The 70953-nt window shown below is 46.3% G+C and overlaps 1 protein-coding gene and 1 long non-coding RNA gene across 2 annotated transcripts; both read left to right on the top strand.

The window, feature by feature from the left end:
• Nucleotides 1-11594: 11594 nt before the first annotated feature.
• Nucleotides 11595-38656, top strand: ZBTB10 (zinc finger and BTB domain containing 10). Its single transcript, XM_068158572.1, has 5 exons — nucleotides 11595-12868; nucleotides 20401-21298; nucleotides 32551-32724; nucleotides 34710-34885; nucleotides 35777-38656. Exons 1-5 carry the CDS (start codon nucleotides 11924-11926, stop codon nucleotides 36080-36082), a joined length of 2499 nt encoding a protein of 832 aa, XP_068014673.1. The 5' UTR covers nucleotides 11595-11923; the 3' UTR covers nucleotides 36083-38656.
• A 17248-nt stretch (nucleotides 38657-55904) lies between these two features.
• On the top strand, nucleotides 55905-63256 carry LOC137451194 (uncharacterized). The gene is made up of 3 exons (XR_010989744.1): nucleotides 55905-55937; nucleotides 61224-61400; nucleotides 61674-63256. It is a non-coding gene; the product is annotated as an uncharacterized lncRNA (long non-coding RNA).
• The last annotated feature ends 7697 nt before the right edge of the window (nucleotides 63257-70953 follow it).

Here is a 70953-nt window from a genome sequence, read left to right as displayed (position 1 = left end):
GGGCAGCCTCCCTAGATTACATCAAAATCCTACAGAGGTGCCAACTGTCATTTTATAACCCATGTGCATGAATGTGTCTGCAGGGCTTTTTTTTTTCTGTTGTTGCTGTTGGTGGTGGTGGTTTTGTTTACTCTGCTTTAACATAATTAAGTGCAGGATGATATATGCCTCATTTCTAGGAAGGCTAGAATACACAGACACAAAGTCAAGCTGTCACTTTGATTTAATGTCAGTGATCACAAAAGAACAATTACACATCTCCCAGTTTACTTCCAGCTTCAGGAAAGCCTGAGTAGGTACAGGGAGGTAAGCCTGCAGTCCTTCTGGCTAAAGCAGGGTTTTACAAGCATTAGAGTTCACAGTTTGGCAATGTTATAAAAATAGAGGTATTTTTCCCTTGTGAAAACAGGCATGCCTTTCTCAAACACCCATTTGGCAACAACAATGTTCCCCACAGCAACATAGGGCTGTTAAGATTCAGTAGATGAGGACAGCAGCTTGTCCAAACCACAGAAAGGAGGAAAAGGAGGAAAAATACAGGATGTTGAGCAAGAATCGGTGGTGGTGAGCATAGAAACCTAGAATGTATTGGGTTGGAAGGGACCTCTAAAGGTCAACCAGTTCAACCTCCCTGCAGCAAGCAGGGACATTCCCAGCTAGATCAGGTTGCTCAAAGCCCCATCAAGCCTGACCTTGAATGTATCCAGGAATGGGGCATCCACCATCTCCCTGGGCAACTGTTCCGGTGTTCCAAGGCCTTTGTAGTAAAGAACTTCTTCCTAATGTCCAAGGTAAATCTACCCTGATCTAATTTAAAATGATTGCTCCTTATTCTAGTGCTACATGCTCTTGTGAACAGCCCATCTCCAGCTTTCCTGTAGGCCCCCTTCATATACTGGAAGGCCCACTTCTCCAGCTTGTCCAGGTCCCTCTGGCAGACTGGCCATATCACTTGGCTTGGTGTCCTCTGCAAGCTTGCTGAGGGTGCAGTCAATCCCACTGTCTGTGTCAACGAAGATATCAAAGAGCACTGGTCCAAGTATAGACCCCTGAGGGTCGCCACTTGCCACCCATCTCCATCGAGGCATCAAGCTGTTGACCACCACCCTTTGTGTGTGATCATCCAACCAATTCCTTGTCCACTGGACATCCCACCCATCAAGTACATATGTCTCCAGGTTAGTGAGAAGGATGTTGTGGGGGACTGTGTCAAAGGCTTTACAAAAGTCCAGACAGTTTACATCTCTTGGTCTTCCCTTGTCCACCAATGTAGTCACTTCATTGCAGAAAGCCACTAGGTTGGCCATGCAGGACTTAGCCTTAGTAAAGTTATCCTAGCTGTCTTGAATCACCTCCCTGTCCTCCATGTGCCTTATCAGATAGTCTAGGAGGAGGTGTTCCATGATCTTCCCAGGCACAGAGGTGAGGCTGACCATTTCTGTTCCAAGGAGGGCAGAGCCTGGCTCCACCAATCCATCTCCTGTTCAGCCTCCCTGATGTTTCTTAGCCTTCCCACCTCCTCCTTCTGCTCTCCTCCCAGGCTGAGCAGCTCATTCCCTGGTCACAACATGCAGGCACTGTCCCTGCTGCCCTCTGGGTGAATGCCAGGCTCAGACAGTCCCTGCAGCCAGACACCTGAACAGCAGTGCACTTGTGTGCCAGCCATGCACTTGTGTGCCAGCTGTGCCTGGGTCACTGTGGTCCTGCAGGCAATGGCTTTGGGGCAAGTGGAGCCCACAGGTGGCTGCTCTGCTGGGGGGTGATGCCTGCTGGCAGTGCTGCCTGCAACTGCTCCGGTACAGGGGTGTTGGTGCTGTCCCACCCAATGCCAAGCCAGAGCTGCCCCTGGCCAGGAGCTCGCTGCCTACTCAGGGGAAGGTCACCTTCGCTCTTTTGCCACTTTGCCACAGCCCCTGCTCTGGAGCCCTGCGCTTTGGCAACTTGTCTGAGATGGCAGCCACCTCAGGGTTCAAGCTGCCATCCTCACTCCTCTCCCCACCTACGGCGAGTCATGGCTGATGCTCCCCAGGAACTGGCTGCCTGCCTAGGGGGCTGGGGGCACCCTGGCACTCCTGTGCTTTTGCCTTTGCTCTGCTTTGGGAAGGTTCCTCCGCCACAACCCTCCACTCCAGAGCCCTGTGCCTCAGCGACCTCCTTGGATACCTTCAGGGTCTGTGCCATAGAGAAGGGAACAGCCACCAATGCTCAGGCAATGCTTTCCCATGCTAGACAAGACCATAGAATCATAGCATGGTGGGGGTTGGAAGGGACCGCTGGAGATCAAGTCTAACATCCCTGCCAAAGCAGGACCACCCTGGCCAGGCCACACAGGAACACATCCAGGCAGGTTCTGAAAGTCTTCAGAAAAGGAGCAATGGCCATGGGCATTACTACTGTTGCTGTCATTTGGACAGGGGAATGAAATAAGCATTGCATGGTCATCACCACTGGATGTAGGAAGCCATGCAGTGCTCTGTGTGGAGAGGAGCACATTGGCATGGCTGAAGGCTTTTATGGCCTGGGGAAATGCACATCAGAGAGGGAGATGGCACAAGGGCAGTGCAAAGGCACTTGCTTGCTCTGGGAAAAGAAAAAGGGGAGCATTAGGTCAGGCAACGAGAGATGAAGTGGGCATGGGACTTCAGCAGGGACAAAGTGGAATGTCAGGGTCCTGAGCCCATCCTCCCAGGGGTTTGGCTGTCTGGGCTCAGGGCCAACTCAGAGATAGCGCAGCTGGTGACCTTGGGGAAAGTACTTCACAAAAGCAATGCAGGGAAGGCTTCAGCCAGGGCTGCCCCTCCTTCTCTTGGGAACTGCTTTGAAGTTGATTCTCTTCCCCTTGGTCTGTGCCAGAGTCACACTGCAGCTGCACTGCAGCCATGGCCCTGCATTGCCTGCCAAGGGCTGCCAGAAGAGATCCGTGTGACTGTGTCTGGCACTGGCAGCAGCAGGAACTGCTGCATCCTCTGATGACTGCATCGCTGATAGCATTTGAAAGTGCTCACTCTGTTCCTTACTGACCTGGCATTAGCATATTTGCCAAGACATTTCACTCAGTTTAAGGAATTTTGGTTTAGATTTGATTTTCTGAGTGACTAAAAATACTGTGTGAAAATATTCTTAGGAACTACTCAAATTCCCTGCAGTAAATATAGTTACTTATGGCTGCTGTATGGTAGGAGTAGCAAAGTGTGCCACAGTAAAGCAGTGTCTATTTTTCCTTATCTCCTCCCACTCACATTGTCCTACAAGGAGGGCATTTTAATAAGTAAAATGTTCAAGTTTCATCCCTCTTCATCACTGCATGGATTAACTCCACTCAGCTGAGATTCTGCAGCCTATGGTAACCGTAGTAAACTGCTCAGTAATTAATGTGAGGAAGGTTTAATGAAGATAGATGCTTTCAGTGAAGTTTGGTAACCAGACAAAGACAGTACCAGCGACTCTTTCACAAACTTGGAAAGAGGAAAAATGTCCAAGATCATCTAGAAAAACAAGAGATGGAATGTAGGCTGAAAAGAGAGGGCCAAATTGGCTGACCTGAAGTCAGGAGTCAGACGGTTGGGAGGAGGCTGTAACCTGACCGAACAGGCACTGATCAAAGTCACAGGGAAAGTGTGGCTGTTTAACGACCCAGAGGAGCTTCGTTCCCTTCCTGATTAGAGTGCATCTTTCACAGCTCCTCCACTCCCTCACAAAACACATCTGTCCTAGCTGTAGACTGAAAACTACAGGACTACTATGGAGGACAATAAAAGAAACACTCAATGCCATGAATGAGCTATTTTTCCAGTCAGGTAAAGGTTGAAATGCAGCAGCTTTCAGAGCTGATCTCCCTTCAGAGTAGGCGTCTAACCCAAAGACAGACAGAGGGATCAGTAAGATATGAATAAGAAAGACTAACAAATCCTAAGTAGAAACAGGCTACAGGATGGGACTACGAGGAGATGCCTTGCATTTGCTGAGGCTAAATTGGCCAAAGCTATAGCAATAGAAGTACAGAAAAAAGTCCCAAGGAGTAAGTGAGCAGAATTTCACCTCCTGCAGCTTGCTTCTGATCAGGTCTTCCAGTTCTACTTCAGAAAGAATAAATCTCTTCAGCAAACCCCTATAAGCCCTGTGTCATTTCCTTAGGGAAGCACACAAACCCACACATATCTGGAGGTAAACAATGCTCAAGTGCTTTGCTGGGGGGCAAATAAACCAAATCATTCATGTAGGCTGCAGGTGACTGACCAAAACAAACAGCAGTGCTGTCCATGTGTAGAATAAAAGAATGAAAACCAAACCAAACAACAGCAGAACAAAACCACCACCAACTACAAAAAAACCCCACAAACAAACAAAAACAACAAAGTTGCAAAGCTACAACATTAAGAAGATCAGGCTAAGCAGAATGTTCTAAAAGAAGCAATTTAGTCAGTAGACAAAATAGCAGCAGCAGCAGATAAAGCACAGGCTCTTGCTAAGGACATCTAGAAGCTCCAGCCTGAAAATACAAGACAATACAATCTAAAGAGATTAGGAACACTGAAAAGAAAAGAACAGCAGAAGATAGACTCTGTAATGAATCTGCCATGGAAGCAACAGTCACCAAAGGCAGTGTGGGGGTCTGTGAAAGGAGGGAAGTCACTACACATACCATGGGCTGTCAGGCAAGGGGATGGTGCAGTCAGAGAAGACTCCACAACAGGAAGAACACACCTAAAAAGAGAGTGGCAGGGACATTGTTCACAGCCAGGCAGACAAAGGTCTTCCCAGAGGCCTGTGTGCAACTGGGCCCCTCTAGGTTTAGAAGTAAGAGGGGTCACACACACAGTGACCATGAGAAAATGTGCAAATGGGGAAGGAAGGCTGAACCCCACTGCATTCCTCCAGCGGTGCAAAGCCAGTGTGACATAGCACCGAAACAGTCCCTCAGCTGAGGGGCAGCAGTGCTACCCTGCTTCCAGGGCTCTCATGCATCTGGCACCCCTTAAAGGAAAAGCTCAGGTTCTGGATAAGGAAACAAAGGATTTAATTCTACAAGACTAGACATTGACGTTTACCTGTTAGACCTTTTCACATTGTTTTGCCAAGGAAGAAGGCTTCAGTGCTTCTGGATGCTTTGTCTTGCCAGAGAAACATAAAAGTACTTAGTGTGAAAGAGAAATGAAGCCAGGAATGTGCTACAGAGAAGGCAGGGATGCATTTGGAAGAGCTGTAATACCCACAGCACAAGCAGGACTAAGTCACATGCTGGCACTCAGCTGGCAGCCAGGTGTGCCAGTCAGTGACGTTGCTGTTCCTCCAGTTGTTTCTTACCACTCCTCTGCTGAGAGCTTCTGCCCCTGCAGCTCTGTTGGCAGAAGGTACTAAGTGAGCACTCCCTCGTGTGCGTCCAAGCCAGATGGATTAGTCAATGATTGAGGGTTTAAACCAACCTGCTTGCTTTGCCTGAAGCACACAAAAGTGCTCTTAAACAAACTCTTCTAGCAGCAACGTTGTGGCAGTAGTAATTGCAGCACCAAAGGGCTAGCACGCCAGCGCAGACTGGCAAAATCTTCAAATGGCACAACCTGGAGCACACTGTCTGCCCATAGCTCTATGAGTATGCACAAGTTATAGCATCTTAGATGCACACCACTTGGTGTGCATACACATGGGTGTATTTTAATTTGCAGCAAATACAAAGTTAATGCAGTGACACTGAAAATCCTCCTGCCCTGGGCTAGGTTAAAGCACATTATCTCATACTGGCTGTGTGCTAGGAACGTGCAAGGGAAGGGTTATCAGATGATGGATGGGAAGTTTTCATTCATTCCTAACCTAAGATCATAAGGTAGGATTGTGCAAAACAAAGTAATTAACCTCAGAAAGGTTGTGATTCACCTTTCCAAATATCACTTACAAGGTATTCTGAGAGGAATAACTGCACAAGCCCAGTTTGAATAGAGTTTACTACAGAAATAGCTGCTGACTGCAGTCCAAACATTCTGCTGACCCTTTACAAAGGTGCAAGTTTCTATTACTGGAAATCAGACTTCCAAAAGCCTTCTCTGATTGTAATCTGGAAGCAAGGATTGTTGTCCTGGGTTGTATTAGAAGGGGTGTGGTCAGTAAAGTCGAGAGAGGTTCTCCTCCCTCTCTACTCTATGCTGGTGAGGCCAGATCTGGAATACTGCGTCCAGTTCTGGGCCCCTCAGTTCAAGGACCTCAGGGAACTGCATGAAAGAGTCCAGCACAGAGCCATGAAAATGATTAAGGGTGTGGAACATCTTCCTTACAAGGAGAGACTGAGGGAGCTGAGGCTCTTTAGCTCAGAGGAGACTTAGGGGCAACCTCATTCATGTTTATAAACATGCGAAGGGGGAGTGCCATGAGGATGGAGCCAGGCTCTGCTCGGTGATGCCCAATGACAGGGCAAGGGGCAATGGGTGGAAGTTAAGGTATAGGAAATTCCATGGAAACAAGAGAAAGAATTATTTCACTGTGAGGGTGACAGAACACTGGAACAGGCTACCCAGGGGTGTTGTGGAGTCTCCCTCTCTGGAGATATTTAAGACTCACCCGGACGAGTTCCTGTGTGGACTGGTATAGGTGATCCTGCTCTGGCACGGGGGTTGGACTGTATGACCTCTCAAGGTCCCTTCCAGCCCCTAACATTCTGTGATTGTGACATGGACAGACATGCCTGTGCCAGGCTGGACAGTGATGAAATCTCAGCACACAAGCCTTCCCAAGGCACTTGGTACTCCCTAGGCAGCTGAACTCATGCCACCAAAATCTGCTTTGCTATGTTTGCTTCAGCAGCACCTGAGCATGCAGTGTAAGCACAACCTCAGGCTAGGGATGGCATCAAGGTTTCCAAGTCCTGCCTCATGAGCTTTGATCGTTGTGTGCTCTTTCTGGTGCTTGTTCTGTGGAGCAGCACAGTTCATACTACACCATGACAGCTTATACTATTAATTTTCTGCTATGGACAGAATGGGTGCTTGTGTCCAATAATAAGGCTCTGATTCTGACAGTTGCTCTGCTGTGTGATCCCCACAGCAGATCAGCCTCTCTTTTTCACTTGAGAGACAAAAAAAGCCTCCTCTCCTGTCAGTGAAATTGTAGCTTCTAAAATCCCTTAGTGTGCAGGAGTATTTGGACTGAAACTACCAAGGAATACAGACATCTAGTTACCACACCATGTTAGTGAAATTTCAACTCTGAAAAACATTTTGAATCTTCCTTCCTGTATGAGCAGGCACAGCAGAAATAACCTCTAGAGTTAGGACAACATCCCTCCAGTTTCAAAAGCTATCTTGGAAGAGCCAGCCTCATCATGAGAGTGTTTTTTAGGTCACAGCAGGAATTTCAGGACACAAATCTTTCCTGCTATAACATGCTGTTAGCATCAGTAGTATTTTGCTGCAAATGCTATGGTTGGTATACACTGGAATTGCACAGTGTGTCTCTCTTGGCATGATCTATTTCTCACTCATTTCTGTAAGAGCTAGATCAGACTTTACACACTCTCCTCAGCTGTGACAGGAGGTACTGGATCTGTGTAACAAGCTCACTCCCCTTATGAATACAACACTGTCCCTAATCAGCAGGACACCCTACATCAGGCATCACACAAGTAAGAGAATTTAATCCTCAGAGTCTTGCACAGAGGGGTTTATCACCTAAAAAGGAGAAGCAGCAGCTTGTAGTTTGTTTGCTGGAATCCTGATTCAGCAGAATACACAAACACAGATTTAATTGACTTGTGGAGTTGTATTAAATATGGAATTGATTAGTGATGAGTTTGATAAACTGTTCTCCCCAGAAATCTGTACAGCTGGAACAATTAACAGGATTCTCTGTGATGTTCCCTCCCTGTCACACCATTATGCCCATTTAATCATTTTTTCAGACTTGTAGCTCCTGGAAACCAAAAAGTGGCAAGTGATGCCTTCCTACAGTGTGTTCCCTGTCCAAAGCACTCAGTGACTGGCATAGTTTAGATTTGGGCTAATCTAGATTTGGAGCAGTGTCCATATCATCAGTGATTCTTAATTCTGCTCCTGGGTGAGCTCTTCATTAGCAGGAAGCCCAATCAGTTTCTCTTTCTTTCTCCATGAACTGAAGGAGGTTTTTGTGTCTTTCCATAACACAAGAGAGAAAGAAATAGAGGGACCCAAATGACTTACAGAGAAGTAAGGAAGCTGCATGCTGATTCAGACCCAATAAACCAGCGTTTGCTATCTACAGTACTAGGCTGGTTAACCACTAAAGATTTCTTTCCTACACTGTCCCACCAAAGAATGGAAAAGGAAGGAGATTGTAGCTGTTGTCCAAATGTATGGATTTGGGCAGCAAACTACTGACTCTCAAGAGACTGTGGGTGAAAAGGGGATGTTAAACACTTAGCATCAGGTGTACACCAATGATTACTTTTTAATTATGAATCTTAGTAGCATGTGGGTTGGACAGAGGAACTGAAAACCAATTGGTGAAGAGGCAGCAAATGAATGTCCCTAAAAATAACTACATATTTGGTATGGTATCTCAGGATGCTTTTTGGACTATGCAGTGCCATCATGAATACAATCTAGAGCCTCACTTGCAGCAAGGCAGTCTGAAGAGACTTTTGGCAGGGATGATTACGTGGGTTGAGAGGTTTTGCAAATTACCTAGTGATAAAAAAGTGTTATGTGAAAGTTAAGATTAGCTGGGGAGACCTGTGTCCATGAAGACACCCAGTAAAATAGAATTATCAAATAGACCACTAAGTCCTCAGTTCTGACCTCAAATATGACCTCAACCCTCCTTTGCATGACAGAGCCATCATAGACAAATTACCCACAATTAATTGGTTAATTCACAGGACACAGAATGATAGGTGTCAGAAGGGAACTCTGGAGATCATCTAGTCCAACACCCCCACCAGAGCAGGTTCACCTGTGCATTACACAGCAGTGAAATCCCTTGTAGCAAGGTGGCAAGGCAAAAGCAATATGAAACCGTTTGGGAAGAGCTATTAGCAAAGGTTTCTTCAGCAAACATTTAGGAGAGTCTGACATGTTGTCCCTGAGCAACCAGCTGTAACTTTGAGGCTGGCCCTGCTTTGAACTGAGTGAACTCTGGAGGCTTCCTCCAATCTAAATTACTTTATGGGTTTGTATTGATTTGTTAGCACTCTGCCTGCTGCAACCAAATAACACCTTACTGCACTACAAAATATGGACCCTAAACCTCATTATCCCACCATTCCTCCTATGTATCTTCTCCCAGCTCATTCCTGGATGTCCACTGGGTAGGCTTGAAGCATACCAACCCTGAGTGCAGGTTATGTTCCCCAAGGTCACAAGCAGTCTGATTTGTAAATGGGAATCTTAATTCACAGGACTTAACGTATACACTCACTGCGATCACATAAAGTCAGAGATCATCTACACCACCAAACATTCATTTAAAGCCAACATAAAATGGGTGAAAAATCCTAAGGCAGGTAAGTGCTGAGGCACCAGTCAGCTGGCAAACATCGACAGGCAAGGATCAAGCACCACAGGAATGCAAAAACATTGACACATCATGAAGCCTAAACCTTTATGAAATACTGGTCTGGTTTCTATTTTCTGGAAGCTGTACAATGTTCCCATTATACAGGGACTGGGTCCCTTCAAAGGACCCAGATCTGAATCACTATCTCCACCCTGTGCCCCAGCAAGGCACAGCAAATCTCTAAATCATCTCCCATCACTTCCCTGCCCCATTTGCCTAACTTTAGACCACCTTTGCTCCTCTCCTGGAAATCCAATACTGTCTTTTATGGTTTCTCTGTTTCTCTATGACAGACTCTCCCCTCCTTTCCCCCCTAGAATTTCAGAAAGACTTTATTAATCTGCCCAGAATATAAATTCATTTCCTACCAAAACCACATTTTCTCCTTTTCCCAAGTGACTCCGGGAAGGAGGAAGGTGCTCCTCTTCACAGCATTACTTGCAGCATGCACAGTATTCTTGCAAAGCCTTCTCAAAAGTCCAAGTCAGCTCTCCTAGACCCCTGCATGTTTCCAGGCCAAGACACAGAGGAATCTCTTTTATTCCTGAAAATAATATATGACAGTGACAACATCATGCTTTATCACTGGGAAGTCTGTCTGACAGCTACTCTCTGTTGCACTCAGTCTGGCTGGGATGGAGTTAATTTTCTTCATAGCAGGCTGTGTGGGGCTGTGGTTCAGATCTGGGAGAAGAACCATTTGCTCAATGTGGAGGCCTACTCTGCTTCGTATTCTTGTTCCCCACAGTGAACAGATTGAGGCTGCCAAAGAGGTTGGGAGGTGACACAGCCAGGCAGGCAGCCTGAACCCCCGAGTTTCTCCATGCTGTAGATCATGCACTGTGTTCAGTTTTGGGGCCCTCAGAAGGACACTGAGGTACTGAAATGGGTCCAGAGAAGGGCAATGAAGCGGGTGAAGGGTCTGGAGAACAGGTCTGGAGAAGAATGGCTGAAGGAACCAGGACTGTTTACTCTGGAGAAAAGGAAGCTGAGGGGAGACCTTCTCACTCTCTATGACTCCCTGAAAAGAGGTTGGAGCCTGGTGACTGTAGGTCTCTTCTCCCAAGTAATAAGTGATAGTAGGAGATGTCATGGCCTCAAGCTGCACCAGGGAAGGTTTAGGTCAAATACAAGCAACTTCTTTACTGAAAGAGTTCTCAAAGACTGGAACAGGCTCCCAGGGAGGTGGTTGAATCCCCATCTGTGCAGGTCTTGAAAAGAAGCAGAGATGTGGTGCTGAGCAACACAGTTTACCACCACTATTGGTAGAGTTAGAGAATGTTTGGACTCGGTGATCTGAAAGGTCTTTCCCAACCAAGACAACTCTGTCCTATGCTCCGCAGCAGAGCAGAGAGGTTGGAGTTTAGGGAAGTTAACCATCTTTTCCTCAGGAGCTGGCTGGGCATCGGTCTACCCACAGGAGGTGGAAAGCAATCACCTTGGCACCGTTTCTCCTTTCTCCTTCACCTCTTGGAACCACTTTGTATCACAACCTGCAAGTTTCCTTTCCTCTCCTGTTCCCCTGGGCTAGGGAGCATGTGGGACGCAACAGCAAGCGCCGATGCTGCCAGCGCGCTGCCCGGTGCGGTCACCCCACGGCCCATGCCCACCATCCACTCCGCTTCCTCCTCCTCCCGCCGCGCCTCGAGCTTTCGCTCCGCGGACGGACCCGCCCCGCCGGCACGTGCGGGCGGGCGCGCACACGCCGCACGCGCCGTCCGCTAGCTCGCGCTTGCGCTTACGTCTGCGCCGCTCCGCGCCTAACGGTACTGCTGCGCTTGGCCCCGCCGGGCGGCTCCGGGGGGTCGGACCCGCGACGCTGCCCCCACCCGCCCCTCGGGACCCGCGGGCCGGCCATGCGCCTGCGCGGGCGGAAGGGGCGTTGGGGGGAGGGAAAGGGGGCTGCGGCCCCTCACGGCGGGGGGGTGTGGGGGGGGTGCGTGACCCCCTCCCCCCCCCCGCCGTGTGGCGGCCGGGGCGGGGCGAGGCGGGCGGCGCGTGACGCGCCCCAGCTGTCGGTCGCGCCCGCCCCGCCGGCCCCCCCCGCCGCCTGCCCGCCCCCCGAGCTCCGCGCTCCCCCTCCCCTGCGGTGGCTCTCCCGGTGCATTGTGGGAAGCAGCCCGTTGTTCATTTGCCATTCGACCTGATCCGGGGCCTGTTGGGACGGAAGCGCTGCCGAGCGGGATCCATTGTGGGGAGACTGCGGGCGGTGATCTAGGCCGGGGTTTGGGGGTGGGGGGGGAAGAGCGGCCAGACTTCGTTTTCTTTCAGCCGCCACCCCCGCCCTTCCCGCACGGCAGCCGGCGCCTCTCACCCCCCCCCACCCCTTCCCGCGGGCAGAGCCCTCGGCCGGGTGGGGAGCGGCGGACTAGGGGCGTGAGGAGGCGGCGGGCGAGGGGCACCCGCCATGTTCGCGGAGATGAACCGGCGGACTCTGGCGTTCCGGGGCGGCGGCCTGGTCAGCGCCGCGGCGGCGACGGCGGCCGGCAGCGGAGCCGGCGGCGCGGCCGAGGCCTGGGACCGGCAGGACCCTGAGCCGCTGAACGGGCGCGGGGCAGACGAGGAAGTGGAGCTGGAGGGGCTGGAGGCCGAGGAACTGGAGGCCACCACCGAGGAGAAGGAGCTGCTGCTGCCTCAGGACGCCGTCTCGCCCCCCGCCGCCGGCCCCATGTTCGCCGAGAGAAACCGCCGGACACTGGCCTTTCGGGGCGGCGGGGGGCTCCTCGCCGCCCCCTCTGCCGCTAACAATGGCTGCGAGGCCTCGGCCTGGCCGCGGAAGCACTTCAATGGGCGGGGGGCGGACGAGGAGATGGAGCTGGAGGGCGCGGAGAGCCTGGAACCGGAGGGTCTGCTGGAGGGGAAGGAGCTGGTCCAGGACGGCGGCTCCCTGAGTGACAGCAGCGACGACGAGGAGGACGGCGAAGGGGGCAGCCTGGGCGATGGCAGCGGCGCGGAGGGCGGCAGCTGCAGCAGCAGCAGGCGGTCTGGGGGCGACGGAGGGGACGAGGCGGAGGGCAGCAGCGTGGGCGCGGGGGAGGGGGAGAGCATCAGGCATTTCCCGCTGGCCAGGCCCAAGTCGCTGCTGCAGAAGCTGCACATCTCCTTCCAGGGCTCCTGGCTCAAGGAGTTCCCATGGCTCTACTACTGCCAGGAGACCGGTCTCATGTCCTGCGCTTGGTGCACTGCCGCCGCGGCCGCCGCCGCCCCTCCCGAGCTGATCATGGCCGGCGGGGCCCTGCCCGGGGGGCACGACGAGCTCTGCAAGGGCACCCGCAATTACAAGCGAGCCCTGCTGCTGCGGCACCACCTCTCCGCCGAGCATCGACTCAACGAGCCCGTCAGCGCCGAGCAGGTAAGGGGGCCGCGGCGGTGTCCCTTTGCCGCGGCCGGCGGGGGGTTTTATGGCCACGTGTGTGGGGTGGTTTAAATGGCTTCCCGTGCTGCTTGCTGCCCGGTGGGCTGGGCACGCCGTGCTGCTGTCGCACGCCGGCTGCGGGGCGGGAGGCCAGTCCGCGGTGCGTCCTGCGGGGAGTCCTGCGGGGAGTCCCGCTGGAGCTGGGCAGACTCAGCGCTGTCGCTCTGCAGCCGGCAGCGTTTGCGCGAACTGCTGGCTGTGCCCGGTTAACGTTGCCGGTTCGGGGGGAGCGAGTGCCGCTTTCGCTTGTTTATCTGGTGAAGATAAACCGGCGATGTGGGAAAAGTTGCGTATGGGTAGCGGCACTGATTTAAAAACACTCGACACAACTTCCTCCTGCGGTACCGGAGTGTCCGGTAGTGACTGCGTGTGAAACTGCGGCTTCCCAGCATGAAACTGGAATTTCTCTGCTGTTCCGAACGGTGTAGTCCCTGTGCACTAGTGGGTAACTTGGTGTAGTCAAGACATTCTCGCCTAAATCTCTTTTTTTTCCCGACCGTGTTGCTTTAGATTGAGCTACCGAGCAAGAAGTCTGCAATTGCTTGGTGTATGTTGGAGATAAACATGCGGTTTCCTGAAAGCCATGTTAATATGCCAGCGCTCCGCTCGGGCTTTAGGACTATTGAAACTCCTCGTGTTCCCTGCTGAACTTAAAATTACTGTGTTTTTTGGCTGCTCTTAGCAGTAAGGCAGGGCTGACTCTGGAACATACGTGGATGAAAAACTCCTGAAGAATACTGGCGTTGAATCACCAGTCTTCTGCAGCCTTTCCTCCTAAGGATGTCTGCGCTGCAGAACGTCCCTGACTGCCTGACTGGCTTTAAACTTGCCAGCGGGAACAAGCTGATGTGCTTTCAGGCTAGGACTCGAGCTGTTAGCCGAAATTAATCCCCAGTCACTCCGTTTTTCACTCTTAAGAGTTCAGTTAATTAAAGCCCCACCTTGGTTGTATGAATGTATCTGAACTGCGGTGCAGTAGTTACATAGAGTTTGTTGCACGAACATTTTAAGGAGCTCGGAGTACCTTGGACAAGAGCTGCTATTCTAATATTTGGGTAGGATATCCGGATGGCAGATAAAATGTTAGTGGAACCTAAGTTTTCTTGGAACTAGCTGGAAGGAGTACACAAGTTTTACATAAAAGCACTGCAGGAAAACCTTATGCTGCATGTTATTCAGAGCAGCATTTTTGGATTTATAAATGCACCATTCACCTTCGAATGAGTGATGTTACCTTTTCAGTACGTGTGTTTGAGGCAGCTGTTGTTAGAGACGTTCCATGGCAGTAGGTCGTCTTATCAGTTTCCTCCAATCCGGGATTTGCTGGTCACTCTGCAGTATTTTAGCCAAACTTCCTTTAAATTCTTTCTTTCTAATTAATTCTGATTTTTTTTTCTCCCTTTTTTTGTCTTTGAAAACGTTCATTTTGTTTAATGTTGCTGCAGTATGTTCCTTTTACCATCTTGTTGCCTAGTTTCTGACTTTGAGTTGTGAGTGATTACCCTGCAAAGGTATGTCCTGTCACTGTGTAGTCTCCTGTGTCACTAGATGTTGTTAATTTATCCCACCCTTGGACGTTTATTTCCCTGGCTCTGGCCAGCCTGATCTAGTGTGGGGTGTCCCTGCCCATGGCAGGGGGGTTAGAACTAGATGATCCTTGTGGTCCTTTCCAGCCCTGATTGATGCTATGAAGTAAAACATACATGTATTCCAACCAGATTTTCCTACTAAACTTAACAGGTTTTTCTTTCTGTTCTCCTGTCCCCAGTCTGTTGTAAGACTATTAAATTCTGGAAGGGGGGAGGGAACATTGGCTTATGTGTCACAGTAGCCCCAAAGTTGATGTAAGTATTTGAAGATTAACCTTTCAGCATCGTGGGAATCTTTATAATATTGGACAGAGCAAGTTTCTGGGAGGTAGCTGTGCAGAGGTGGGTGTTTGCAGGTGGAAAATGGTGCTGGATGCATCCCTGTCTAGTTACATTTCAGTTAAATTCCCACAAGGGAAGGAATTGCAGGCTTGCCAGATTCAGTGTAGGGTTTTTTGTGATGTACTTCTGGCTTACACTTGCTTTATCGAAAATCTGATTAAGAATCTTGTTTTCTTTCTGCTTGTATGTTTAATTTCCATATCCATTCATGCTTTTAATACCACTTGTATTTCTCTTGATACATATGTTCAAATAATACCAAAACAATAGCCCTGCCCTCCCCTCCCCCCCCCTTTTTTTTTTGAATGATACAATACCAGCTACTGGGAACAAAAGAAAGTAATTTGTACACTGACCATATTTCCACCATCCATAATGAGGCAGCAAAACCATTTAGATTGAATGAAACTTGGGTGAGATCTTTCAGCCTTTGTCTTGGAGACAACACACGTATTCCTGACTTGACAAGCTTCAACTGCAGGGCATGTTTAGCAGCTGCTAATAAACATATGGCATAGTGCCACTGTTCAAGTGAGAAAAGGAAACTGGAGGTGTCAAGACAGTAAAGCAGTGGAAATTTCTATAGGTCTGTTGGATATTACAGAAATGAGTGATGATTTTGGTTTATTTTGAGGATATGTTTAATTTGGAATGCCAAAATACAACACAAGTGGTTGCAGCTGCTGTAATTCAAGGGTGTTGAGTTGTCACTTGGTGCTTCTGAGACAAAATTTTGACTTGTTTTTAATCTGTTCTGCTGCTTTTAGAAATAATGTCTCCACATTAAAGCTTAAGGAAAGATATTATCAGCTTGAAACTACTTTCTCCCCCCTCCTCCTTTTTAAATAGACTGTGTTTCAAAAAGTCTTGAGAAGCAGACACTTGCTGAGAAATGGCTGCGAAAGATTTTCAGTTCTGTGATCAATTTAAATCTATCAGACGCAGATTTATTGGCTGCTGTGGGTTCCTCCCCTCAGAGCAGCTTCTTAAAACCTTTTTCTCTCTGGCCATAATTTGAAGCTGAGCTTTGGAAATGCTGCCAGAAGAGCTTTCTCCAGCCTCACAGGCGTGTTGGTTTAAAGCAGAAGCTCTCCGAAAGGAGGAAGGTCTTTGATGTGTTGGTTTTTTTCCATGTGAACTCTAATTGTTTGCTTTGTGTGAGCAGCGATGAATAGAAGTTGTGCTTTGGATGTAAGAGTTACATTATAGTGCTCCTAGGTTAACATTTTGAATTACTTCTAGCAGAGCAGAAAAGCTGAGGAGGTCAGGTCTTCAGACTAAGTGCTATCACTTACTGTATTTTTATGTAGTGTTTTTAGCAGACCTCCAACCGTGGATGTTAGGCATTTAATGGAACAGTTCTAACTGCTGAGGTGCAACGGCACATGAAACAGCAGTGGAACATCATGTATGCAGCTGATAGGACCATCTTTTGAGAGAGTTTTCCTCTGTAGCTCCATGTGCTGTAAGTTTCTGATAGCATGCTTTTGTTAGAGGATCTGTCTTTCAGGATAGGAATTAATCTAGGGCTGTGGGGAACTGCTGTAGAGTAAGGTGTGGTAGTTGGGAAGGGATTTCAGAAGCGTGGCATTACTACTTTTAACAATCCATATGGCTGAGATAGAGGGTATGGCTAGATTGGGTTTGGGTGTTTCTCCTTTTTTTGTTTTGACTTTAATCCCCCAGGAGACAGCATATGCTGGTGACCCAGGAGGAGAAAGAAAAGCAAGCTTGTAGTAGCAGGTTTTGATCCTCTCTTTCTGCTATTAACTTCTGGGCAAGTTTGATTAGTGATTTATATACACTTATTTTTGGATGTGTTCAGATGAGTCTAGTTGAAACTGAACAGTCCTGGTTTCCTTGAGCGGTCTGTTCTGTTGGACCACTTCTAATCTCACCTACAGAGAGAAGCTTTTCAGAGGTATGATGCTGTGGATTCAACAAATACAAATGAAATGGCCCTGATTTTTGTTTGGGATTTCTAATCAGCTTTTATTAAAGGACAGGGTGGTTTGGTGTTGAGGTAACTTAGGGGATGGAAATATTTGGTCTTGATTCTGAAGATATGGTTAACATATAAGCAAATACCATTAGCTTGTGGTTCTCACCAGAAAAACACTACCCTTGTGGTGATGTACCAGGAACACAACATAGCAACAGAAGCTTGAAGACACACTTTTTTTCAGTGTTCTGTGATTATTTTCTGCACTTAGCCTGTTGAACTGTTTCACTTGTTCTTGTACCAAGGGGAGATGTTTAAAACTCTGAGGGATATTCTATTTTTCCTTTTCTCACAGTAAATGTTAATTCTGCTTGTCACACTTGGTGTGCATAGGCCCAAGGATGGGTCACGTGGTTTTCATTGCATGTGAGATGTGGCATTAGGGTTAGGTACCTCCACACCAGCAGTTAAACAGCTGCTCCAATGTTGCAGTTAGTTTTAAAAGGCTTTATGCAGTCATTGATGTGAAGCCGTACTATTGATCTCTTGCCCTCAACACACTCCCTGATAGACAGCTTGGACACCAGTTCCCTAATCCCACTTGTTTTCACCCAGCCTTCTGGTCTTTCCATAATGAAGACTTCAGTCTTCAGTTTCTGTAGCATATTTATGATTTGCAGCTTCTTTTCATCCTCCTGGCTTGTCATTTTATTGGGAAAACAAAAAAAAATACACATTTCACATCTTGATTTCCTCTTTTATCAGCTTGATATGCTGGATAAACAGTTAAAATGTGCTCTATCTCCATTCATGAATTGGGCATTTGTAAATGGCATCCTGGCCTGCATCAGGAACAGTGTGGCCAGCAGGAGCAGGGAAGTCATTCTGCTCCTGTACACTGCACTGGTTAGGCCACACCTCGAGTCCTGTGTCCAGTTCTGGGCCCCTCAGTTTAGGAAGGATGTTGACTTGCTGGAGTGTGTCCAGAGAAGGGCAGCAAAGTTGGTGAGGGGTTTGGAACACAAGCCCTATGAGGAGAGGCTGAGGGAGCTGGGGTTGCTAAGCCTGGAGAAGAGGAGGCTCAGGGGTGACTTTATTGCTCTCTACAACTACCTGAAGGGAGGTTGTAGACAGGCAGAGGTTGGTCTCTTCTCCCAGGCAGCCAGCACCAGAACAAGAGGACACATTCTCAGGCTGCACCAGGGGAGGTTTAGGCTGGAGGTCAGGAGGAAGTTTTACACAGAGAGAGTGATTGCCCATTGGAATGGGCTGCCTGGGGGGGTGGTGGAGTCACCATCACTGGACGTGTTCAGGAGGAGACTTGATAGTGTGCTTGGTTGCATGGGTTAGTTGATTAGGTGGTGTTGGCTGATAGGTTGGACATGATGGTCTTGAAGGTCTCTTCCAACCTGGTTTATTCTATTCTAAAAAGAGATGATCTGGCCCTGATTATCTGTCCAATTTTTGTGGTGTTTAAGGTGTTCCCAGAGAATGGAATTGTCAGCTCTCATGGCACCTACCTAACATTTACTATGTGAGGTGTGAGTCACTCATGATTGACTTTGACTAGAGTGACAAGCGCTTTAGGGTACTACAATTTTCAGCTTAATTTGATCCAAAGTCAGTGTAACTGGTGTTTTGAAACGATGCAGTGCTCTGTTGCTGGAGTGACAGGAAGCTAGTCGAGATCTGAAATCCACTGAGAATGTATAGAGCCATACTTAGCTGTCACACATTTGAGACACGCTTTCTCTTTCAGAGCTCTGATCTGCGGGAGTACTTGAGTATGTCAGGGAGCATGCAGAAAATACCAAGGCAAGGTTGGACAGAGATCTGTTGCTTGTTTTCACGTAAAAGCCTAATTGCTTTTATTTCTGCCTCTTCACTGAAGTGTGGGGGTTTTTGTGTGGAAAGGGTGGAGATCTAAAAGCAACTGAAATGTGATGTCAAACTGGAGTTTCTCTGTAGGAGATGATGAAATAATACTATTTCCTTTTTGGTTGTGCTGGGCATCCTTTGCTGCTTGTAGATGTAAATACTGTTTTAGAGGATACAGTTACAGGCTAAGTTGTCATCCCAGTGATCCACACTGGGGTGATTATAACCTGAGGTGAGTAGTCATTTAATACACTAATTCCTATGTGGTGGAAAGTGACTTTAAAAACCCCAAACAGACAAAAAGAAGCAACAACAACAAAAAGCTGGCTTCCACCATAGTTCCAAATAAAGGCTAGTACTTTTTTAGCCCTGGTGTAGATTATAAGCTTGTGGCAGCATTAACATTACCTTGTTACTGCTGGTTTTGATCTGATCTTGAGGCAATTGAGCTTGAACCTCTAGCCCCAAAATCTGAGATTATGTTTCAGAAAATGAGGAGAAAACAATAATATCATTTGCAAAATCTGGTATTCTCTCATCCTGAAGCACATTGGAGCCAGCTAGTTTTGTACTGGCCTTATTTGTTAGAGGAAAAGAGAGTTTTAGAGGTGCAGTGTAAAACAGTCATCGGTGCTGCTCTTGATGGCAGCACATGTCCATCAATGTGAGTATGGCCTCAAATATGCCTGTGTGTAGTCTTTCTCTTAGCTGTTGCTTTGTAGCAGCTCTGAATTGTCTGTCTAAACAACAGTTAAAAGTTTTCTAAATGCTCTAAAATCCAGTTCAGCTCTCTTGTTATCCCAGCCTCTCAGTATCTGAACTAATCTTTCATAAACAGCTCTTTTCTCAATGTTAGATTGCCTCATACTACTTCTAGGAAAGATTTCAAGCCATGTGTGAGGTCACATCCTAAAGGCTTGTAGAGAAACAAATTAATACATGTTGTCTGTATACCAAGTATGTACCAGTGAAAGGTGCTGCTGCTGGAAAGTTTCAGTGCAGTCTTTGTTTCAATGATGGAAGCTTAACTTTTGGTCGCCTGCAGTATTCTCTCCTTGTCACATCATATAGCCATTTAATCCTGAACCTGCCACGACTAGAAAGTAAAGAATAAATGCCTAATTTGTAGAGCTGCATGAGAAATATATCTCCTGTTATTACTCCTCCAGTAATATGTTTCCTTTAAAACAGTTAGATGGGGAGATACAGGCCTAATCTTGACGTATTCATCTCTCGGCCTGAGAAAATCTTGAATGGGTTGTCAGGGTTCTACTTAACCTTTTGAACTGGAGATTTCTGGGGAAGAGCAAGGGGTTGGATACATGAGAACCAGGTAGTTAAATCTTTAGCCAGAGAGACTGGTGAATCTTCACCATACTGGGTTAAGAAGCACAAGCGCTTCGCACTTAACTAAGCCTTCCCTTGCTTTTGACTGAAATATCACTTCCTTTGCCCCCGAGGCAGTTCTGCTGGTTGTGGTGGTGGTTCAGATTGGAGGGCAGAGGGTGCAGCATGAGATCATGTTTCTTAGCTTTCAGAACTCTTTTCTGTAATTACATATTCCTGCTTGCCTTTATGACCAAGAACATAAATTAAAAATAATGGTTTGAATAACATTCTCCATTTGAGTTTGTTTTCATATCCTTATTACAGCGTTGGAGGACTAAGGAGAGCATTCATTAAGAACTAATTATGGTTGTGGTTTGTTTTAATTGCAGGAGTCAGAGTTGCCCTCGGAACTGAATAATGAAGGATACTGTGATTTTAACAGCAGGCCAAATGAGAACTCGTACTGCTATCAGCTCCTGCAAGAGCTCAACGAGCAGAGGAAGAAAGGCATTCTTTGTGATGTTAATATTGTGGTGAGCGGGAGGGTCTTCAGAGCTCACAAGAACATCCTGGTTGCAGGCAGCCGCTTCTTTAAGACTCTCTATTGCTTTACAAACAAAGAAAGCCGTAACCAAACCACTGTTACCTATTTAGATGTTGTTGCTGTTCAAGGTTTTTCTGTCATCTTGGACTTCTTATACTCCGGTAACCTCGTGCTTACGAGCCAAAATGCCATTGAAGTGATGTCAGTGGCCAGCTACCTTCAGATGACGGAGGTTGTCCAGTCCTGCCGCAACTTCATTAAAGATGCCTTAAACATAAGTATCAAATCGGAAGCTCCAGAGACCGTTGTTGTGGATTACAACAGAAGATCTGTTAGTAGGGATGGTTTGTCCCCAAGGGATCAGAAAGTTGCCAGCTTCTGGGCAACACGAAACCTTACCAACTTGGCAAGCAGCATCAAAACCGAGAACGATGGTTACTCGATCGATGAGGGCCAAATGGAAAGCTACCAAATGAATGACTGCAGCTGGGTCCAGGACAGCTCACCTGAAACTGCTGAAAATGAATCTCAAGGTGAGGGAAAAGTTTTTGTATGGAATGACATGGGTGCACAAGGACAATCAGTTCAAGAACCTGGAAAAGCAAGAAGGAAAAACCAAACTGCAAAGAGGTTTATTTATAATATCCCACCAAATACTGAAGAGAACTCGGAAGATTGCTCGGCGTTGCAGCCCTCAGTGCCCTATCCAGAAGAGGATTTGTCATTTATTAAAGAAGAAACAGGTAAATATTGCTCAATGTCAGTCATGTCACTTGGAAACTAAATTATTGAATAAAAAAAAATGCATCAGAGTGTGACATTTATAAAAGGATGTTGACTAGGATCTTCTAGTAAAGTCCTCACACCAGCTGGGTTACTAAACTGATGATCTGATTCTCCACTTAGGGCACAGCAGTGTATCTTCAGCTAGAGAAGGGAATGACAATGTTGTGCCATGTGGTGTTTGTGTTTGATGCCTGAGTTGGGGATCCTCACTAGCTGCTAGAAACCAAATTTTTACCTTTCATCTGTAGCCTTTCTTAGGCATAAAATCAAGGAGTGGTAACTGGTGCCTATTGATGTTAGCTGGTTGCATGGAGAGAAAGGACCTTCATCATTTCCTTCCCTACACTAGCAAAAGATTTTTCTGGTGATGTTCCTTACCTGAGTGTCACCTGGGAGGAGAAGTCAGCTTTCTGCTGCTTTTTATTGAAAGGACGTCTGGAAGACAACAAAATGGCTAATATAATAGAAACTCTTAAAGTAGACTTCTGACATGGATTGGAAGAAGATGCCACAATATGACACAGGGTAGAGGGAATACTTTGTGTTGAACAGTTCTCTTTAAGCAGATCTCAAGAGTGACTGAAGTCATAGTTATTTTGGTTTTATTTTTTGCCCTTAAGGATTTATGGTTAATATAAATGCTACAGTAAGATTAAATATCTGGTTGCTAAACAAATGTGGTCACACAAAGAATTAAAAGCAGTCTGTTCAGTGTAGCTGGGATTTGGGGCAATGTAATTAAGCTCAGGATTTTACTGTTAAAATTCCTATACTGTATGAGTAGCTGAAGTATATCTTTGAAACACTGCCATCTACCTGTATCACTTCTAGCTGAATTAGCAGTTTGACTCCTAAGGTGTGGATTTGAGACATGAGGAGCAAAGCTCTTTAGATGTGCCTATTTCTAAAGCATTTTAAAATATGTGCCTCCTTCAAATGGCAAGGGACTGGATATCCTCTGCTTCCCAGGTTCAAGGGGTAGCATTAGGAGAGAAACAGAATCCACAGCTGTGAGTGTAGAATATTGCTTGATACTGGTGGATTCCAGTGACAAACTACAGCTGTGAAAGCAGCCTGCGAGTATTTATTTTGGTGGAAGACTGTCCTTAATTTCTGCCTGCACCCCTGGACTTGTCTGAAAGCAAGGCTGAGAGAAATCCTTTTGGGGGTAGCAGGGTCAGGCTGTTTCTGCTGGGGCCTTGCAGTGCCTGTGCCCACAGTGCTGCAGGTGCCTGTTGGCGCAGCTGGTGGCTGCTGAGGTGCAGGAGGCAGTGGATGAAAGTAGGGCAGGCCAGCAGAGGCCATGTGGTGCCTCTGCCCTGGGCCCAACAGATAGAGGCATGAGCATCACAATGCAGAGTGCTGCAGGCTGGAGCTGTGGACCGCATCTCTGGCACGGGAGCAGGAGCAGCCACTACAAGCTGTGGCCATAGAGCTGGCCGGTAGTGTGGTGCAGTAGGAGCTGCTATGGAGAAGCAGCTGTGCTGAGAAGCTCACATTAATCTGTAAATGCTTCAGTGGGGTTGCCTGGCTTCACCTCTGAACTCAGTGGGCAGGTTTGCTTCAGCTTTGCAGTTCACTTTGGGAGTGTGTGCTCGGGAAAGTGAATTTCTGGATCTTCTCTTGCTGCCCAAGCTTTCCTAGGCTGCACAAGGTTTCTTCTGCTGAAGTGAAAATAAAAGCTTTTTTAGAACCATATTTATGGCCTGTCAATAAACAAAGGCTATAAGAGGCCCTGAGTCCATGGAATCAGGTTAGCTAAATTACAAGGTACATCCTTTCATTTGTTTGTTTGTACAAAATGCCTCCAAAATACACTCACATAATACATTGGATGAAAAGAGCTGTATGAGAGGCTAGGGACACCCTGAATTTGTGTTGTGCTGCTGGCCTAAAGCCATTGAAAGTTCTGTGATTGCAAGGAGTTTGCTTTATTGAACTGTGAAATAGTGTCAGCTAATGATGCTGGTTACTTTCAGAGCACAACATAAGTGGCACCAAGGAAATAATTCCATTTCCTGTCAATGTTAGAACTGGTTTGGAAGCTGTTTCTAATAAACCCTTTTACAGAGTTCCTCCATGCATACACATTGTTTGAAAAAGGAAGAGCTAACTGGAAGTAGGACTTGGTGCTTTCACCCATAATCTGTGCTGCAGCATCTGTTTCCTCCCCTACTACTGGCTAGGTTTTGCTTTGCTCTGCAGATACATTCCATACTTAGTCTTCTTGCAGTTGCTCCCTCTATGCCCAAGAAAAGGTGGTGGAAGAGGGAGGAGTGGAGAATTGGAAGAATGACAAGAATGAGTTGTAGAGTAACTGGCAGGTTATTGGGTAACTTTTTAGTTGTGGATAAAATCTCTTGTGGAGATGAAAAGCTCCCAAAAATAATAATCACTGGGAGTTAAAAATGCCTAAGAAAATATCTCCTGGAAGAGATAAGACAATGCTGTGAGAAGAAAAAGAATAGTAAATTCTTATGATGAATGCTAAGGAATGCTCTGTCCCTATGTGCTGCTGAGGGATAATCAACACCAGCTTGTGGTTGTGAGATGTCCAGTTACAGGCAAAGGGACTTGCTGTATCCTTGATTTATGGTTTTGGTGTTTCTGTGAGGGAAAAGGAGCGCCACAGATATGGTAGAAGGGAAGCCTGATTAAGAATGTGCCTCTCACTACAAAAATTTACCCCCAAAGCCCCTACCTTGAAGGCCACAGTAAGTGGATTTTTCTGGGTTGGGTCCTGCTAGCTGAATACTACTTAATAAACACTGGAAGCTTTCTGAGCTATCTGCTCCTTGCTAAAATGTGAGTTTTCCTACAGGTATCCATAAGGATATGTCTGCTTCTTCCTTTCACCCTGTGTTTCCAGTGAGTTTATATTTAACACTTTCCCTGCAAAAGTAGTACTTTGAGCTTCAAAAACCTCCATGAAGTTGAGATGGATTTTAAATTGCATGTACCCCCTTACTTCATTTACCGACTCTTGCTGCAACTTAGAAACCTTCTCCTGTTTTACCTCTGTTAATGAAATGAGCTGTGTTTCTTCACACTGAAAGTTCCCACCCATGGTACTGTTTTCCCTGCTAGTTGATAATCTGCTAAAAAAAACATTGTTCCTGTTTTTACAGCCGTGGTGCATCCTACAATTCACTGTTTACCATGGTGAAAATAAGGGTAGTCAGTCTGCATCTCTTAGTCAGTTTCCAGTTCATAATAAAAGCTCTGTGATTCTAATTCCTTGCATTCTTCTCTCCCTTCATATGTTTTATCACTCCTGGAATTAGTTGTTCATTTGGGCTGGTTTTGTGCAGTACAGGTGTCCTATCCTCAGGCTTCAGAACACAACTGTGAAATGCTGGTCATGCTTTCCAGAGCTGACTGTGTTGATTCTTAAGGAGACTTACATGTACTATCCCAAAGCTTCACGAAGCTACCCCCAGATTTGTCACCATGATTTTCAGAGTAGATAATGCTGTGCCCAGACAGAAGTTAACTGTGCTATTTCTTCAGCTGGCTTTCCTCCTGCAGCTCAAAGTTGTAGCTCAGTCAGTCAAATCTAATTATTTTATCACATGCTGAGGAGTGAAAGTGTTTTTACTGCAGATGTTTCAGATCCTTTTGGACTGCAGTTGATTTTCAGAGTAGTGTGGAGCTTTTTTTAAACCTCTGTGAGGATTAGAGTACAACTTCCTTTAAAAAGCCTTCTTTCCAGATAGTAATTGCCCTGGAAAGCAAAGTCTTGTTTTTATTCACGGCCCCCTTATCACCTACATGCTTGACTTCACACCCTGGCCATTCCCATTCGATACTGATGGAGCTAAAAGACCACTTTAAGGCTGCTTAAAATATTCTTCATGCCTTCTGACACCGCAGGGGGGGAAGAAAACCCATGATGCTAGGTTTCTTCCTTAACCTGTAAGGTTTCTGTGTTCAGTAGGCCTGTTCACTTCAGAGTTAAGCCACCTTAGCTCCCAGTGAAAGCGCTGCATTGCTGAGTGACTGTCACTGAAGAATTTATGGAGATGTAAAGGCATCAGCTGCTGTTTATTTACTCTTGGTGTTGTGTGGTTTGGGGTTTGTTTATGAAAAGTGAGGGAAGGGATAGATCATCCCCAGCGTTGGTAGCTGTATAGTGGCATGTAGTCTATCTGAAAGATGTTACCTTCAGCTTCCCTTTCTCAGCCCCTCTATCCTTGCTGAGTTGTTTTGCTCAGTTGCTAGGTTTGCTGCCCAGCCATTTATTCTCTGTGTACATTCTGGAATTCTTGTGTACAGAGTCTGGAGGCATTTTTTTTTTTGGGGTGGAGGGGAGAGTCAGGGAGCATTTCTTACTTGTGCCAGTTTGTGGCAGCTATTGGTAAATATATCCAACCAGAAATGCGTTCATAGCTCGCAAGGTTTGTACTGCAGCATAGCAAGCTTGTGCTGGGCATTTCATAGTATCATAGTATCATTCAGGGTTGGAAGGGACTACAAGGATCATCTAGTTCCAACCCCCCTGCCATGGGCAGGGACACCCCACACTAGATCAGGCTGGACAGAGCCTCATCCAGCCTGGGCTTAAACACCTCCAGGGACAGGGCCTCAACCACCTCCCTGGACAACCCATTCCAGGGTTTCACCACTCTCATGGTGAAGAACCTCCTCCTCACATCCAGCCTGAATCTCCCCACCTCCAGCTTCATTCCATTCTCCCTAGTCCTATCACTACCTGAGATCCTGAGAAGTCCCTCCCCAGCCTTCCTGTAGGCCCCCTTCAGGTACTGGAAGGCCACAATTAGGTCACCTTGGAGCCTTCTCTTCTCCAGACTGAACAGCCCCAACTCCTTCAGTCTGTCCTCATAGGAGAGGTACTCCAGCCCTCTGATCATCCTTGTGGCCCTTCTCTGGACACATTCCAGCACCTCCACATCCCTCTTGTAATAGGGGCTCCAGAACTGGAGGCAGTACTCCAGGTGGGGTCTCACCAGGGCTGAGTAGAGGGGGAGGATCACCTCCCTCGACCTGCTAGCCACACTTCCCCTGATACAGCCCAGGATTTACCCCAGAGCTCTGTGTGGTACATGCAGTGCACACATGTTGGTAGAAGCACAGCTTAGCAGGCAGTTTCACTTTAGCTGCTAGCCTTTGTTGGTCAGCTTCAGTAATTCAAACCTTCACATTGGAAACAGTGGAGAGGGGAGTTAGCCAAATCAGAATTGCTATTTTTGTTGTGAAAATGTAGCCACAATTGCAGAACTTCAGTCACTTCTGGCTATTCCCAGGGCTGGGGGTGGCTTTGAGAGGACAGTTTTGAAAAGCTGTTCTTTTAATCTGGAAAAAAACCCCAGCCCTTTTGTCATGCAGCAGTTGTCTTTCATGCTCAGGTCATATGTATGACAAATAGGAGCTGTGTAAAAGTTGCAGTCTTTTACACATCTGCTCACTTGTGACTTGAGTTGATCCCCATCTCTAGGGTGTAATGTTCTGTAGTACTTTGTAAGGAGAGCATGATGCCAACCCAGCAGGCTTAGATTGTCATGTACTCCCAGGGCTTCTGCAGGCTTCCCAAGGAGGCTTCTGGCGGTTGTTTTGTTTGTTTGGGTTGAAAGGTTTGGATGTTTTCCTTCTTGTTTTGATGTTTTTACAGGTTTGGGCCTCTGTCTAGTTACCTTCCTTTTCTTCAAATATCAGTCTAAAGACAAAGTTAAGCTTTGGTAAAGTAAGTCTGGAATGAATGGTGCTAATCTGGGTGTTGATCAGTTACACCATATGGCTTGTTAAAATGGAGCAGTTCTCCAGTGCTGGTGCAGAGAGAAACAAATGGCTTTACTTTGTCAGGGAATCCTGATGTTAGGACTGAGATGGGAATGCTTTTTTACCCCTCCATTAGGGAGAAACTGGCAGCTTTGAGGAAACACAGGCCTATTTCCTTGGATTTGTTCTGCAGTCACTTTTTCAAAGAGCATCATTTTATGCTCCTATTTTCTTGCTGAGATGTTTAGTTTGATTACCAGAGAGTATCACAGAACAGTTGGGTTTTTCTGCTGAAGGACCTTAATCCTAAGTGCCAGTCAGTCTGCAGGAGTTTCATGCAGCCTTTCAGGTGTGTATCTCCCTGAAAGTCCTACTCCTATTAATGTGTTAAATAGAAGACTTGAGGCAAAGGGGTAGTAAACTGTTCATATGAAAAAGTCTTTGAGTTACCTCTTGAATATGTTACTTGAGAAAACTCTTGCATCTTTAAATCATCTTGTTTGCAGTGTTCATGTTCTGACCCTTGTGCTCACAATATAGTCCAGAAGTTTATGGATCACAGAATCAGAATAAAGTTCTATGGATGAAGGTATTTCCTTGACAGGGAAGTGAAGTTTTCCAGAAAGCAGCCCACTGAGTCTCCATACTGTTTACATCTTCATCAGAGATCAGGATAGTAGGACAGGAGACATGCTCAGCAAGTTTGCAGATGGCATCAGAATGGGGGGGAGTGGTTGATATGCTAGAGGTCAAGACTGGGTGGTTGTTCAGGTGGACTTCCAGTGATTGACCAACAGTAGGGAGAAGGCTGAGGGATCAACCTGCTGTCTTCTGCCTTAATGAGGCTACAGAGAAAACCCTGATGTGTGTAGTGAAAGGGCAAGAGTTGGTTGTCACAAGTTGCAGCCAAAGAGGTTGAGGATGTATATGAAGAAGACCACTAGCCATGAGAGTGGTTATGTTGGAACAGATTGCTTAGAGGCCTTATGGAATCTCCTGTCCTTGCAGTTATGTAAAACTTGGCAAGGTCCAAAGCAACATCCAGTCCAGCTTTGATGTGAGCCCTGCTGTGAGTAGGAGGTAGGTGACCTTCAGAGATCCCTCCAGACCCAAGTTTTTGTTTGAGTCTCTGATAATACACTCTGAGAACAATAACTTCCTGAGAACAGTAACTCCCACAAATAACTGGTCTGGATGAGGACAGCTTTTACTGTCTTGCCCTTCACTGTGGGCAGAGATCAGCAAAACAGCTTTCTAAGGGAGATGGCACCCCTGTCTCAGGGAGTAGGTTTTCAGGGAATACATGATAAGCAAGTGGATGATATATTTGACATCAGCTGATGGTTATTTGTCAGTGATCTGTCTCCATAGTCAAGTCAGTGAACCACTTTTTTTTTCATGAAGGGGAAATAAAGAAAACTCAGGGCAGTTGGGAGAATGAGTAAGACTGCATTGATGAAGTGTCTCAAGTTTGTCTCAGCTGCCTCTTGGAGCAGACAGCTCAGAAGTAACATGCTTTGATCCCTTTTCAGAAGCCAGGTTCCAGGTGTGACTAGTGCTCTGGGAGCAAGTGGAGTACAACGTATTTTCTTTCCCTCACCTTCCCAGAATGTCAGTCATGGCAGTGCTGGCTTTCTCTGCCCTGTTGCCCAACAGGAGCAACAAATCCAGTTCTCTAATAGCAGCCAGATTGTATCAGCAGATTAGCACTGCTCTCTTCACAATCCTTGGAAGCTATGGCCTAAGTCTACTTTGTCTTTTTTAATTGATCTGTAAGAGCAGTCAGTGTCATACAAACTGGTGGGAAAATAGCAGTGCTCCTTTTCCTCTGGTTTTGACATTGTATTTAGTGTTAATGTGTATAAAGCAATCAGAAGATAACTTCATTACAGGCAACTGTGTCTATTCCCTACTCCATGATTCTTTTTCTTCACCAAAAAACCCAACCTGGTTTTGGTCACAGATGTTTCTATTCAGTTGGGTTCTGTCCTTTTGACACCCCCCCTGCTTCATCCCTTCACAACTGAAAATCAGTGAGTCTGGCCTCTGGTTATGATTTTTCCTGAGAATGAGCAAGGTAGAATGTAAAATCCTTCCAGAAGGTTTTGGTTAGTTGTCTAGAAGCCTGCACAATTACTTCATTATGTTTTACTCTCTTTATCTCTTCTCAAATGGACATCTTAAGAATTTCAGTTCTGGCACTTCTTAATCTTATTATTTGTATTCTATTTTGGTTTTATTGCTTTGGATTTAGTGGGTTTTAAGATGGGGGTACTGATAGAAACCTCTTCTTCATGCAGTTGGGGACTAAGGGACATTGGATTAATAAATTTCACCCCTTTTAGGAATCACCTAAACTATAAAAGTACCCTTAGATCAGAGGAAAGGTGTGAGATGCCTTGGTCTGGAGATACAGAACATTATTGCTTCTGATTAACCTTGATTGGTCTTCCTTACTGCTGTCTACGTTTGGCCCTCTGCACCCCCAGCCTGCCAGTACAGCTGCATGTGTAGCTATTACCTGTCTCCTCTCAAAATCCCCTGGGTTGAAGCTGACAGAGCAGGTCAGATGATTGCTATAGCTGCAGTTATGCAAGCAGGTTTCAGGGGACAGTTGCCCGAGTGGGAGAAGATGCTGGGAGCCACAGGGGTCCATAAGGCTTGGCTCTGCTGGGGCTGGGAGCTTACCTGACTGTAGGCCACCTGGAAAACTAGCAGAGGCAGGCTATTGCACTTCCACTGCCATATGGGATTCATGTCTCTCCTGTATGGATGAGCCACTGGACATGAAAAAGGCCTTTCCTGTTGTTTTCTTCTGAGCACATTGTCTGTGTGCTTAATCTAGCAAGCAAGTTTTCTAGGTCAACAAATTATTCCAAGAATAAGCATTAGGTTTAATTATGATCTACTTAGTCCTGTACTGTGCAGAGACTGAAGAGTCTAGCAACCTCTTATCTCTTGTGGTATCTGTGGCAGTGCTCTTTCATGTTCTAGCAGGTCTTCTCATCAAACTGGAGGTAGAAAGATTTAGTAGCTATTATCTGCACTGAACTGCAGCTTTTAAGTCTGTCTGTATGCCAGGTCTTCAGTTAAGATCTAGATCTGTGCAGAGTTTTAAGCTTCTAACTTCTCTCAAACCTCAGTACCAGCTGTGAGCATGAATGTCCCCAGTGACATTCAGTTTGTGTTCTCTTAGATCTAGAACTGTTCAAGTGCCAGTGTTCTGGATGTGCTCTGCTTGGTGCCACTCAGTCTTTGCTGTATGCTCACTTGGGAGGAAGAAGCTGTGCCATGTCCCCTGTGCACAGCATGCCTGTTAAATCGGGGAGCAGTAAATGCTGCTTCTGTTGAGCTTGCAGATACTTCTCCCATAAGGGAGGGGAATATTTTGATCACTTATCTTCCACTGACTTCAATGTCAACTAAAGACAAAGCAGCACTGTTAGGGAGGAAAAACCTGTAAAGAAAAGTACTAATATTTTTAAGCATTATAAAAGCCTAGTTTGTTTTTTTTTCTGCTGGATCCTGAGATCTGCTTTAATTTGGAGGCTTTTAGCCTTGAGGTCAAGTCATCTTTGCTGTTGCCCAGAGCTGGACAACACTGCTTCCTCGCTACTCCTTCCTTGTGTGTTACAGAAGGAAGTTGAACTGCTCACCTCAAAGGAATGTGTAGTTGGCATGTCTATAGGGTGTCTGTGTTGTATTCCTCAAGCTGTTGTGAGATGCCATTGCTGAAGTTCATGGCTCCACGTTGGTGTCAGGAGTTCTTGCCTCTTTTGGACATAACAATAGTTATTAGAGTTAGTAACTAAAGGAAAAATACTTTCCTCACTACTTTGTTTCTTGAGAGGGAGATTTATTTCCCCCTTTTTTCTCTGTATACCAAAATAACTGGGTGGGTGACCTAAAATTCTGGGATTTCTCTTCTTTCCTCCACTCAAGCTCTGCTTTGTAACAGCTCTGATAGAACACCTCATTTGGCAGCCATGATTTGTCTCTGCTCATTGCTTGCCATTGTCTGAAGGACAGAACTGCAAGCTTCCTATTTGGTAATTGATTTCCTTTGGAACTCTTGTCTTAGGCTGCAGATGACACCACTGCTGCCAACTAACACTGCGTGAGCAGTAAACAGAACTACTGTGTGTGCCTAGTGCTGTGAGGGTTTGCAGTCTGTGCTTTGCTCCAGCAAAAGTGGAGCTTGGGACTGTCAATGTGCAGCTTACTGCTAGCTGCATGAAATTCTGCTTTGCACTAAGAACTTCCTTTCCCAGGAAAGTCCTTAAAATCAGCAGCAGGGGGAGAAAGGAAAGAAGAACACTTGGGCTATGAAAATACATGGTCTCAGGTTTGAAAGCAAAACTGTTTCTATTTGCTGGGAAGCCCTTCAGGAGACTTTTCACAACAGTGGCACTGGAAGTCCAGCATGAGGAGCTGAGCACCATCCAAACAAATAAAAGGAGATCTGCCAGTTTCCACTGCAGCTGGTTTGTTTGACAACTGTGTGCCTGGGAGGAAAGTAATGGCTTGCTGAGTTCATGTTTTCCAGCAAGCTCCTGTCTTGGGGATTGGAGGGAAGAATGAGTTATTTATTTATTTTTATTTCCTTTTTTATTTTTTTCCCCACTGGTGCCAGTAGAGTCTTGGCCCCACAAGCAGGTTTTTGTCAGATGCTAAGTGCAGCTTTCTTGTGTACTATTTATAGCTGTGTGCTGGGTAATAGTGATTCTGTATTCACTCATATGGTTCTTACCTGTTACAAAAGTCAGCAGTTAAACCAGCAAGGACCTTTGTAAGGCACTGTTCAGTTCTGAGTGGTTTTTTTTCTTTTAACCTTTAGAAGAAGGAGGGGAAAAAGCTAGAAAGACCAAGCAAACTGCACAAAGAGCTCCTCTGAAGACCAAAAGTAAATATGCAAAGTAGTCTTTGGGGCTGGTGTATTCCACATAATTATGGTCTCTTGAATTGATGTGGTTATAGAGGGATGATTATTGAAAAATGGACTTAGAGATCACTGTAGGATACTTTATATAAACCAAGATATTTAAAGCACTTAACATACCACTGAGATATTTTAAGTCAGGAAAAAAATGACACCTCCAGCAGAAAATGTTTACTTTTGTACCAGTTAGACTGCCTGTGGCAGAGCAGATGAAGTCACTGCACAGAGCAGTTGTAAAGAGAATCCAGTGGAAAACTTTGTAGCTATGTGGTGGTGATAGTGAGTGAATAAATATCCTTGGTGGGAAAGTTCCTAGAGTATGAAAAAGGGCTTTGAGTTTTCCTCAGGACGGTGCCATGGAGAGCAGTCCAAATAACGCAGTTACTTCTTCGTTTCAGTATTGAAGGCAGGGGAAAAAAGGTTATAGTCATGATTGTAAGGCTTGAAACTCTCTCTTTTAAAAGGATGGATAGTTTGTGAAACAACATGGCTGGTCAGAACCCAGGCAGCTAAAGTAAAAACTGTCTGTAACAGGTTCTTCAAGTGACTTCAAGTACGGACTGCTGCCGGGTACTTCAAATGACTTCAAGTACGGATTGCTGCCGGGTACTTCGAGTGACTTCAAGTATGGACTGCTGCCGGGTACTTCAAGCGACTTCAAGTATGGACTGCTGCCAGAGTCTTGGCCAAAAGAAGCTTGGGAAAATGGCAAGTATTACCTGCTGGAGGGGAGGTGGTTCTTCAGCTTTTGGTAGGCGTGCTTGGTCTGCTGTGTCCCTGCTGGTAATATTGGATCCCTTTGTTTAGAGATGTATATGATGAAATGTTTACATAAGCCTTTTCCATATCATTTGCCTTTCTGGATAATGTAAACTGGAGTCATTTCTTGGAGGGAGAAAAAGGCATTCAGAAGTGTGGAAAAGGCAAAGCAGAACACTATTCATACCAGCTTTTCTGTTCCTGAGTATGAAAACCTGAGCTCTTCAGGGATAGCATTTTTCCCCCTTACTAATCCAGCTACAGAGAAATGGGCTTTTAAATGGACCACTTGGATGATGAAGATACAAAGTTGAACATAAATTTAAAAGTAGCTCTTACTGCTTTATTGTAATGAAGATTTCTAATGCAGTGCAGCCATAGCTCAAGCGCTTTTTAGCCAGACCTATGCTCCATAACCTGCCCTCTCACAGCTTGTGCGCCTCTCTTAGTAGTTCAAGCAAGCAATTACCTGTAATTATTTTTCTGTCTGAAAACACACCAAAACCCCATCACATCTAAAACTGCTAGATCCTCAAAATACATGAAGTCTTCAGTACAAAGAGGATCTCCTTGATGGCTGGGTCACAGTAATGCTGACTGCTTCTCTGTAACTTCCAGCTGTAAATAGTTCAGTTTTACAGTGGGAGAAATTGGGTCATCAGAAGGTAAAGGTCACTAGCAGGCAAGGGATTAGAACTTGGGTCTTAGGTCTGCCTGTTCTGCAACCATTAAATTCCCAGGTACAGCCCTGATGCCTGCCTGTCTGCCACAGCCCTGTTGATGTGCCATTTGAAATCTTTTGTGAACTTACTTTTCCTAAAGCAAGCCATGGTGTGACATGATGTTGACATGCAGCTCGCGTGAGTGCTCCAGTACACCAAGGCAAACTTCTGCGTGTTAGCAACATTTAGCTTCTCTCCTATGATGGATTTTAAAGCTGGGAGGAGGCATCTTGGATCCAAACATGCAGGCCCATGAGTATAGCACACAATTCCTTTTGCTTTCTTTATGCCAGCATCAACATTCTAAACCTTATGCATATAATCATGTTGCCTTTGCTGGTGCTTCTACATGGTTCTGGTCATGCCATAAATGTTCTTACCTACAGAAGGTTGAGTCAGGACCCTGTTAGTCAAAATAATCCTTGTATTCCTGTGTGGCCTTCTTCATAGCTGTCACACTGTCCTGAACGTTCCTGTTTCAGCTATTTTGCAGGTGTCCTTTGAGCAGGTTGTGCTAGTCTTGGTCCAAGGATATGTGAATGGCTCTCTTCCATCATCAAGAGGAAGTGGGATATTGCTACTTCCAGACTGCTTTTTCTGCTCTCTATTTTTCCCTACTGTTAGCTATTCTCTACCCAAAGTCTATTTTGGTCGAAGATCTGAACCAATAACTTCCCTTTTAGATACTTCAGAATTCCTCTCCTTCTTACTGTCCCACTCCTTTGGTCAATATTTGTTCTTGCTTAGTTATACTTTATTTATTTGTAGAGTCAGATCTTGGCAGGCAGTTCCTGTACATAATTCTAAGTAGAATATTGGGAGAGAAGATTATATCTGTCAAAATGCTGCGTAGCTAGAGAGTTTCTAATCCAGAATAAAGCATTTCCTGCTGTAGGTGACCTCTAGAGAATGGAATACTGCTAAGTTGTAGCTAACTTAGATTGATGAAATAAGACTTCTTTTCAAATAGCTGATCTGTACTTGCATAGCAAAAGCTCCTTGGTTACAAATGTTTTTCTAGCAAGATCATATGTGCAGAACCCGCCAGCATTTGTGGTTTCTGCAGGCAGGCATTGTCCTAGTTTGGGTGATGAGAAGTGATGAAGGTCCTTTGTTGTTTGGCACCTTTGTGCACCAGGAAGAACACAGTGAAATAGTTTTGTGTTTTTGTGTGTGTTTCACCTTCTTTTCTCCTGATGGCTTGTCTTGTAGGTGATTCCTCTGCTTTAATCATGAACAAGTTGAAGTGTCCACACTGTAATTATGTAGCCAAATACAGAAGAACACTAAAGAGACACTTGCTCATTCACACAGGCGTGAGATCTTTCAGTTGTGACATCTGTGGGAAGCTGTTTACTCGAAGAGAGCATGTAAAGAGACATTCCTTGGTAGGTAACCTCAAATGTGTGTGTGTCTGCACAGGGACCAGTGGGGCTTTGTGGGAGAAGCACTGTTCGCTGAGCTACCATCATGGAAATGGTTTTATCTTAGTCTAAACTGGACAAAGATAAGCATCTCTTTTGTCATAAATTATCCCACTTACATTTTTAGTGGAAAAATGCAGTATCAATTAAGGCAGTTGCTAATTTCAGGATGATTTTGAAAGTGATGTGTTAGAGATGCAGTATATGTAAGTATTCTGTAGGTAATGAAAGGCAGTTTTGGCTTGGTGTTACTGAAACAGAATTGTGCTACAGTGCTGCATCATCATTTTCTACAAGGACACCTTGTTCATCAGCAGTGACACAAATTCTGCTTAAATACTTGTCTCACAGCTAGACCAAGCTATAGCATAGTGTCTGCTTTAAGGCTCAGGGAAGAGTGAAAAGCATCTGAGATGCATAAAGTAGATGTCCTTCTGACTTGCATTACACCAGTACAATAAGCAGCAACTGAGCTTAGCCTGTCCTGTGCATGTTGCATAAGTTGGGATTTGGCTTGAGTGCTGTTTATCTGGGGATCCAGAGAAAGTATTATCTGGCTTGGGTGGTTTGCAGGTGCTTTGTGTCTAGTCTGTAAGGAAGTTAGAATTGTAGAATCAGTCAGGGTTGGAAGGGACTACGAGGATCATCTCATTCCAACCCCCCTGCCATGGGCAGGGACACCTCACACCAGATCACCCTGGCCAGAGCCACGGAGTGGACCTCTAGCAGCATTACTTTGAACAGTGTTGGGCATCCTTTGGAAGAGTTCACAAAACAGGTTTCTGTATTAGCAGTGACTCGTTTTTCTAGTAGTGTATACAAATGCAGCCTGGTCTGTGTGTTTATCTTCTGTAGGTGCATAAAAAGGATAAAAAGTACAAGTGCATGGTGTGTAAGAAGATCTTCATGCTAGCAGCCAGCGTTGGAATAAGACACGGATCACGACGTTACGGAGTTTGTGTAGACTGTGCAGATAAATCTCAACCTGGAGGGCAAGAGGGAGCAGACCAGGTGCAGGACACAGATTTCCCTCGGGATGAAGAATACGAGGAGAACGAAGTGGGAGAAGGTGACGAGGAGCTGGGTGACGACGTAGAAGAACAGAACGAGCAGTCTCGATGGGACGAGTCTGGGGAGGTCTGCATGCCTTTAGATGACTGACAGAGCATCTGACTTGAGGGTGCCACGGGCGGACACTGCACGGGTGGGCCCACGTCCACCTGGGGACTGAAGGCTTGCAAATATGGTACAGGCTGGATGGTAGTTATGTTGCTGTGAAACAAGTAGGGTCAAAGCCTTATAGCAAAAAAAAAAAAAAAACAAAAACAAACAAAAAAAAGGATTATTAATTTTTTTATGATATTTGCACAGGACTGTACAGCATCCAACCATTGGGTTGAATTATACAGAGTCCTCACATCTACAGTCAGTTATCAAAAGAAAAATGTATTTTTTATTATTTATAGGCTATAGCTACTGGGGTCCTCTTCAGACATAGTAGTGACTGTACTTATGTTACACATTCATGTGTCTGTGGACATGAATGGAGAGAATGGCTACTTGGTATGGAAACAGAGACAGCTTTCCCAGACCCACCCGTACCTGGTCAGTGAAGCGGTAAAGCTAATCTGGGCTAGCAGCCCTCCTTCCCACAAGCATGTCTTGGCCATACAAATCTTACCTCTCCCTCACTCTCGATAGGTGAAAGCCAATCATTTGAAATAGGCATCAGAGCTAATGCCAGCGCCCTGCCGAGGCGAGGCGCGCGCACGGGCGGAAGCGTGCCCGCGGCTGGCAGAGGCGGTACGCACTGGAGAAGCGAATGATGGCATTAATTTAGCGGCTATTCCTTCACAGTTTTCAGTTCTCAGTTACAGGGGGATCGCTTCCACAGTTCCAAAATGATCTTGCCGAAGAAATGACCAATCTCAGACCAACAGACTGAGCAGAGCATGGGTAACTCCTCTGCCCCTCAGTCAAGAGAGGTAGTCCTGTTGAAAGCTATCTGATGTGCTCCCTCCCTCCCTCCTGTAAGGCTCCCCTCCGCTCAAACTTTCTGACTTCCCTGGTGTATACCTCAGTCCCACAGAATAAAAACACAAGGAATGGAGAAAGTGTCATATTAAACAGCTCCTTGGTTGGTAATTTCTTACTCGTCTGGTTTCTGGCTAGTTGGTGTGGTGTGAGTTGGACACTAGGCTCTTGTGCCCATCCCTCGTCATTCAGATGAACGCAAACGACTTTTCTATTCTTTTGTACTTTAATGGGCTGTTGCTAGTGTGTAATATAAACCAATTACATTCAACTTGATGAATTAATTTGCTGGGTTCTTACTTCTTTTGAACAGAAAGTCCAAAGCTAAATAATGCTGAGTTGTTTACTTTTCAGGATGATGTTCCCTGCACACTTCTAAACAATTTCCTAGGACACACTCAAACTTGAACTTTTGTAGCCACGTGGATTTTCCTTTTTTTTTCCTTGTAACATTGTACCAATGATTTCAGACCTCTTTCCTAGGGAGAGGAGGGCATTACACCTTCATCCTGAGCTCCTCTGTCTCGTCTAGCCTGAGGCAAATGGCTTCAGGCAATCATTGGCACAATACATCCGATGTAGTACGACGTCGCCACAAGTAAATATGCAGAGCATTCACCACAACACGTAGCTAGGCCAGTGTCACAGTACTGTATAAAACTACTCACAATGGAGGGTCACCCTATTTTTCAGCTTTGTTTCATTTTCAAATGAGTATATATATATTTTTTTTTCCCCCCCTACTTTATATCAGGTAACTAAATTATGCAAGTTGTGTGGACAACTCTGAACTCTTGACGGACAGACTCTTAATGGTGCTCCACCTGGTCACACTTGGTATGTATTTAAAGAGACAAGCTTTGCTGTTGTCCCTTACATCAGTGGAACAGTAATGTGCTGTTAAGGCATTGGTTTTTGCTGGCTGAAGCTGAGATAATTTTGAACTACACTTATATGGGAATTAAAACCCTTCTCTGTTTTTTTTAATCATCCACTTGTTTCCTTGCTAGTTTCCACCTCGTTGGAAACCTGACAGGTGGTCAGGTGGTTTTTTTTTAGGGGAGGGTGGGGTGCCTTTTCTTGCTTTCTTTGAGGTTTTGTTTGGGCTCTTTCTTTTCTTTTCCTCCTCTCCAATGAAGAATCCATCTTACTGCTCTAAACTCCAATGAGTAACATGTAATTCTGGTGGGGTCCAAAGTAGAAATTAGGTTGGGCAAAGATGATATGGATGACAAAAGTATTTTAAACGTTTAAAGTAATGTTCTGCTTTGTGAATATGTAAGTATAGCATAAAGATTCTTTCCCCCACCCCCCATCCCATTTATCCCCCTTTAAAACCATAGTTTACAATTGGTAGATCTGTCTATATATATAAATATATATATATATATCTATCTCTGAAAGTCACCTAAATCTGCTTTACTAGAATACTGCTCACTTAATACTTAGAAACTGGACCTGGCTCTACATTCTCAATGTATTTTCCTTTTGTTTTGGTTTGATTTTTTGGTTTTTGTTTTTATTTTGTTTTGGTTTTGTTTTGTTTCAGTTTTTTTTTCCCCCTGAAGGTGTGAACTTTATTCTCTTGGAACTGAATCTTCTTTTACTACTTAAAATCATTTATGTATATCTGGTAAATTATGACCAAATTTGTTGTTAGACTGCATACAGTAAATTGAAATATACACTTGGTACACTACAGCATTGTTGTGCTTTTGTTCTGGTTCTGTTGGGAAAAGCAGGCTTCCATAGCAATCTCAGGGGTATTTAGGAAGACTCAGATCTTACTCCCTGGCCTTAATGTTCTATTGCATTGTGATAGTCATCACTTCCTCAGTAACACTTCACTGCTGGCTTTTAGAAGCTGCATGTAACTACCCTTGGAAGGGCTGGAGGTAGAGGGATGACTGGTTAAGTGAAGTAGCCCAGTGGAGGTCCCCTGTTCTTCTGATTCTCCAGCTTAAGAGCTTTGGATGCTCTCTACAATCTGGGTTTTCTGAGCTGTGTATTCAAAGTTACTTGAGAGATATATATATATATATATATGAGATAGATATCTATCTCATATATATATATATGATAGATATCTATCTCATATATATAATATATATACTTGGGACCTCTAAATGAAGAAAATGTCTTAAGAATTACATTAAAAGGGACAGCCCAAGTTTCTTCTTAGAAAAAGAAGGAAGAGATTGCAGTTTGCCCTAGAAATCCTCTTACCCTTAAGAAATGCTGGAGCTGTGCTGTAGTAATGTGGCAGTGAGTTTGTTTGGCTTGGCTTGGGATTTATTGTGGGTTTCCCCCCTTTTTAAACAGAAGAAAGACCAATGCCATTAAACTGTCTTCCTCACAGATTAAAAGAGACCCAGTCTTTCTTTTTGTCTCCTCAAACCACATGTCTGAGATGTGCTTATTTGGAGCAGTGCCACAGCAGAGCAGTTTTAGGAAAGGAATCCTGGGTGCTCTAAAACCAGACAAAAAGAGTTCTGATGTTGGGTTTCCCACCACCACCACCTCTTTCTGTGGGTTGGCTTTTGCTTTCTGGTCTCTTCAAGGAGTGGTGGTGATAAACAAAGGTCACCCCAGAAGGGAGTTGTGATCAGTAAGTAAACTTGCTCTGATTAGAAGCTGCTGCCCAGGGAGGTGTGATCTAAGTAAGACAGAGACGGTAACACACATTTGTCTTACACCAGTGTTGCTGTAGTGCCACAGCAAGCAGTGCCAGTTGTGATGCCAGATGCACCTTGCAGGTAAATGGCATTGTTTTCAGTTGTGTAGAGGCTGTTCAGGGGTCAGCATGCAAACAAATCTTCCAGGGAAGTTCTCAAAGTTGAAACCAGTTTTGAAAAGCAGAAATGAAACTCGATAGCCAACACACCAAGGCACAGTAGGAAGTGAGAGTTACTGAGGGGCTGTTGGCCCCACTGCACAGTGTGTTACCTTTGGAGAGGTGTCTTTCTGCAGTGCAGAGCTTGGGGTATTGCCCCAGGCCCCTCTTCCTTCTGCAAAGAATTTGCACTGTCAGGTGAAGGAAAGCTTGGGGCCAGGACACTGAGAGATACCATGTGGTGGGCTTCTAGTTGTGGGTCACAGCAGTAATGCTGTTAGCAGAAGATACCTCCTTTGCCTGGCTTTAAGTTGGTAAGGCTTTTAATAGGATTTTCTTTTAATGAGGCCAATCTCTGTGGCTTGCCTGTGCCTGGTTTTGCTTCACTTGACTTTTCCTGCTCCTGTTGCTTAGTAGCAGGAGCCTCCCACCTCTTCTGAAGTACTGCTGTAGTCTGCTGAGTCCACACAGGCAGAACACCCCCTGCAAGAGCTGCGCCTCTTTGACTGTCCCTCTGTGTTTCAATGGCTTTGGACACTAAGGAGAAAAGAAAGCAAAGTAACTGATACTACCAGCAGCCTGAAACACTTGTGCCAAAAGATGGTGAGAGAGGACTGAGCACAGTGTGATCAGAAAGAAGCTTTTGGATGTGAGTTGTTACCATGTCTCTGTTTTGCTCCTTGGGCGTTTTGGCCAATTCGCTGTTAACTCTCTCTAGCACAGCTTGGTAACAACATTCTGGAGCAGCAGCTCTGCAAAAAGCTCAGTTCTGAGTGTATTCTGTCTCTCCAGAATGTTCAGGCTCTGCAGAGGCAGCTCCCCTGAGTGGCTCTCTGGAGAGACTCTACCCTACACCCTTGTGTTAGCATCCCTCCTGACTGTGTAATCTGTTACCCATTTCACAGTTGGTAAATGTTTGCTCCTTAGAAATGAGCTCTGCCTTTCTTTAACGTTTTAATGGCACATTACTGTGTTTCTCTAAACAGTGTGGTAAAGGTTAAATATTGACACAGTGGATAAAATGAAATAAATTGGGTTTTATGTAATATCCTTTAACAAACCTGTAACACAAGAAGTCTTTTGTAACAGAGGAAAATGCAGGTTTGAGACCCAGGGGCACTGCTGAGCAGAACCCTCTGAGGGGTTGAAGATCCCACATGCAATTCACTGTGGTGTTTTTTTAAACACTTCTATATGAGAAAAAGGTGAAAATGAAGTCAAAATATCCTGTGGCTTACACTGGGAAATCAGCTTAACAAGTGCTTTGCATTTTACATTACTGCAGTTTGAAGCAAGTGTTTAAAACAAGCTGTGGAAGGTTTTGCTGACTTGACTTGGATGAGTCCCTTCACAGACACAGGTGACTTCTCACCAACATTGGTATGTAAGCATAATTTCATGACTTCTAATACTGTGTGCACCTGCCTTTAATTCACCATCCCACAAATAAATGTAGAAACCAAGCACTCCATGATTTCATTATATCAATGTTTATCTGTGCCCTGCCTCCTCACCTCCACAAGGAGCAGAGGCAGGGAGGTTTCTTTGGATGGGTAAAGGCTGACATGGAATCATTTGCTGCAAATTACTTAGTATCATAGTATCAGTCAGGGTTGGAAGGGACCACAAGGATCATCCAGTTCCAACCCCCCTGCCATGGGCAGGGACACCCCACACTAGATCAGGTTGGACAGAGCCTCATCCAGCCTGCTCTTAAACACCTCCAGGGATGGGGCCTCAACCACCTCCCTGGACAACCCATTCCAGGGCTTTACCACTCTCGTGGTGAAGAACTTCCTCCTCACATCTAGCCTGAATCTCCCCACCTCCAGCTTCATTCCATTCCCCCTAGTCCTATCACTACCTGAGATCCTGAGAAGTCCTTCCCCAGCCTTCCTGTAGGCCCCCTTCAGACACTGGAAGGCCACAATTAGGTCAGCTCGGAGCCTTCTCTTCTCCAGACTTCATTTCCACTTCTGACGTAGTTTCCCTTCAGAGGCACTTTAGACACAATCCACTGAGTACAGAAGTAGGGGTACTAGGGGTTTCTGAAGGCTGAGGCCTCTGTCTGAGCAGCTTTTCCTATTAGCTGGCTCTACACAGCTTTATCTGAGCTGTAGGTAAAGCACATCAGAAAACTGCCTTGGGGGGGGAAATCTGGTTTTGAGAGAGCCTGGAAAATGGTTTGTAGGCTATTGAACAAACATCTGCCTTGCTTTGAAAATTGCCTGAATGATGTTCCTCAGAGTTGTTTCAGGACTTGACTATATTTCAGCTTGTCAGTTAAATGATACATAGGAATGGGATGTTTTCTTGTGAAATTCAAACAACAGTTTATGTAAGTGTGTCAGGAAAAGAGCTTCGGGTGCCACAGAGTGATGTTAACTTTGTAGCTAGAAAGGAGCAGCAGCAGGAGAAGAAATGTTTGTTAAAGTTCAGCAAACTTAATCCAATTAGAGGGGAATTAACACTAGGACAGCAAGCAGTTGTGGAAGATGAACTGCAAAGTTTGTAGGAGAGTTGTGGGGGAAAAACCCACAAAACAGTGCTGAATGAAATGGTCTCTAGCAGCTGTTATAAGGGGCCTGAAGTCTAGTTGCATTCATCAAGGGCAGGAGAAAGGTTTTCTTTGCAGTGGGCTTCAGCTGATGTTGCTGTAAAATCTTTAACTTGGGAAATGCTGAACTTTAAAGGCAACACCTAACATCAAACTTTTAATCAGTCAACCTCTTTCTAGCCCTTCACTGTGGAAATGCCTCCAGGGCACCAAACTTGTGCTGGGAAACAGCCCCAGTTAATTTTAAATCAAATGAAGAGGGGTCTTTGAGCAGTTACCCCCCTTCCATGTGTTTATTTCCCAAATGCCTACAGTGCAGGCACAGCCTTAGCTCAGTTCACTCAAGGATTTTATTCGTACTGAATACCAAAGCCATCACCCTGGTAAGGAATGGTAGCTCCATCCCCCAGCCTGCCTTCAGCCTGAAAGAGTTGCTTTTCTCTGTCACCATGGGCTGCATTCTCCTACAATTACCTCTTGTTCAAGCACGTCCCAAGTTCCTCCTGCTGGGTATAGAGTGCAAAACATTATCAGTGAAGAAGTGTCACCAAGTAAATCCTACCTTTTTCTCATTGTGTTTGTTTGCTGCAATGGAGCAAGGACGTTTCTGCAGCACTGCCTTAACTGACTGGCCACTTTAAAGGGAAAAGGGGTGAATTAAGTAAGTTCTTAATTAAGTAAGTTCTTAGGGAATGGTGCTTTGGTGAGTGACCTGTGTGTGCTCTGTCCTTCAGTGTTGTCATGTCAGCATCTTTCTGCAAGTTAGTCTCTGCATCTGCTTGAGAAATCAGAGGACTGAGGCCACAGAGCACAACACTGACATCTCTCCACTGCTGCTCTTGTCTTTCTTAGAAACCAAAGTACTTGGAAAAGAGCAGGGAGGGGGGAGGTTTACCTTAACTTCTGAGTAAGTGCAGTTCAGGAAGATGCCTGCTTTTAAACCTTCCTGAGTCTTGATGTGCCAAGATGTTTATAAACTGCAGAGGCTATAGAACATTGAGTCTGCAGAAATTACCATTGCCACGAGATCCCCACCAACCTGGAGTACTGTGTCCAGCTCTGGAGCCCCCAAGACAAGAATATGGACTGTTTGTCAGTGGCCTCCTCTGGAGCCACTCTAAGATGGTCTGAGGGCTGCAGCTCCTCTCCTATGAAGACAAGCTGAGAGTTGAGGTGGTTCAGCCTGGAAAAAAAGAAGGCTCCAGGGAGACTTTAAACAGCCTTCCAGTATTTGAAGGAGGCTACAGGAGAGCTGGAGAGGGATGTTTTACAAAGGCATGGACTGACAGGATCAGGGATTAATGGCTTCAAACTGGAAGCAGCTCCATTGAAATCAGACATTAGAAAAAATTCTTCCCCATGAGAGAGGTGAGGCACTGGAACAGGTTGCCCAGAGCAGTTGTGGAGGCTCAAAGCCTGGAAGTGTTCCAAGCCTGGCTCAATGGGCCCTTCAGCAACCTGGTCTAGCAGGAGGTGTCCCTGCCCATGGCAGGGAAGTTGGAACTAGATGATCTTTGAGGTCCCTTTCCAACCCAAACCAGGCTACAATTCCATGATTCTATATTTAAGGACTTTTTCCAAACCACTGGATAATCTCAAAGTCATCTTTTCTGTCATATCTCTGACAGAACTTAGCACTTGAGAGGATCTACTCACTTTCTAGAGACAGCAAGACATGAATACACAAAGGAGCTGTCAATAACTCTTCCTGTTGAAAGTATTCTGTTCTGGCTTCCTCCTTGAATGATAGGTTTTGCTGTCTGGAAGGTGTAGGAGGGGACATGATGCCAACTGCACACTCGGTGGGAAAACACCTCTCAATCTGCAAAAAAAGATGTTTGTATATCCATGCTGAAAGCAGACCTCTCCCTCAGAACCTCTTGCCCCTTCCTCCTGAAGTGTTTTGGTTTTGAAAGCTGAGGAGTGGCTAGTCACTAGGCAGTCTGAGCTGGGGTGGTAACTTTGGTGCTCAGACACTACTTGAGTCTGTGCAAATATGATCCCCTTACAGTCATACACAGCTCCTAACTGCAGTAGTAACTCTTTGCACTGCTTTGGTAGCTGTCAGAGTGGTGAGGCCTTGGTGACAGCATTTGACAGGGCTTTTCAAAAGGCCTTTTGGTGTCCATTTGTGCTCTGACCTGCTGAGTAACCTTGCAGAGGGTAGTTTGCCACTTACCTGTCTTTCCATATCCTTTTCTTTTTTGCTGAGATACTGCATGAAGCTTTCCTGAAATGCTGAGAAAAATGCTATGCAGGAGCCTACTACTGGAGTACCTGTGGTGTTTGATGAGAATTATTGAATGTTCCTCCCCTTTGATGTAGGTTTAGAAGAGAATCTAAAACTGAATGTGGTTTTAAGTTACCACATCAAATGATTTCACTTCAGAGCATGTTCATTGTGAAGGCAGATGACTCATTTCTTTATCATCACAGGCTAAAATCTTAAGCAACTGCTCTCTAAGAACAGTTCTCTGTTCTCTAAGAACAGGGCTCTTTAACAGCCTTGTTGGTGATTTGGACAGCAGGACTGAGGCACCTTCAGCAAGCTTGCTGAAGACACCAAGCTAAGTGGTCTGGTCACACTGGAGGGATGGAATATCATCCAGTGGGACCCAGACCAGTGCCAACCTCATGGAGTTCAACAAAGCCAAGGGCAAGGTCCTGTACCTGGGTCAGGGCAATCCCCAGCACAAATACAGGCTGGACAGAGAGCAGTGCTGAGGAGAAGCACTTGGGGTGTTGGTTGATAGAGAAGCTCAGCATGAGCTATGAATGTGTGCTTCCAGCCCAGAAAGCCAACTCTGAGTTGGCTGCAAAAGGCATGGAGTGACAGGATAAGGAGAAAGGTTCAAAGTGGAAAAAGCTGTATTGACATTAGATGTTCTTCTGCTTGAGGGTGATGAGGCACTGGAACAGGTTGCCCAAAGAAGTTGCAGAGGCTCCAAGCCTGAAAGTGTTGAAAGGCAGATTGGATGGGGCCTTGAGCAACGTAGTGTAGCAGGAGGTGTCCCAGCCTATGGCAGAAGGGTTAGAATAGCTTTAAGGTCTCTTCCAACCCAAACTGTTCTATGATTCTCTGAAACACTTCTCTTTATTATGCACCAGATTTTATTTTATTCACAGGCTTCCCTTGAGCTCAGTTCTTTCCTCTGCTTCTGTTTTCTGCTAGCTGGCTCTATCCTTCAACTGTTCCTCAAGATCATCAGGCTCACTTCCTTCCAGGAGCTTTGGAAAGGAGTTCTGTAGGAAGAACCCCAATGGAATTTGGAATGGAATCCACTCAATGGGAGCTGATAGTTGAAAGCCACTTCATTTTTCTCAATGCAATCATAAGCATTAAACAATGGAAGAATTGTGTCTTCCCCTGGGCTAGATGGTTGGGTCTTCCTGAAACTGCCTTGCTCTTAGTGCTGTTAATGAAGATGATTGATTGGCTTGCCCCACACCCATTGAAGAAGAACAGTTACAGGAAATATTTAGAGTGTATCATGGACATTGGCCAAACAACTGTGACTGTAAATCACCTGTAAATTCAGTGTGTCCTGAAGATCCCTGGCATGCCAGAATACCTTAATGAAGTAGTTGAGAGCAACCACCAATAGCTTTTGATTTTGGACTTGATGCCCCTTCTAAAACTTCAGGTGAAGTATCATAAAATGTACTGTTTTGGGTTTTTTTCCCCTTGTAAGCAGTAGTTGAGACTATATGGCACTAAAGAAGTTACTGCAAGCCATTTGTATTCCTGTACCTTGCCCATCAGGCTCTCCAAGCTGCACATTTCAACATCAACACCTAACGACCTGGGGCTGGCACTGACACAGAGCCTGCCGGGCAGTCCTCTGGTGAAGAATGGCAGGAAACAGCAGGGAAGTATCGCAGCAGAGGGAACCCTCAGCTTGGGCACAGCAGGGAAGAGGACCCCTGCTTTTAAGAATGCCTTTCACAGTAGAAGTGCCTGGAATTAGATTTATGTACTTTGGAAGGAGGAAGAACTGAGTCAGCCCTGCTGGAATTTGAACTTTTGTGCTAGGGCGCCGAGATGGTTTCGAGTCTGAGCTCACACCGCATCCCCTGCACCAGCTCACAAGAGCTTTCTTAGCCTTGCAGCCTCCAGTCTGCAACCTGCTCTGGCTGTGTGAAGGGCAGAGTTTGGTTTTAAACCCACTTAAACCCCCAACTATCTGTTTCATTATTTTTCACAGCTGCTTCTAAATGAGCACTTGAGGAGCCCCTCTGTGACACCCCCATATTTAATGCAGCTGACAGATCAGGGGTAAAACATGCAGTACCTTCTCACATACAGCCAGGGCTTGGGCTTTCATCTTGCAGTTCTTACTTCAGATAAGCAAGCTGTAGCTCCTTTGTTCCTGGGGGATGCCAGCTCAGGATTTCACTTTGAAATGCAGCTGCTTTCAACCTCTTAGCTGCTTTTCCTGTACCAAATCGGTCACACCTTGAGTCCTGTGTCCAGTTCTGGGCCCATCAGTTTAAGAAGGACATTGAGACTCTTGAATGTGTCCAGAGAAGGGCAATGAGGCTGGAGAGAGGCCTTGAGCACAAGCCCTGTGAGGAGAGGCTGAGGGAGCTGGGATTGTTTAGCCTGGAGAAGAGGAGGCTCAGGGGAGACCCCATTGCTCTCTACAACTCCCTGAAGGGGGGTTGCAGCCAGGAGGGAGTTGGTCTCTTCTCTCATACAACCAGCACCAGAACAAGAGGACACAGTCTCATGCTGTGCCAGGGAAAGTTCAGGCTCGAAGTGAGGAGCAAGTTCTTCACTGAGCGAGTCATTCACCATTGGAATGTGCTGCCCAGGGAGGTGGTGGAGTCACCATCCCTGGAGGTGTTCAAGAGGGGATTGGATGTGGCACTTGGTGCCATGGTCTAGTCATGAGGTCTGTGGTGACAGGTTGGACTCGATGATCTTTGAGGTCTCTTCCAACCTTGGTGATACTGTGAAAAAAATTGAACAGCAAGCTCCTTGTGCCAGCCCTGGCTCCTTTGCTACTCACACAGTTCCAAATGTGGTGGCTTTTTTTGCACTCTACTTAACTCTGAGGAGGGAAACAAAGGCTGTTGGATTGCTCCAGTTTGGTTGGATGGGAGGAAACATTTCTTCTGCAAAGGGGTTGCTAAGCCCTGGACCAGGCTGTCCAGGGCAGTGGTGGAGTCCCCACCCCTGGAGTGGTTTAAAAGATGTGCAGGTGTGGGGCTGAGGGACTTGGTTTATTTGGCAGCATTGGGTGAGTGGTTTGTCCCAATGAGCTTAAAGGTCTTTTCCAACCTACACAATTTTGTGATTTTATGATGTGCCCTTTCTATCTTCAGGACTGTCAAAGCAGTATCTTAATAGTGCTTTTAATACTAAAGACAATTTTGCCTCAGCACAGTCTTTGGTGGTTCCATGCCCAGGCTGTGCCTTCAGGCACAATGGTGCATACAAACAATCCACAAGGCACAGCTGTATTAAATGAGTGCAGCAGAGCTTTTGGACAAGTGGGAGACATCCAGGTATCACTGGAGCAGGAGCTACTAGGATGGGAATGCTGCCAGCCCTGTCATGGAAAGCATTTCTGAAAGCTTGGTCATATTCTTCTTTGCCAAGAAGCATTGCTTGTCTTCAGTGGTGTGTGGGTTCCTCCTTGGCATCATCTCAGAGACAGAATACTTCAGGTGTGCCACTTTCTCTCCAGGGAGATGGTTACCCTTGAACCTGCTGTATTTCATTTGTTCTCTTCTTTCAATAGTGTAGGGAAGAGTGTGACAATTGTTGAGGCTTCAGATACTGAGTAACCTCTGTCATGAGTGGTGGGACATCTTTTGGTTTTCACATTTGATACCCAGCTCTCTGTTGCCTTTAGAGATGACACCTGCTGTGGGTAATAGGAACAACAAGCTCAAGAGTGCCCTATTGCATGTCCAATCTATTGCTCCTGCTTCTTGTCAGCTTCAGCAGAGCTAGGAATTGATGCAGCTGGTTCCTGTAGCCCCTGCTGTTACCAGCTAAACAGCAAGAGGCAGGGATTCGATTTCTGGTTTAAATCCTTTTTATGATGTTTGCTGGCTAAGCTGCCAGGGCCAATAAGCTACTTTACTCTTAAGCTTTATCAGTTTGCTACTACTGTTCTTAGATTTAAGTAAAGTGCAAACGAGCCTTGTCAGGTCATTAAGATTTAAGAGCAGTAGTGCAGGAATCAGCAGGGATGCCATGCAAAGGACAGGTCTGCTTTTGCTCAGGTCCAGCTTGTTTAGAAATTACTCTGCTCACCTCTCTTTCCAGAAGGATAACAATGTTTTCCTGAAGATTCATCTGTGCCCACTTTCTCACATACCTGTGTCCAATTTAGAATAGAATAGAATAGACCAGACCAGGTTGGAAGAAACCTTCAAGATCATCACATCCAACCTATCAACTATCCAACCCACTTAATCAACTAACCCATGGCACCAAGCACCCCATCAAGTCTCCTCCTGAACACCTCCAGTGATGGTGACTCCACCACCTCCCTGGGCAGCCCATTCCAATGGGCAATCACTCTCTCTGTGTAGAACTTTTTCCTAACCTCCAGCTTAAACCTCCCCTAGTGCCGCCTAAGACTGTGTCCTCTTGTTCTAGTGCTGGCTGCCTGGGAGAAGAGACCAACCTCTGCCTGTCTACAACCTCCCTTCAGGTAGTTGCAGAGAGCAACAAGGTCACCCCTGAGTCTCCTCTTCTCCAGGCTAAGCTACCCCAGCTCCCTCAGCCTCTCCTCATAGGGCTTGTGTTCCAAACCCCTCACCAACTTCATTGCCTTTCTCTGGACTCGTTCCAGCAAGTCAACCTCCTTCCTAAACTGAGGGGCCCAGAACTGGACACAGGACTCGAGGTGTGGCCTAACCAGTGCAGTGTACAGGGGCAGAATGACCTCCCTGCTCCTGCTGGCCACACTGTTCCTGATGCAGGCCAGGATGCCATTGGCTCTCTTGGCTGCTTGGGCACACTGCAGGCTCATGTTCCGCTCATTTGTTTTTTTCCCAGCAAACTGTAAAACATCACAACCACTTTTTCCAATTCTCTTCTCCCCTCTGCCCACTTCTCCCCTTCTGGCTTAGGGGCATGAACTCACTTTAAAACAGAACAAAAAGGACTCTCATTGCCTCCTGGCCTGCAGTATTTGAAATCACAGAAGACCCATTTCTTTGGTTGGGTGTCCACAGTCTGCTGCCCTTGTGTTGCATAGAGATTTTTCACCAATCAAACCTTCTGCTTTGAGCTGTTGGCTGAGTTGTGGTTTTTTTTTTCAGGATTTCTCTTTTTAATATATATGTAAACCTAATTATAAGCTTAAGTGCTGTGTTGTTCTGAACTATGGCATGAATCACAGTCATTAAACTGTAAAACCTTCACACTTTAAAGCCTTCACACTTGCATCCAATTTTCTTCACCTTGAGGCAACAGGCAGGTGCCATTCCTTACACTGCCCAGATTTTACTTCATAAACAACAGAAAGCTGAGGGGCCTGGGCATTTCTGCTGCTACCACTCTTGAGCACCTTGAGCCTCAGATGCATGTTAATATCCAGAACCAAAGGGATGATGAAGCAAACATGATTCCATTCTCCAGGTGTCTTGTGTCACTGCATAAAATGTCACCCCACCCCACCCCCCCCCAAGACTGGTGCTGGGAGAAGCAATGAAGCTCCCATTAGAAGTTCACAGAAGACATAAGCTTATCTTTTCCTTGGTGTGGGCTGTTTCTGGGCTAACAAGGGACCAGAAGGCTTCAGCTATCCTGTCCCCTGAAGAGTCAAGGTGCAAACAGCTCAACCTTTGCTTGGCTAAAGGAAAGGCATCACTTTCCAGTGCAGTCAGAAATGAGGTAAATCCAGTCAGTGAGCTAGTTTGGATCAGGTCACTTCTGAAGCACAGCTCTCCATCATCCCCACTTACCCTCCCTCAGTTTATACTGCAGAGCTCTCTGAACACTTTGTTGAATTCCTTTTGGATTAAGCTAAACTCCAAGACATACTTCAGGAATGCTCCTGATGTGCTTCAGCCTTGCTGTCCATGGGACCAAATTGGAGCTAACTCGAAAGCTTCCTTGCAGTGTGTACAGTCAGGACAACTGGTTACAGATCTGCTTTTATGGGCTCACAGAACTTAAAGACATGGCCAAATGGCTCTGAATTGGCCTTACCCTAGAGCTGTGTTGCTTTTGCTTGCACCAACTCTACCAAAGGCTAAGAAATTGTGTCCTCTTTTTTGAATTCCAAAGAAATCACTGAAAAAGAGGCCATCTGCAAACCCTGATAATCAGGGGCAATGTTTCCTGCCCAGGGTTGTTAGCAGAGTGATGTTGCACAGGCTATGAGCTGGGGGAGTATTTCTCTTCCTCATTCTCACTTATTAAAATACATTTTAGCCATCATCATCTCCTTGAACCTACAGACCTTTACCTGTGATTCCCACCTTAGACTGTCACTGTAAAGCAGCAATAGCCAGGAGCAATGTGTACAAAGAGGCATTCTAAAAGCAACCATCATAGAATTGTTGGGGTTGGAAGGGACCTCAAGGGTCATCTAGTTCCAACCCCCCTGCCATGGGCAGGGACACCTCACACTACATCAGGTTGCCCAGAGCCACAGCCAGCCTGGCCTTAAAAACCTCCAGGGATGAGGCTTCTATCACCTCCCTGGGCAACCTGTTCCAGTCTCTCACCACCCTCGTGGGGAAGAACTTCTTCCTAACATCCAATCTGAATCTACCCATTTCTAGTTTTGTTCCATTCCCCCTAGTCCTATCATTACCTGACACCCTGGGAAGTCCCTCCCCAGCTTTCTTGTAGGCTCTCTTCAGATACTGGAAGGCCACAATAAGGTCTCCTCAGAGCCTTTTCTTCTCCAGACTGAGTAGCCCCAAATCCCTCTTGATCTTCAGCTGGTTTGCTTTGTGTTTGTATCAGTATCCAGGGTCTGGGATTCCAAGGGCTGGCTTTAGCAAAGGCAGCATTCAGTAACTCTGCCTTCTCTGCATGCTCTGTCTCCAGGGCACTTTGTCTTCAGCTGCTGCTCAGAAAGCATGCAGATGACTTAAACCCTGCACAGTATCTACCAGATCATGGATGCTTTGCAAGACTGGAGTACTAATCTGATTCTGTAGGATGCAGTCTGGGATCATGCCAAGAAACTAGTGCAGGCATCTGAGGTATGTGTCCATTAGTGGAGAGAGACAGTTAACAGAATCCATGGACTCTGAATTCAGGTGTCTTGATCTGGAACTAAATTGGCCCTGTATTTGGTCAGATCATTTCACTTGATGCATCTGTTGCTTTCTGAAAGTTCATCAGGCCAAAGAGAAGAGGAAAGCTAAGAGAGAGACCAAACAAAGACCCTCAGCAATATGTGTGACTGAGAAAAGCCTGGAAAAGATTTGTTGCCAGCTAAACTCTGCTGTGCACCATGATGCTCCCTCCTATTCTCTTCAGGGGGAAACAGGAGATAAGTATGCAGAGATGCATGGCAAAGCCAACTGATAGTTGTCTTCAGCAATCTAGAGGACTCCAGGTTATTGTTAGTTACTTAGGCCAAAGAGTAAGACTTACCTATCCTCTGCTGTGCTGAGACCCTACCTGAAGAACTGTCCAGCTCTGGAGCCCCCAACACAAGGACATGAAATTGCTGGAGTGGGTCCAGATGAGGGCCACCAAGATGTACCAAGGGCTGGAGCACCTCTGTGAAGACAGGCTGAGAGAGTTAGAGTTGCTCAGACTGAAAAAGAAAAAAGGCTCCAGGGAGACCTTAGTCTTCCAGTATTTGAAGGGGGATATAGGAGAGCTGAAGAGGGACTTTATACAGAGCCATGGAGTGACAGAATGAGAGGTAATGGCTTCAAATTGGATGAAGTTGCATTGAGAGTAGACATTAGGAGGAAATTTTCCCCCATGAAGGTGGAGAGGCACTGGAACAGGTTGCCAGAGCAATTGTGGAGGTCCCAAACCTGGAAATGTTCAAAGGCCAGTGCAGTGAGGCCTTGAGCAACCTAGTGTAGTGGAAGGTATCCCTGCCCATGGAACTAGATGAGCTTTAAGGCCCCTTCCAACCCAAACTCTTCCATGATGATTCTCCATTTCACAAAATGTGGTACAGCAACTTTCACATGTGCATGAGGCAGCCATGGCAGAGAGCAGCACAGAAAGTCAGGCAATGCTGCATCTGCCAAAGAAACCTTCAGATTGGCATCCAACTCTTTAGATCAGAATTGCCTTAGAAGTGGTTGCTGCTGCTTATGATTAGATCCCTTACCACCATAACATGCAGAAGATACTGGAATCTCTTGTGGGAGAAGCTGCATTATTCACCTCTGGTAGATTATGTATCTAGCCCAGAGTACAACAATTAAAAGGAGCCCTGAGTTAAGCAAAAGCTCAGCAAAACAACCTGGTGCTGACACACAGATAATGTCAGCTGATAGCTGGTTGGTGTTACGAATTGCTTTATAATTAGGTAATTAAAGCAAGTCCAGGCAGAGTTTAACTTGCAGGAAGCTATAAAAATACATGTAAGCTGTAAAAGTATATTTAGCCATTAATTTCTTGTCAAGTCTGTCAAACCTGCTCATAAAGTGCTTAATGAAGAAGCTTACACATGCTCAGGGCCCTGTGTGTTTCTCCTGGGAAGTGCTCTGCGTGACAGCATGGCCCTAGGACACCAAACTCTAACTGTAATGGAGCATTTTTGCTCTTCATCACCAAGTTGGAGCTGTTATTTCACTTTCCATCTTTCAGGCAGGAAAGTACTGGAGGCCCATCAGAAAGCAGACCCACTGACCTAGCCAAGGCTCTGCAAAATGGCATCCTGGCCTGCATCAGAAATAGAATAGAATAGAATAGAATAGAATAGAATAGAATAGAATAGAATAGAATAGAATAGAATAGAATAGAATAGACCAGGTTGGAAGAGACCTTCAAGATCATCACGTCCAACCTATCACCCAACACCACCCAATCAACTAACCCATGTAACCAAGCACCCTGTCAAGTCTCCTCCTGAACACCTCCAGTGACGGCGACTCCACCACCTCCCCGGGCAGCCCATTCCAATGGGCAATCACTCTCTCCGTGTAAAACTTCCTCCTGACCTCCAGCCTGAACTTCCTCTGGCACAGCCTGAGACTGTAATAGCGTGGGCAGCAGCAGCAGGGGAGTCATTGTGCCCCTGTACTCTGCACTGGTTAGGCCACACCTTGAGTACTGTGTCCTGTTCTGGGCCCCTCAATTTAAAAAGGACATTGAGACACTTGAATGTGTCCAGAGAAGGCCAATGAGGCTGGGGAGAGGCCTCGAGCACAGCCCTATGAGGAGAGGCTGAGGGAGCTGGGGTTGTTTAGCCTGGAGAAGAGGAGGCTCAGGGGAGACCTTATTGCTGTCCACAACTACCTGAAGGGAGGTTGTAGCCAGGAAGGGGTTGGTCTCTTCTCCCAGGCAGCCAGCACCAGAACAAGGGGACACAGTCTCAAGCTGCACCAGGGGAAGTTTAGGCTGGAGGTGAGGAGAAAGTTCTTCACAGAGAGAGTTGTTGGCCATTGGAATGTGCTGCCCAGGGAGGTGGTGGAGTCACCATCACTGGAGGTGTTCAAGAGGGGATTGGATGCGGCATTTGGTGCCATAGTCTAGTAGTCATGAGGTGTTGGGTGACAGGTTGGACTTGATGAACTTTGAGGTCTTTTCCAACCTTATTGATTCTATGAAAATGTCAGGTTTTCCATGCAGGATCTCTAGACAGAGAACAAAGCCTGATTACTACTGGGGTTCAGGTTTCTTCCTGAGCTTCACTTCTGTCCCAAGTCAAATCTTAGTTCTTCACAGGAAAAACAGATGTTAGTAGGTAATGAGCCCTGACATATCATATGGTCTTTCTACTGGGCCTTTGTCAAGGGTTAGGGATGGACCAGACATTGAACAAGTGATAGATGCTCAACATGAACCCCTCTCCCTTCCTAAAAGGAAGAGAAGGGGAAGGAAGGAGGGAGGCTGATGGGTTGGGAAAGAAAACTAAAACAGCTTCAATGGAATAGATACAAATAAATACAAACAAAATGTCAAACCCAAGGAGAGAAGAGCCACAGGTGGAAATAAAAATGGATTTTGTGAAACAGCCAAACTGATCCCAGTGTCTATATAAAGTTATACTCAGTCTAGCAAAAGTCCAGCAGTCACAGCAAACAGGAAGGCAGCCCTCAGGAGAAGGGGTAGGGTCAGAAGCAGCCCAAGCAGGAAGCTCTAGCATAAGGCTCCTCTTATCTCAAGCTTCCCCCTTTATGCCAAGTGTGACCCTGATGGTGTGGGACACACCTGTAGCCAACTGCAGTCAGCTGTGCTGGCTGACCCAGAGCTGCTGATGGCCTGCAGCCCAGGGCTAGGCTGGCATTGTGGCCCAGCACAACCAGGACATTGCCTGATGTTTTCCTGGAGGATATCTGAATCTTCATGGATTTTCTGAACACTGTTCCAAAATGTTCACAAATATGACACATGATGTTGAAACTGGCAGCTCCAAAGTGGCTTTACCTGAGCACCTGGGCTTAACGTGCCCTAGTTCATCTTCTTTGGGATAGATATGGGCACATAAGCTGAAGCCTTACCCTGAAGAAGAAACATCTGATTTTTCACACAGACACAAGTGACTTTCTTCAAGCATGGGGAATGCCAATCCTGTTTATCATAGGATGTTAGGGGTTGGAAGGGACCTTTGAGGATCATCAAGTCCAACCCCTCTGCCAGAGCAGGGCCATAGAATCTAGCACAGGTCACACAGGAACACATCTGGATGGGTCTTGAAAGTCTCCAGAGGAGGAAACTCCACAACCTCTCTGGTGCTCTGTGAACCTCACAGTGAAGAAGTTTCTCCTCATGTTGAGGTGGAACCTCCTGTGCTGGAGTTTCTATCCATTGCCCCTTGTCCTATCCCAGGGTGCAACTGAGCAGAGCCTGTCCCCCCACTCTTGACCCCCAGTCCTTACATATTTATAAGCATTTATTAAATCCCTTCTCAGTCTTCTCCTCTCCAGACTAAAAAGCCCCAGGGCTCTCAGCCCCTCCTCACAGGGCAGTGCTCCAGTCCCTCAGTCCTCCTGGTGTTGCCTGCTGGTATCCAGGGGGAAAATTCCCTCTTGCAGAACTTTTTTCTGTTGTTAAAAGTTGTTGTCTTGATCTGCAAAGCCCAGATTTTCCCACCCAGCAAAATGATTATTATGGAGATTTCACTGCAATAGCCACCATTGTGCTTGATTTGATGAAGTGTTGATGGGTTTGTTCTTTTTGCTTGGAGGCAAAGCAAACCATGAGCTGCAGTTGGACATTATGAAAGATTTATGGAAAGTAAAGGTATTTAAAATGCCCTTCCTTCACCACCCCCTCCCCTTTCCCCCCAGAGCTGCCCCATTTCCCCCCTTTTTCCCCTCACACCCCAGGGCACCTGGGCTCTGTTGGAGTCTCCTCCCACCCCAGGTGTGGCCACTTGGCCCTCCCCACCCACTCCCCTATTTAATCCCGTGCAGGAAAGGCAGAAGCCCCAAGCTGAGCCCATCTGGGCTGGAGGATCCTCCTCTGATCTCTGGTGAGTGCCCCTGGTGCACACTGGGTGATGGTGGTGGTGACAACAAAGGCCGGGGGGCCTGGTGGCCCCCCGGCTGTTAGGGCAACAGTTGATGACTACTCCAATATCATCCACGGGTGCTGGCTGGGCCTCCTTACTGGGGCTGAGCTCTTCTGTGTGATATCTTGGCTGGTGAGAGTCTTGCCCCTGGCTCTGGGATGGGTGCAGAAATGGTGGTGGTAGAGCAGGAGCTGTTTAGGCAGGGTGGAGGATGGTGAAGAGGGAGCAGGGGCTGCTTTGGGAAGATGAAGTGGAGGGGGGAAGCAGGTTTTGCTGTTCCTCCTCGTTGTTTCCCTGCACCCTGGGATAGGGCACTAAGGCAGTGGTGGGATTCCTCTTCCCTGGGGGGACTGAAAAGCCATGGAGATGTGGTGCTGAGGAACAAGGGTTTAGTGGGGACCTGGCAGTGCTATGTTAGACCTGATGCTCTTAAAGGTCTCCTCAAACTAAAACAATTCTGTGTTTCTCTGACCCTTGGGGTGGGACATGAAGGACCTTGGCAGGTGAACCTTCAGGCATCTAGGGAGGGTTGTGCTCAAGGATCATAGGATGTTAGGGGTTGGAAGTGAGCTTTAATCACAGAATTTCAGGGGCTGGAAGGGACCGTGAAAGATCATCCAGGCCAACGCCCCTGCCAGAGCACCTCCTGTGTTGTAGTTTATATCCATTACCCCTTGTCCTATCCCAGGGTGCAATGGAGAAGAGCCTGTTCCTTCCCCCTTGACACCCAGCCCTCAGGTATTTATAAACATTTAATAAATCCCCTCTCAGTCCTCTCCTCTCCAGATGATGCCAAGAAGCACAAAGGCTCAGATTCCTGTGGCTCTACAGCACAGCTGTGTTAAGTGCAGAGCAGTTCACACAGGGTGGGGTTTTAGAGTGGAGGAGAACAAAAAAGTAGCTAAAATTATATGGAATTAGATCATTGTATCAAATCATAGAGTGATTTGGGTTGGAAGGGACCTTAAAGATCATCACCATGGGCCAGGACACCTCCTGTTAGACCAGGTTGCTCAAGGCCCCACCATCCCTCTCCAGCTCTCGTGTAGGCCACTCCAAATGCTGGAAGGCTGCTTGAAGGTCTCCCTTGGAGCTTTCTCTTCTCCAGGCTGAATGACCCCAACCCTCTCAACCTGTCTTCAGAGGTCAGCCCTCAGACCATCTTTGTGGCCCCACTCTGGACCTGAAATGAAAACCAGTAACTGATTTAGCAATGGTAGTTCCATCTCCAAACTTTCTAAGGGGTTTGTAATGGTGCTCTCCTTCAGGTTCTGTGCCTGCAAGAGTCTCATCTACGCTGTGTGCCTTAGAACAGGCCAGTACGGCGGTCAGTGTCACAAAATGGTGCTGGGAGAGACAAAGCTCTACTTGGGACCACAGCAGAGCACTGAGCTTCTGTAAGCTCATGAGATGATAGAAAATAAGTGACTGAGATCAGGCAGAGGGGAAGCCTCTGTTCCTCCAGTGGTTTTCCTGAATGTGATAGGTGGCATGGTGCTTTTCCCACTGGCACCTGAAGAAAAGGGAGGGAATGAATTCTGCTGGGCTGTCATTTGAGGGAGTGGAAGTTCACTGCCTGCACTTGGGTCAGAGTTTTTACTCTCCTGCTCTTTACAGAAGAATAGCTTTGTGGGCAGTACTGTAAAGAGCAGTAACTAACAGCTCCTGAATAAATGAGGCCAGCCAGGCTGGAGGTGATTGTTCTGCCTTGTCAAACTGGTTGGGGAGGAGGGTGTAGTGTAGCAGAGGGCAGCCACCAGAGAACAGACATCTTGGGGGAGGCAGGGGGGTGAGAAGGCCATGTGTCAGTGAGCTCTGGAGTCACGCTTCAGAGAGTTAATACAAATGAGAGCTTAAGTACTGAGACCTAGAAAAAACACCTTCACCTTCTGCAAGACTTGTTCTACATGAGTGGTGGAGTTGGATAGGTGCTGGTAGCCTTGTTGCCCCACTCCCATTATCAATGACTGTTCAGCAGTTGGTGGCTTGGTCGTAGAGCAGTGTGGGCTTGTTTTTTTTCCCAGGGATCACACAATAACTAGGATTGCAGCTTGCTTACTTCTGCCTGGAACAGAATCTTCTGGTGCAACAACACTCTTCTCCCAAAAGAGACCACCACGTGCCACTCTGCTGTCTTAAGCACTGCACAATGAGGAGGTGCCAGCTCCTGTGGGCTCTGCTGCAGCTCCTCTTAGAATAGATTTTTTCCCTCTTAAGGTCTGAGTTGTAGGACTAGAGTGGTTGCAATAGAACACAACTTTGCTACATTTAAAAACAAACCCTACAGCTTGGAAACTGTGAGTCAGGTCCACCCTCAAGCTCAGAAACCAGAAAGCAAATAAAAGGACCTACCGATGGTGCCCAAAATAAATACCCACAGCGCTGGGGCACCTGACTAGGGAAGGGTGTAGGGGAGAAGCTCTTTGGGGTTTTTTTAATCCTCAAGCTTGGCACATCTGCCACAAACTAAACAAACAAATGGTTCTTGGAGTCAGGAAAGGACAAGCTAATGTACAACAGGCTGAGGGACAAATCAGTGGTCACAGTAATCTGCCACAGGTGAGTGCTTCTCTCAGAAGCGACTTGAAATGCCAGGCAACCCTCCCACTGAAATCTTGGGGATGTGTTTAACCAACCATTTTGGTTTTGCTCTAAGAATTAGTGACAGCTACTATGAAAAATGTATACAGAGAAATATAAACACTGCCAACTGCTGTAAAACTTAGTGGGAAACTTCCTTCCTTCCTTGGCTTCCCTGACACCCCAGTGCCAGTGCAGCCACAGGCACTGAGCAGTCACCCTGAGTCAGGCTTTGTGAAAGCTTTAAGCATTGCCTTTCCTTTCTTTCAATTCCAAAGTTTTACAGAAGTCAGCTGCTTGTTTTTCCTTGCAGCCACTAGGGTTATCAATGGCAGAGAGAAGGTGGAATTCCTGCTTAATCTGGACTCCCAACAGGTTTTATGGGGAAAGAAACACTTGTATCATTAGTCTTGCACCATCAAGGACAGCTGGTAACAAGTAAATGTCTTCAGCTCCTCAATGCTGCCACAAGGCAGCCTTGCCAAAACGTGGCAGTAAATGGTGTATTATTTCTCCTTGGGTTAGTGCTGCCTTGTAATCCTTCAGTCTCAGGATGGTACGTTAGGCTCAAAATGACCATCACATGAACACTAAGGACACTGCTCAGCAGGTGTCAGAGTGAATTAGTGGCCCATACTGACAAATAATTAACACTTAACCTTGGCCAAATGAGCAGCCCTAGTAGACCACACACACAAATGTGTTCTGAGAACAACTGAAGAGGGCCTATTCCTGGAATGCTCCAGGAGCGTTATGACAATATCTTTGCTCCTCCAGCTCAGCCAGACCTGATGGGCATCTCATGTTTCTCACTACAGATGACAACTGTGCAAAAAAGAATGACTTCTGTCAGAAGTGCTGTTAAACTTGGAAAAACAGCAGGGTGGGTTGACCCTAGCTGGAGGCTGGGTGCCCACTAAAGCTGCTCTATCACTCTCCTTCTCAGATGGGCAGAGGAAAGAGGAAACTAATGGAAGGTTTGTGGGTCAGCATAAGGACAGGGGAAGGACATCACTCACCAACTACCATTGTGGCCAAAACAAACCTGGGGGAAATGTTTGTTTGTCTGTTTATTACCAGTCAGACCAGAAATGGAGAATGAGAAATAAACCCCTGTCTTCCCCCCCCACCCCTCCCATCTTCCAAGGCTCAGCTTCACTCCTGAGTTATCTGTCTTCTACCGCACAGTGGTGCAGGGGGATAGGGAATGGAATGGGAGCTGCAGTCACTTCATTACGTCTCCACTGCTCCTTTCTCTCCAGGGCAGGACTACTCATGCTCTTGCCCTGCTGCAGTGTGGAGTCTCTCCCATGACTGACAGTCCTCCACGAACTTCTTCACTATGAGCCCTTCTCATGGGCTACAGGTCTTCACAAGCTGCTCCAGTGTGGGTCCCTTCCCCAAGGTGCCGTCCTTCAGGAGCAGACTGCTCCCGTGTGGTCCTGAGTCTTCCCAGCAAACCTGCTCCCATAAGGCCTCCCTTCTCCACATGTCCAGAGAAGGCTTCACATGAGGTCATAGCCACCTTTGGGCATCCACCTGCTGTGGCATGGGGTTCTCCTTGGCCTGCAGGTGATATCTGCTCCACCATGGACCTCCATGGTCTGCAGGGAGATGCCTGCCTCAGCATGGTCTGCACCTGCAGCACCTCCTCTCCCCCCTTCTTCACTGACTTCTGTGCCTGCAGAGTTGTTTCTCTCACACATTCTTATTCCTCTTGGGCTGTGTTTGCTCAATTGGAGGGTTTTCCCCCTTTCTTAAATGTGTTTTCACAGAGGCACTGTCACTGATGGGCTTGGCCTTGGCCAGCAGTGGGTCCATCCTGGAGCCAGCTGGCATCGCCTCTGTTGGACATAGGGGAAGCTTCTAGAAGCCACAGACTGTAGCACCTCACTTCCAAAACCTGTCCAGGCAAACCTAGTGTCCCGGTAGCCCTTATTTCATGTCCCTGCACAGACTCACCTTGATTTGAGCAGAACTCAATGGATAGTGCAAGTTTAGATCTCTTTTTTAGGTGAAAAGCTGAAACAGTGGTCCTAGAGGCTTTATGAGCGTTCATGACAGGAGCTATTTGAGCAGAACAAGGCAGGTTTATTTGATGGCTAAACAGTCTTAAGAGAGCTAAATAGCTTAGACAGCAAATCTTTATTTAGATTTAATTGCAGTAGATTTAATTAACAGTTGTATATTAAAGACCTGAGAGTCTCTGACAGTCGCCAATGCTGCAAAAACTACACATTCATGAAAACCAGGAGGCTGACTTACACTGTGAGGTGTTTGCAGTGAAGTCATGAATGCAGTTTCTTTGGGATGAAAATAATGGCTGTTACCAAACCCCAACAAAACCACCCAACTGGCATAAAAGGCCAGATCTAGGAGAAAGTGTGAAGTATTGGAAGAATTCATAGTGAGCAGACTTGCCTGGTGTAAGCAGCAGCCTACTTCAGTATCAGGTACTGCAGTGGTTCAAAGATTTTGATGCTATCATAAAGAGGAAACTAGGAAGCATGTTTCTATTTTAGCTGCTGAGCTATAATGGCAAAGCTGTGCCCCTAGCATGGGTGGGTACAGCCCTGCTCTGCCTGGCTGCCAAGGGATGGGGTGGGCCTGTAGCACAGGGCTCCAGCTAACGGCAGGCTGTAGCTTATTTCTCACATTTCCCTGCAGCAGGACAGATGCCCTTTGGTCTGTTTGAACTCCTGTGCAGACTGGAAAAAGAAGAAGTTGCAATACTCCACTGTAAAGGAGAGAAGCTAAAGCCAAGGTCACTCACAGTAATGATTTTGTCTCTCCTGCCTTTGGGATCCATGGCTGCTGCATTGGTTCCATAAGGAGAAAGTTCAGGTTTGGAAATAGAGTCAAGACCAAAAATGCATGTGACTGTTGTTTTATCATCTTTGCCTTCCCACTCCTCCACTGTAGATGACTAATTTCCCCTCAAGTCCTTGGGGGCACTGACAGTACAGCATAGCCTCCAGCTGCTTCAGGAATGGCTCTTCATCATGCTAGGAGAAACTAGCCTGGATGCAGAACATGCAGCCCACATGCAGCTTCCATATTGTATCCTTCTTAGAGGCAGATACTGACCTGTAATTTCTCTTTTCCTGTCCCTTTTAGGTCTTGAGAGGACATCTGACCAAGACTGTTGTACTAGCAATGGATAATCCTGCACTAATCCATTTATTTACCTGCATGACTTCCCTCTGCTCTTGCAAATGATAGCATCTGTCCAGCTTCCCTAGCCTGGCTCTTGGGCATGTATGTCCCTCCAAGGAATGCCACAGCCACACAAGGAGAAGACAGAATGCTCAAACATGCCAATGGTCAATGCAGTTCAGGCAAAGACAAACAACTGCTTCATATTTGACCCCAACAACCTTTTGGTGAGCAGCGTCCTCTGGTATTGCAGAAATGGAGAAGTACCTGCAGGTTAATGAGACCATGAGAAATGTAAACTTAGGGTTTTTCCTTTCTGTCTGGAGCTCTGATGTGTCTTCCACAGCCGTCCTCTGAATTTCTGGTGCCTTTGTTTTGGTTTTATTTTTCCCAGAGCAGACAGGAATATTAGCCCTCCAGAAACAAGTTTTACAAGAAGATCTAATTACATACTCTATATTCAACCCAGGGCATATTATACAGCCTACTTTTGAAACAAAGCTACTTGTTATGGTTCCCTAATGTCATTACTAATGTTATAATAGGGATTTTGTGTCTGACCTGCCTCCTATCTCACCACTCTATCAGATTGGTTGCCTTTTGTGAGTTCTGATTAAGCATTAACTCAAAACATAAATCCTCAGGAATTTTCCTAGTCAGTCTGACACTTTCTAGTTTGCTGCCAGGCACAGAAACCCCATTCTACAAAATCCTGTGCTGTTGCTTTACTGAATGAATGCAGAACACTCTTGAAGCCATGGCAAATACAGACCTTTACAGGGAGAGGCTTAATTCCTTCCAGCTGTATAATTTCCCATCTCTTGCTACATCCTGTGTTTTCCTAATCAAACCACCTGCTGTTTCAGCTGAATGGCTAAAACTGCTACCTGTCTGGTCTAAGTTTAGAATCCAAAGAGGATGGAACAAGATGATCATTCATCATTCAATCTGTATCCTCCAAGCAGGTAACTAAATTCAGTATTCAAATGAAACCTAAATGTTCAGTTGGACTGAGAAGCTCCTGAAGCAGCTTGGTAGACTGCATTCCTAGTGGGAAGAAACTCCTCTGCCTTTAAAATCTGGGCTGTTCTCACAGCTAGGAACACACCCTTAGGAAACAGCAAAGAGATTCTCCCAGAAGTGGGGACTGCACACAGTTTCCATATAAGGAATTCTCCCTGGAGCCTTAAACAAAGGAAATTGTCCTCTTTTCCTAGTGTGAGTCCTATGAATCATTTTTCCCCCAGAAGAGGCTTCAGTACAACTTTCCTAGATGAACACGTTCACTTCAGCAGCTCAAGTTCCTATGCTTTCAGTTTTGGTTTTGCAAAAGGAGGTAGAAATGATGTCTCAAGTTCCAGTAGGCAGACTTCTTTCCTTAGCTGCTTCATATTCCCTGCTCCAGGTGACTGGGGAGAGAGCTGCTCTGTCTGCAGAGACAAAAGACAAAGCAAGGGTCTTTTTTTACAGAAAGACTTTCTGAAATCTGCAGAGAATCTATTTGGATGACAAATATTTGTTACTACTCCCAGGAAATAAAAGAGGCCCCAGCCCCTGTGTACAATTCATGTAGGAAATTAAGGGGGGGGGGGGGGGGGGGGGAGGGAGCCTTAACCACCCTCTAGATCTGTTTTTGCTCTACTGGCCTTCTGATGAGTAACAGGCTTTAGGGACCTCTTAGAATCAAGGTCAAAGATTGCTACATGACTTAAGAACCCACCTTGGAGCTCACAACTAAGGTGCCCTTCCCTTCTGGTGCCAGTGAAGCCACCTCTCCCTCTGTGTTACTCGTGCCACTAGCTTGTGAGCTCCTGGATAGCACAGGCAATGTCAGTGCAAACCTTCAGCTCCTGCCTGGAACTTGGATTTTTCTCCTCTACTGGCTCTTTGTATCAAGTTCATACCTGTAACTTTCCAAGAGCTGTTTTAGCCTGCAGGCAGACCTCTCAATTGCCGTTGCAAGATCTCCCAATAAAATCAGGACCTAATTATTAGTGATTTCCCACCCCCTCCCCCCAGAAGCTGATAAGCAATTAGATGTAGTGGGGTGTGGACTCTGACCAGCCTACACCCTAAATATCTTTATGTATCCTTGTGGGTAGCCGCAGCTGCTAGCTGCTCCAGCCAGCTTGGTCCTTGGAAAGTGCCAGCAAGCCTCCTGCTTATGCTCCCCTAGAGCTGGCTTCATGAACAAACAGAGTGTTGGCCACTATAAAGACAGCAACACAGCTGGAATTTCCATGGGCATCATCTGGCACTTTCCAGCTCCAAGATGAGAGCTAGGTCTCAGCTCAGAATGTTTTACTGCTCCAGCAGAGACAGGAGTTGCTCAGTAGCAAGAGAGCAGATGATAAAGACTGTGGAAGGAATACTGGGAGGAGTGTAAAGGTTGCTTTGGCTCTAAGTAAATAATGTACTCATTCTTTCAGTTTCCTTTCCCACTTGGAGGAGAGGGGAAAGGTGGGAAAAAGCAAGAGAGGAGATTCACACATCTCTTGTTTCAGTTCTCTATGACACAATGAAGGGAGCTGCGTTCCACATCTGGTCTTAAACTGAGCGGTGGATGAACCCCACTCCTTGCACTCTCTCCATCACTGTCTCTCAGCTGTGTTCATTCCTGGGAAGGCTTTCTCTTGCCAGGCATGTTCTTGCATCCTCCTTCCACCCACCCATGTTTCTTTGGCAGATGTCTTAGCCTTGCTCCAGCCCTTAGGATGCCTCCACCTACCACTTCCTGCTATAAAAACCCTTTAGAGTTCTACCACTTGGATAAGGAGGCCCCAAGTGCTGAATTGTGCCACCTCTCAAAGGCACAGACAGAAGGAGGGCTGCACAGTGACAGTAGTGTACCTTGGCAGCTCTTTTCCTGCTTGTGTTCTCAGAGATCCACACACATCAAGAACTGAGTCTGTTTTAACAGCCCCTGAATTCCTTTCATTCACTTCAGCAGCCCCTGTAGCACATAAGAGTCACCACAGTGAACACTCCTTGTACAGCAGCTACTGTGTGGGAGTATTTGTGGCTGTCCTACACAGCTCTCAAGATACGCCATTTCTCCAGCCATGAAGATTGTTGTCCTTTGTGACTCTTCAGCTGCAACAACCTGGCCTTCATGCTGCCCTTTGGGCCCTTAAGCCATTCCCCTGTGCATCATGTGAGTACAAATAGGCAGCTCCAGCCCAGCCACTTGTGGGAGGGTGCAAAAGATTTTTAAGACACAAAGAAGCTGAGGGAAGAGGCAGGAAGATGAGAGAGCTCTGTGGAGACTAGGAAAGGAACTGCAAAGGGCTTCTGCCAAAGGGAGATGATGTTCCATGGGAAACTCAGCAACACAGAGGAGTGTGTTCAGATTCCCTTCTGACACTGCTGTTGGTGGAGAAGGGAGTGGATGAGTTTAAAGCATCACTAGGAGCTGGCTTGTCCTGCTTGCTCCATTTTAAGTTATTAAAAATAGAAATAAACTGTTAAAAAAAAATAAATCTACTTTCCTGAACCTCTCTGTCAGGAGTAGAAAAGAACAAAACTTACATTTTATTTCTAAGCTGGCATTTCATTTAATGTTACAAAACTCTAATGTTTGGGCTGTAAATGCTTCAGGCAACTTGAAAGAAAACTATTTCCACTGGCTCTTAAATCACAGAAACAGTTCTATTGCTGTGAATTTCTCACACTGTACACAAAAAAATAGGAGCTTTTAATGCTTTTGAGTTGGCTCTTCTTTGTTTACCTCATACCATAATAACAGGGAAGGGTTCATAAGTATAGAGTATATGCTTGAAATAATGGTGAAACAACGAATGGCAAGATTCCTAGAGGGAAAAGCTGTAAGTTTATGTCAGTAAGCAGCAGGGACAGGAGAGAGAGAGACAAAGAGGGGCAAAGAGATAAGGGCATTTATCAAAAGCTGAACATTTTACAGCAGCAAATATATGATTAGCTTTCTAATACTGTAGCTCTCAGAAAATGTATGCCATGAATTCTTTCAAGCCCCTCAAAACTTACTTGTGTGTGAAAGGCACTACGTGCCAGGGGCCCAAACCAAAGAACATGTACAAATATTTCAGGGAATTCATTTAACGTACTATAGGATCCCTGCATGTCATGTAAATTATTCTGACTGCAATTACAAGGCTTTTTATGCCTGAGAGGAATCAAAGCAAGTTTCCTATGTTCCTGGAATATAGCTGTGAAATGAGTGCACGATAAATTAGGCCTTTCTCTCCTTATTTTTGCTGGCTTTCTTATATCAGGAAAACTTCAGTGCTGGCCAAAGACAAAGGTTTGGGATTTTTTTCCCCATAGGAGACCAATGATTACAACATTTCCTCTCCAACCCACATTTCTACCCCTTGCTTCCTGGAGGCTGTTCTAGTCCCCATCACACCAGTCTAATTCTCATGATAATAAAATGATGCCCTGCTCAGTTTCAAAAAGATAAAACAGGATCCAAAAGCAGGGAAGGCTTCCCAGCTGTGAATCAGTTAAGGAGACTTCCTCCAGACCAGAGTTAGTTAAAGAAGATCCTGAGCCTCAAAGATTTAGAGGTCTAACTTGTATTTAAAGGCACCTAATTACCTTTAAGAATCTGAGCCTAAGTCCCTTGGGGTTAACTTGTAGCTCTCTCCTTAGTGTTTCCTACAGTTGTTTCAGAAAGATCCCTGTTTGCTTTGCTGACACTGGGCACTTCAGGAGGGAACAGGGCTCTTATTTCAGACCTATGGATGCCAGCAGGTATCAGAGCAGTTAAAAGTGAAGGTGCTTCAAAGGAACTGCTGGCACCTTCTCAATCCCCACTGTGAATTTAGTTTCTCATTCACACTGACTTGACTTTGCACACACCTGAAACCCCACCTACTGCCAATTCTTCTTATGCTTTCCACCTTCTATATGCTTACATACAACTTCTTCCATGAGCCCTACATAATACGCTGCCTGCCTCTAAGAAGCTGCAGGCTCTTTCTTTCCTCTCCTGCTTTGCGACATCCTTGCTTTGGAATCCATCCAGTAAGCTCCTTAAGCACAAAGAGTCACAAGCACTTAGCACAGAAGTGTATTACATTAGTAATAGTAATAGTAATATAATAAGTAGCCCACAAATGGAACCCTAAGGGGCTTCTAATCTCTGCAAGCACTTGGAAAGCAACATCCCAAAACTTTTTAATTTGGGTGAGAGTTCTTAGCAGCAACATAATAAGCAAAATATCAAACAGGTTTGTACAATTACCCAGCCAAGTGGGCTCCAGCACAAGGAGTGTGTGTGTATAGTTCAGCTGTGGCAGAGCATTGCCCATGCCTGGGTTTTTGGAGCTGAGTTTTAAACACAGTTTGGAGGGAACGTGTAGGATGTGTTACTCTTCTGCTCTACTCCCTTGCAACTGGGTGCCAGGTTGGAGGAGTGAATCATTTTTGGAAGCAGTGGGTCTCTTTTAAGCTGCCTGAAATAAGGGATGACACAATGTATGCAGTTATGCACATACTAGCAATACACTGTTGATGCTTTCATTTAATGGTCTTGACTCTTTTTTTAAGTTAAATGATGTCATATATAATTTCAACAACTCTGGTGTTTCTAAGAACATTTTGTTCTCCATTTTACTGGAAGATTTCCGTACCAAAATTGTGAGCAAAACGAGCAGTTGATTTAAAACTGCTACTGGAGTTTCTGGTCTTACTTAGGACTGAAATGTTGTTTATGCTTAAAAAATAATGATAATTAAATAGAGGTATCTTCAAATAGCAACTTTTGCTTCAGACCACTTTGACTACAGTATCTTCCCCACTGCTCAGCAGTGTGACGTTCGAAGGGACAATCACTGAGATTCCCATGAAATGCACATATTTTAGCAAACATTGATTGGTTTGGAGTTCAGCAGTGGTCTGCACTTGGAAAAGATTTGTCCTGGGAAAGAGCTGTCTTAGCCTGGAAACCAAAGTGGCTAAGACTGGAACGTGTCCAGAGAAGGGCAACAAAGCTGGAGTGAGGGGTTTGGAGCACAAGCCCTAGGAGGAGAGGCTGAGGGAGCTGGGGTTGCTTAGCCTAGAGAAGAGGAGGCTCAGGGCAGACCTTATTGCTCTCTACAACTACCTGAAGGGTGGTTGTAGCCAGGTGGGGGTTGGTCTCTTCTCCCAGGCAACCAGCACTAGAACAAGAGGACACAGTCTCAAGCTGTGCCAGGGGAGGTTTAGGCTGGATGTTAGGAAGAAGTTCTTCACAGAGAGAGTGATTGTCCATTGGAATGTGCTGCCTGGAGAGGTGGTGGAGTCACCATCTCTGGAGGTGTTTAGGAAGAGACTGAATGGGGTGCTTGGTGCCATGATTTAGTTGATTAGATAGTGTTGGATGATAGGTTGGACTCAGTGATCTTGAAGGTCTCTTCCACGCAGGTTAATTCTATTCTATTCTATGCAATTCTATGTTATTCTAAGACACGGGCAACAGCCCTTGCCCCTGACGCAGCAGAAGCTGATGTGTTTGTCCATACTTTCCACTGCTGGTGCCCGCCTCCCCAGCAGGTGCTGGGAATGCACTGGCACGGGACTTGGAAATCTCCTGAGGAAAACCAGCCTCCCCTTGGAAAAAGCAAGCCGTCGTCGCCAGCCTACCCAGGGAAAACTGCCGGCTTGGAATCTGGGGCACTGAGGTAGCCCTCAGGGCTGCGTCCTCTCACAAACCGCCCCCAGAGCTCGCGGGTGGGATAACGGAAGCTTCGCTGGGCTGAAACCCGAAGATTTGCCCCTATCAGCTCTCCTTTTCCCTGCAGTTTTCCCTCGAGGCTGGGGAGGTGGGGGAAAAAAATCACTTCATAATAACGTAGAGCCGCTCGGGGAGTAGCGGTGGGGGGTGGTGTGTGTGGAGAGCGCTCGGGCCCGCCGCCGCTCCCGCCTTCCCCCGCCCAGCGGCGGCAGAGAGGACGCCGCGTCCACCTAACGGCCGCTGCCGCCATGGAAACGCCATCGCCTGCAGCGCGCCGCGGCGGGGCCGGGGCGAGGGGGCAGGGGCGAGGGGGCGGCGGGCGCGGCCCTGGAGGGTCTGCGGCGAGATTCGCACTGCAGGGTACCTCAACCCAAAGCGCACAGAGTGAAACCACAGAGAGAAACGTAAATCAGGCAGACACAGGACTGCTCGGCCAGTGAAATGTGTAAATGCCCACGCTTATGAAAGGGAGGACGTGAAACCGAACACCGAGGTAGATGGAGAAGCGGGCAAAAGGGACAAGCTGGTAGTTAAAATTTCCCCCCTGTTGAGTTTAAATGCAGCCCGTCAGCCTCTCTCCATGGGCGGTCTTGAGGCGGTGGTTTCAGCCAGGTCCTGTGTCAGTTTCACTGGCAGGTGGCTCTGAGAGGCATCCCCGCCCAGGGACGATGCTGGTCGCCGCCCACTGTGATTCAGGGCAGCTCAAAGGGTCTCGTTTTGGATTGCTATTTATAGGCTCCAAGATAATTGACTTTTGTGAGGTACTTTTCCGTTTTGGCCTAACTCTGGTTTGCCCTAGGCCAAGACTTGCTAGATTTGGGGGTCCTGGTACTTTTCAATCAGTTGTGGATGGCCAGAGCTTTCTGGATCTTGGGGTCCTGGTCTCCCCGCTCTGGGCCACAGCCCAAGTACAAGTGTACTGGCTGCAAGGAGGCTGACTGATAGTTCAAGATGATAAGGAGGGGACTAGGCTTCAGGTGTGCCACAGGAATGCCTCAGCCAGTGCTCTGGTCCGCTGCAGGAGATAATTGTCATTCCTGGCCCCAGAGAACAGGAGGCAGGAACCAGGTATGTTCAGAGGGGCACCGTGACGCTCTGGCTGGCTGCCTGTCACAGTCTGTACTTTTCCAGTGAACTGCTGCGTGCCTCAGGGAGGGAGTCACACCCTGCATCAAGAGGCTCACTCGATGAGTGAGGGGGAATTGTGCCACCACAATGAGCACCACAAAGAGGAACACAAGGGGAGGAATCCGAGATTTGCCTGGGAAGAGGAAAGGCAGCAAAGCTACACTTCATCAGCTGTCATTCCCCTTCCCAAATATGGAATACTGCCTCAGGGTCCCTCAGGGTGCTGACTGACCACACAGCTGACGTGGCCCCAGGGCTAGTTACTGCTGGAGTGCTGCTTGCATGGCCCACCACCTCTCTGTCCCTTCTTATCCCTTGTGCTGCCCTCTGCAAATTGTGCCCAAAACCAGGGCAAGGAAGCAGAATGGTAGAGGAACTGGTTGCTACTGCAGAGGTGAGGAGACTGGGATGTTCCCTGCTGATAGATCATCTGGGCTGGAAACACGAAGGTGCACCCACAGTTTGATATTCCTATGCTGTCAACAAATAACAGCAACAAACTGTCAAGCCTCTGTGCTGCCCATCTGTATAAAAGATGGCAGTTTGCCACCGATAGAGATTAATCCTCCAGCTGAAATGGCAGAAGGGCATGTTGTGGAGTTACAGTGTTCACTGAGCCTGCTAATGCTTATGCAGTAACATGCATGAATTCAGATGATGAGTGCCCTCTCCGTGCTTTTAATATAGCCTGCAAAATTGTGTTGCAGGACTCGTTCTTCATTTATCCTCCTCCTGCATATATTCATCACATTGCAGGTTTCAATGATATGAGTGTGTGGTTTTTTGCCACAGGATGCCTCTCTTCCTTAGTGCATGAGGTGGATGAGTTGCAGCTGGGCACTGAAGGGGGAAGTTACACAGCCAGCTCCTGTCTCAGTTTTCCAGAAACTGGAACATGTATAGTGAGCAACATGAGGGAGGGCCAAGGGAGATGGGACAGTCTCAGGAGCAAGGCAGGCAAACATCACTTGGCAGCACTGCAGGCTCTCTTTGCCTATGTGACACAATGCTGGGCAGCAACTCCAGCACGCTGGCCACTGCCAGTATGTGCTCCAGTGATTGGGTGTCCTACCTGCACCACCAGAGGTACAGATCAGATTGTCAGGTTTCTAGTCCCAATACAGAAAGTGGAAAAAAAAAAGATGTTAAATACCCTGGAAAAGGAAGCAAAAGAAAAGTTGGATGTGTCTCAGATTGAGAATCCAAAGTACTGTGTCTGTTGTTTATATTCTTCGCTAGCCTTAAGGTTTGGTTAAAAGGAGCTTTTCCTGCGGTATCAAAGCTCTGCCCGTGTGCCGCTCCCTGCCTCTGCACAGCAGCTGCCAGCTCCCCAAAGGCACTAATGCAACCATCTGTGTGCCTGCAGTGCAGATGAGTTACAGGCCAATCTCATAAATGATTGCATCAGCACTGCTATGG

The sequence above is a fragment of the Melanerpes formicivorus genome, unplaced genomic scaffold (genome assembly GCF_026170545.1).
Source record: "Melanerpes formicivorus ecotype bairdi unplaced genomic scaffold, bMelFor1.0.p_v2 SCAF_40, whole genome shotgun sequence".
In the NCBI taxonomy this organism is placed as follows: domain Eukaryota; kingdom Metazoa; phylum Chordata; class Aves; order Piciformes; family Picidae; genus Melanerpes; species Melanerpes formicivorus.
Note: the sequence above shows the minus strand (reverse complement) of the source record. Positions and strands in the feature narration are given on the sequence as shown.

Coding starts and splice junctions, on each gene's coding strand:
- ZBTB10 (XM_068158572.1), top strand. CDS start 11,924: ATGTTCGCGGAGATGAACCGGCGGACTCTGGCGTTCCGGGGCGGCGGC. Junction 21,299..32,550: donor ATTTATTAAAGAAGAAACAG/GTAAATATTGCT, acceptor TGTCTGTAACAG/GTTCTTCAAGTGACTTCAAG. Junction 34,886..35,776: donor ATGTAAAGAGACATTCCTTG/GTAGGTAACCTC, acceptor TATCTTCTGTAG/GTGCATAAAAAGGATAAAAA.